The 54,658-nt window shown below is 51.9% G+C and overlaps 6 protein-coding genes and 1 long non-coding RNA gene across 30 annotated transcripts; 3 read left to right on the top strand and 4 right to left on the bottom strand.

The window, feature by feature from the left end:
• Window positions 1-1,464: 1,464 nt before the first annotated feature.
• Window positions 1,465-19,868, bottom strand: LOC101957053 (ribosomal biogenesis factor-like). Of its 11 annotated transcripts, none has more exons than XR_013426854.1 (5): window positions 19,425-19,868; window positions 15,013-16,709; window positions 5,996-6,090; window positions 3,204-4,026; window positions 2,097-3,101 (listed from the first exon to the last, which is right to left on the bottom strand). XR_013426854.1 is itself a non-coding variant. In XM_005328481.5 (3 exons), the coding sequence occupies exon 3, from the start codon at window positions 2,184-2,186 to the stop codon at window positions 1,887-1,889; it is 300 nt and encodes a 99-aa protein (XP_005328538.2). In that variant the 5' UTR covers window positions 2,187-2,245; window positions 3,031-3,101; window positions 3,204-3,997; the 3' UTR covers window positions 1,465-1,886. The 11 variants fall into 11 exon arrangements, 1 of the variants encoding a protein (XP_005328538.2); XR_013426860.1 differs by having other exon boundaries at window positions 3,204-3,436; window positions 19,425-19,867; XR_013426856.1 differs by having other exon boundaries at window positions 3,204-3,542; window positions 19,425-19,866.
• Window positions 19,575-25,561, top strand: Ache (acetylcholinesterase (Yt blood group)). 7 transcript variants are annotated; one of them, XM_078023817.1, is made up of 6 exons: window positions 19,899-20,023; window positions 21,105-21,289; window positions 21,577-22,666; window positions 23,023-23,507; window positions 24,218-24,387; window positions 24,494-24,812. In XM_078023817.1, exons 3-6 carry the CDS (start codon window positions 21,599-21,601, stop codon window positions 24,619-24,621), a joined length of 1,851 nt encoding a protein of 616 aa, XP_077879943.1. In that variant the 5' UTR covers window positions 19,899-20,023; window positions 21,105-21,289; window positions 21,577-21,598; the 3' UTR covers window positions 24,622-24,812. The 7 variants fall into 7 exon arrangements, with proteins under 7 accessions (XP_077879946.1, XP_077879947.1, XP_077879941.1 ...); XM_078023818.1 differs by having other exon boundaries at window positions 21,574-22,666; XM_078023819.1 differs by lacking the exon at window positions 19,899-20,023 and adding an exon at window positions 20,108-20,244.
• A 135-nt stretch (window positions 25,562-25,696) lies between these two features.
• Window positions 25,697-26,683, top strand: Ufsp1 (UFM1 specific peptidase 1). Its single transcript, XM_005328478.5, has one exon. The coding sequence runs from the start codon at window positions 26,129-26,131 to the stop codon at window positions 26,576-26,578; it is 450 nt and encodes a 149-aa protein (XP_005328535.2). The 5' UTR covers window positions 25,697-26,128; the 3' UTR covers window positions 26,579-26,683.
• A 58-nt stretch (window positions 26,684-26,741) lies between these two features.
• Window positions 26,742-39,028, bottom strand: Srrt (serrate, RNA effector molecule). Of its 5 annotated transcripts, none has more exons than XM_078023813.1 (20): window positions 38,774-39,028; window positions 38,412-38,541; window positions 33,754-33,882; window positions 33,370-33,516; window positions 32,978-33,166; window positions 30,984-31,153; window positions 30,683-30,867; window positions 30,435-30,533; window positions 30,234-30,351; window positions 29,922-30,079; window positions 29,573-29,634; window positions 29,397-29,475; window positions 28,949-29,137; window positions 28,419-28,592; window positions 28,180-28,333; window positions 27,867-28,060; window positions 27,522-27,678; window positions 27,254-27,355; window positions 27,026-27,131; window positions 26,742-26,932 (listed from the first exon to the last, which is right to left on the bottom strand). In XM_078023813.1, the coding sequence occupies exons 2-20, from the start codon at window positions 38,531-38,533 to the stop codon at window positions 26,857-26,859; spliced, it is 2,610 nt and encodes an 869-aa protein (XP_077879939.1). In that variant the 5' UTR covers window positions 38,534-38,541; window positions 38,774-39,028; the 3' UTR covers window positions 26,742-26,856. The 5 variants fall into 5 exon arrangements, with proteins under 5 accessions (XP_077879939.1, XP_077879940.1, XP_013215501.1 ...); XM_078023814.1 differs by having other exon boundaries at window positions 27,254-27,343; XM_013360047.4 differs by having other exon boundaries at window positions 27,026-27,152; window positions 38,774-39,027.
• Window positions 39,029-39,097: 69 nt separating this feature from the next.
• LOC144367459 (uncharacterized) lies at window positions 39,098-40,255 on the top strand. Its single transcript, XR_013426864.1, has 2 exons — window positions 39,098-39,192; window positions 39,434-40,255. It is a non-coding gene; the product is annotated as an uncharacterized LOC144367459 (long non-coding RNA).
• Window positions 40,256-40,485: 230 nt separating this feature from the next.
• Window positions 40,486-43,963, bottom strand: Trip6 (thyroid hormone receptor interactor 6). 3 transcript variants are annotated; one of them, XM_078023823.1, is made up of 9 exons: window positions 43,587-43,963; window positions 43,217-43,294; window positions 42,968-43,080; window positions 42,430-42,813; window positions 42,072-42,165; window positions 41,819-41,988; window positions 41,239-41,417; window positions 40,866-40,986; window positions 40,486-40,756 (listed from the first exon to the last, which is right to left on the bottom strand). In XM_078023823.1, the coding sequence occupies exons 1-9, from the start codon at window positions 43,693-43,695 to the stop codon at window positions 40,625-40,627; spliced, it is 1,380 nt and encodes a 459-aa protein (XP_077879949.1). In that variant the 5' UTR covers window positions 43,696-43,963; the 3' UTR covers window positions 40,486-40,624. The 3 variants fall into 3 exon arrangements, with proteins under 3 accessions (XP_077879949.1, XP_005328532.1, XP_077879948.1); XM_005328475.5 differs by having other exon boundaries at window positions 42,968-43,105; window positions 43,217-43,344; window positions 43,587-43,956; XM_078023822.1 differs by having other exon boundaries at window positions 42,968-43,105; window positions 43,587-43,867.
• Window positions 43,964-44,194: 231 nt separating this feature from the next.
• On the bottom strand, window positions 44,195-54,205 carry Slc12a9 (solute carrier family 12 member 9). 2 transcript variants are annotated; one of them, XM_040278105.2, is made up of 14 exons: window positions 54,060-54,205; window positions 53,012-53,234; window positions 52,671-52,805; window positions 52,142-52,273; window positions 51,525-51,833; window positions 50,637-50,744; window positions 50,421-50,532; window positions 49,738-49,895; window positions 49,548-49,630; window positions 49,224-49,348; window positions 48,882-49,074; window positions 48,578-48,752; window positions 47,662-47,808; window positions 44,195-45,470 (listed from the first exon to the last, which is right to left on the bottom strand). In XM_040278105.2, exons 2-14 carry the CDS (start codon window positions 53,190-53,192, stop codon window positions 44,587-44,589), a joined length of 2,742 nt encoding a protein of 913 aa, XP_040134039.1. In that variant the 5' UTR covers window positions 53,193-53,234; window positions 54,060-54,205; the 3' UTR covers window positions 44,195-44,586. The 2 variants fall into 2 exon arrangements, with proteins under 2 accessions (XP_040134039.1, XP_013215500.1); XM_013360046.3 differs by having other exon boundaries at window positions 54,027-54,191.
• Between the last annotated feature and the right edge of the window lie 453 nt (window positions 54,206-54,658).

Here is a 54,658-nt window from a genome sequence, read left to right as displayed (position 1 = left end):
TGAGGCAGGAGGATCGCACGTTCAAAGTCAGCCTCAGCAATGGCAAGGCACTAAGCAACTCAGTGAGACCCTGTCTCTAAATAAAATATTAAAAAATAGGGCTGGGGATGTGGCTCAGTGGTTGAGGACCCCCAAGTTCAATCTCCAGTGCCAAATAATAACAACAACGTCAGTGAATAGATAATAACATTACATATCCCAAATAATCACTCAAGCTATTTTTACCAAAATCAAAAAAAAGGGATGCTCACTATTGCCATTATCATTTCAACATTGTTTTAGAAATTTCAGCTGATGTAATAAACATAAACAAAAGGAAAAAGTTAAGCTGTTCTCATTTTGTTGATGAAATTGATTTGAAAATCAAAGAATACTAGTGGGAAAAATATTAATGAAAAGCCTTGATAAGTTGGTTGGACACACCATAAAATAAGTAATTTTTGCCATTCTAGAAATTACCAGGTAGAAATGGAAATTGAAAGAAATATTCCACTCACTGTGGAAACTCACATGTAAAAATATTGAGAAAAAAATTTAACAAGAAAAAACACATCTTGGTCAAGTGCATTGTGCATGCCTGTAATCCCAGTGACTTGGGAGGCAGAGGCAAGAGGATCACAACTTTGAGGCCAAAGCTCAGCAATCTTAGTGAGGCCCTAAGCAATTTAGCAAAGACCCCAATTATATAAAATATAAAAAGGCCTGGAGATGTGGCTCAGTGAAAAAGCACCCCTGGGTCCAATCTTTGGTACAAAAAAAAAAAAAGTGAATATCTGTAGGATTTTATTCAAAAGCATAAAGCAAGATCTAAACAAGTGAAAGGATGCCCAAAGTTCTTGGATATGAAGATTCTATAACACAAATGTGACTAGTCGGTTGATGCATAACTTTAGTGCAATTTTAAATAAAATCACCACAGGGTTGAATTATTTTAATAGATAAAATTACCTTAAAGCTCATATAGACAAATGTTTAGGAATATAGTAGAAAACTGTGAGAGGAAAAAAAAAAGGCAAGAGAGTTTGTCTCACGAGATATTGAAACATACTATGAAACTTGTACAATCCAAACAGTATGGTATTGCCACAGAATAAACAGTAAAAAGCTCAGTTGGTAGGAGCTGGGGTTGTGGCTCAGTGGCAGAGCACTTGCCTCATGGGTATGAGGCCCTGGGTTCGATCCTCAGCACCACATAAAAATAAATAAAGGTATTGGGTCCATCTACAACGAAAAAAATATTATTAAAAAAAAGCTCGGTTGGCAGAGTGCTCGCCTCACATTCACAAGGCCCTGGGTTCCAGCCCCAGCACCACAAAAGAAAAAGAAAAGATAAAAGAGCCAGGAGAGGTCCTGGGGTGAAGGAGGGCTTGTAGGGCTCCAACCCTGCTAGTCAAGTGCTCTGCCACCAAGCTACACCCTCCCCCTAGTCCCTTTATTTTAATATACAACAAAGGTGGAATATAATTCAGATGAAAGACTGGTTTATTTAATCACATACCTGACTATCCACATAACAGAAAATAAACCAGGATCTTTATTATACAAAGTTAAATTTTAAAGTAAATCAAAGACATGGGGGGTGGGGGAGGAGACATGTAAAAACCCTAGAGGAAAATTTAGGAAAACCAATAATGCATAATTTGGGAGCTGACAATTTTAATCAAAAAAAGAAATCCAAAAGCTTAAAAAATAAAAATCACAATCAGACATAGCCTACCACATTTAAAAGAGCAGATTGTGGCATAAAGTTACCAAACAATACAATGTAGACCAAAAAAAAAAAAAAAAAGATAAGTTGGGGAAAATAATTTCTTTCTCTTTTTTTTTTGTATAAAACATTTAATTTATTGGTCTTTTGAAGGGGAATTTGATACATCACCATTACATTACAACTGAGCCATTAATCTTGTAGCTTCATCAACATTAACTGGTTCATTTTCATGATGCTGAGGACTCAGTTCTTTCTGGAGAGGTTCCAGAGAAAGGCCTCTTGAGAAGTGTGCAAGTTCCTTCTGTATGTTCACAAAAGCTTTATTCACTCGGTTAACTTTTTCATTATTCACAATGTTTATCTTCTTAAGACTAGTAGTAACTGGTTTTGCTTTGTTTTTAGCCTTAAAGTTTTTTTGGCTAGCTATGTGAAATACATTCCGGGACTTCTGCCCTCTTAATTTGTTCTTGCCCATGTTCTCTCACCAGATCTTCGATACCAACATGCAGCTGCTCAAGCTCCAGGTGACGCCATCTGCAGGCACACAGTTCAGGAAGTTCCGGTGGGAGGATCAGGGAAAATAATTTCTAACATGAATAACTGGTTCTTTTAGAGTTAATGGTATAATCTTGCTGGTTACGTAAGAGTCTAGTGGTAGTGGACTTATGCTTATGATATAGGGATCCCGAGTTAAATGTTTTTTCAATAAGGTTTTTCAAACTTCTATTTCCGTGTGCAGTTTCTCCCCAACCTGCCCCTGCCCCACGTTTCTGTTTCTCCTTCCTTGTTTGGTTTGGGTGTACATGGTGACACCTAGAGAAAAAATGACCACTTTGCACCCAAATCTGGGGAACCTAAGATCACAAAGTGGCATTTCAAGCAATAGCCAGTTCTGCTTTTAACTTTCTTATTGGTCATTTCATTTACCACTATCACTTTGATATAGTTTCCACACGTTTCATCTTGAATTTATATGATGAATGCATCATAATCAATGTCAGTGTGGGGGGACAAGAGCTGGCTAGTCTCTGTTTGAGACATAACTTTATACCCTATCACTCCTGAGTCTAATGGATATTAATAGCCTCATAAATTGATGTCTGAGACTGTGCTTTGAGAAGGATTTGCTCACATTAAGTACAGATTAATGAGTGTCTTCATTTATAGATTTATGAGGTTGAAAAAACTTCAGAGAAGGCTGTGCAAACATTTCTCATATGGTCATTGTTTTCCGGCATTGCATAAAAGGCAGACCAGGGCAGTCTGAGGATTTTTCTGAAGGTTCCAAGTCAAACTGAATCAGAGAAATTGGGTCTTACCTTTCTTTCTTTGATGTTAATTTCTTCTCTCTTACCCCATCTTCTCCCAGGGTGCAGTACCTCCCAAAGTCCTGTGGGCAGGAGCCTGTGTCATATTACTGTCCTAAAAATACCCAGGGTGGCACCGACCTGCTCCTTCCAGCCCCTCAGAATCCTCAACAGTACACACTCACCTAAAATAATGATGGACGCTTCAGACCAAAACAGAGAAATTAAAAGGACATTCTGTTGAGTATTAGATATCAAAAACTGCCATTCTCAGTTTTTACTTCCTGGGAGTTGTAGCCTTGCGACTTCCAAATTCTTATTTTGGTTTTGTTGGGGTAGCGGTGGTTGGTACTCGAAAAGTGCTCATTGCCAGGTACTCGAGGCATACACCTGTAGTCCCAGATGCTCAGGAGGAAAGCTGAGGCAGGAAGATTATCTGAGTTCAAGGCCACCCTGGGCAACTAGTGAGAACCCATCTTTTAAAAATGGAGGGAGGAGGGGAGAAAAAGGAGAAGTACTGGAGACTGAAATGGAACACATGATATTATATGCATTTATAAATATGTCAAAATGAACCCCACTATTATGTATAACTATCATGCACTAATAAAAACATTAAATAAATAAAAGCCAGGCACTGTGGTACATGCCTGTAAACCTAGCAACCCAGGAGGCTGAGTCTGAAGGATCATGAAGCAAGGCCAGCCTCAGCAACTTAGCAAGACCCTGTCTCAAAATAAAAAATGAAAAAGGGGAAATGGAATTAGTAAATCAAAGATCTCCTAACAAAGAAAATCCCTGGACCTGATGGCCTCACTTGTGAATTCTTCAATTCTCAACCTGTTCCAAAAAGCTGAACTCATTCTAGGAAGCCAGTACAATCTTGATATCAAGACAAAGGAGGGCTGGGGATGTGGCTCAAGCGGTAACGCGCTCGCCTGGCATGCGTGTGGCCTGGGTTCGATCCTCAGCACCACATACAAACGAAGATGTTGTGTCCGCCAAGAACTAAGGAAAAAATAAATAAATGTTAAAATTCTCTCTCTCTGTCCCCCTCTCTCTCTCACTCTCTCTTAAAAAAAAAAAAAGACAAAGGAATGATAAGAAAAGGAAACTACGCAGCAACGATATTCCTTATGAACGTGATGCAAAAATCTTCAACGAATACTAGCAAATCAAATCGGCAGTATGTGGAAAAGATTATACAATGTGACCAAGTGGAATTTATTCCTGATTCAATATGTTGAAAACCTATCAGTGTAATATGCCAGTTTAACAAAATAGGGGTGTTCAACCTCCAGGCTGCAAAGACCTCAAGCACACTGTTCAGGATCCCAAAGATAGGACTCCAGGACTCAATGAGAGATTTTAGACAGTTTATTACTTATTCACTGGTGGGCAGTAGTGCCAGGATGCCTAGGAGCTGGGGGAATACAGGCTAGGTCACATGTCCACTGCACAGGTGCTTTCCTCAGATGTTTAAAGAGTACATTCCCTTACTTTACAACCAACCTCACTCTTCTAATCCTCTCCCAAGGACTGGGGGAGTGGCCAGCTCCCTCTCCATTTCCCTAGTTACCACATTTTTTTTAGAGACCTTATCTCATCTCAAGGTACATTTTTCCTGGGCACTGGTAAGTGTTTAACCCAACAAGGGGGATAGGGTGGGGAGGGAGAGCTACATGATCACCTCAATTGATGCAGAGAAAATGCTAGACAAAATTCAATACTTTCATAATTAAAAAAATAAAAGGACTCAACAAACTAGGAACAGAAATGAACTATCTCAAAATAATAAAAGCCATATATGAAAAAATCACAGCAAACATTATATTCAATGGTGAAAGACTGAAAGCTTCCCCTCTGAGATTAGATACAGGGCAACAAGGCCCATTTTCCACTTCTATCTGACTAATACTGGAAGTTCTAGCAAAGCAATTAGATAAGAAAAAGAAACAAAAGGCATACAAATTAGAGAGGAAGAAGTAAAATCAACTCTGTTTGTAGATGATCTTTTTTTAAATTTTTTTTAGTTGTAGATAGACATAATATATTTGCTTTTATTTATTAATGTGGTAGCAAGGATCGAAACCAGGGCCTCATGCATGTGAGGCAAATGCTTTACAACTAAGCTATAACCCCAGCTCTAGATATGATCTTATAGTGAGAAAATCCTAAAGATATCAGGCACGGTGGCACACACCTGTAATCCACCCTAAAGATGCCACACTATTAGAACAAATCAATGAATTCAGCAAGGTATCAGGATCAATACACAAAACTCATTTGCATTTCTATACACTAACATTGGACAACATGAAAATGAAATTACAAAAACAATTCTATTTATGACAGTATCAAAAAGAATAAAATTCCTAAGAATTAACTTAGCCAAGAAGATGGAAAACTTATACAATAAAATTGCTGAGAGGCTGGAGGATTAATTCAGTTTTAGAGCACTTGCCTGACACACATGTGGCCCTGGGTTCAACACCCAGCAACACACATACACAAACACACACACACACACACACACACTGAAACAAAGAAGTCACAAATAAATGGAAATACATCCCATATTCATGGATTGGAAGATGTCAATACTACCCAAAGCAATATACAGATTCAACACAATCTCTATCAAATGCCAATTTTTTTTTCATAAATAGAAAAGCTCATGCTAAAAATTGTAGGGAATCTTTGGGATCATGAATAGCCAAAAGTGAATCTTGAAAAGGAAGTGTGGAGGACTCACATTTCCTGATTTCAAAATCTATTACAAATCAAAAGTAATCAAAACAGCACGGTACGTGTAGACAGATGCACAGACCAAGGGATTGGAATGGAAATCACAGAAATGAATTCTCACAGTATGGTCCATTTTTGACAAGGACACCAAAACCATTCAATGAAAAACAGTCTTTTGAACATGTAGAGCTGGGGAAATTCACACATAGGTGTAAAAGGTTGACATTACCTAACACCACATTCGGAGATTAACTGGGCGGGCATGTAGCTCAGTGGTACAGCACCTGCCTAGCACACCAGAAGCCTTGGGTTCAATCACAAGCACTACCAAAAACAAAAAGAAATTAATTCAAAATGCATCAAAAACCTAAATATAAAATCTAAAACTACAGCCAAGTGTGGTGGCACATGCCTGTTGAAGGGAAAGCGAGGAATGAGAGGCCGAGACCAGGCAGAGATACACGAGAGTTGACCTGTCAGAGCTGAAATAAAGGCCATCTGTCTGAAGGTGAGAGAGCAAAACAGGCTTGGGTTCTGGGACTTTTGCAGGGCAGGCTCAGGAATCAGAGCCTGTTGGGTCCTAATGCAGGCATTTAGGGGTTGGGTTGGTAGGAGGGAGTGGTGAGCCTTTCTCAGAAAGACCCTTGAGCAGGAAAGCAAAACTTTTTCCTTAAAATGGTGGCTGTCACTTAAAATGGCCATCCAGATGTTAAGCAAGGACCTTATATATACTGTACCACAATTTTAAAAGTGAGGGCAAAAGGCAAAGAGCCCATTTGTTTTGCATCATGTTATCCAAGTTTCCAACCACAACCTGGGTTTTGCTCCCTGACCCTCCAAGGCCACCTGGGGAAGTATAAAGGGTGTGCAGCACCTTGAGGGCCGTGGGCACTGTACACACTCTGTGTGACTGTGACCTGCCAGGCAGGGGCCTGTCATTCCTGTGTGTGCTGTGTATTGGCTTCTCTATTTCCCCAAGTGTGCTATGGCAACCACCTGGGAGGTTTTGAATAAACACTATTTAATGAATAAATAAGAAACAATAGAATATTTCGAAGTAAATGAGAGCCCAAGAGAATACTCAAATATAACCCCTACTATGGTCTGAGTGGGGTTTATGTGTGTCCTCTGAGGCTTTCTGTACTGGAAGCCTCATTCCTGGCATTGAGGGGTGGTGTGGGCCCTCTTAAGGTGGAGTTCAGTAGAAGGCAATTAGGTCACTGGGGTCCCTGCCCTTATAATAATGCAGTTCTCCTGGGACCTTAGTCCTTGAAAAAATGAAGACCACTGTTATAAAGGAACAAGAACAAGACTGACACTTCCCCAGGCTCTCTGGCTTCCTGTCTCTCCCCCCCCCCATTTCTCCCTCCCACATACATTCTCACTATTGTGATGCCATCTGACCTGAGGTTGTCACCATAACTGAGTTGATGTGCTAGCACTGATGCCCTTGAACCTCCAAAAACGTGAGCTAAATAAACCTCTTTTCTCTATATATTACCCAGCCTCAGGTGTTTTGTTAGTTTGAAATAGTCTATTGTTTCTTATTTATTCCATTGATTAAGACAGTCCCTGGTAATTGCTAAATGCCATGTACTGTGTTTCACTGAGTGCCAGGAACTGTGTTAAGGGTGCATTCCTACTCACAGAGGCCCCTGGACATGATGATAATTATTATTATCATTTTTATTATCATCAGTCTCATCGTACAGATGAGGAAACAAAAGAGAAATTAAGAGGCTTCCTCAGGCCACACACCTTAGGCAAGTGGCAGAGGTCGGGTGAGAATGGACAGTCTCGAGCTCAAGTCCATGTCTTGGGGGCCATGCTTTGCTGCTCTTCTTCAGAAGAGACCTCAGGAAACTTAAGTTTTATATTTGGGGGTAAGGTAGTCATTTATAGAATTAAACATAGATGTTTTACTAATGAAAAAAAGACACAGAACAACTCCCAACTTCATCTACAGTGTTGGGTGGCGAGAAGAGCCAGGAGCTGGAACTCCAGCTCAGCCTCTCGGGAGCTGTGAGGCCTTGGGCGAAATGGTGAGCATCTCTGAGCAACAGCTTGTTTAAATGGGTACTCCCTCTGGAACCAAGGAAATGCAAGAAGTCATTTCAGTCCAATGCCAGACTCATAATGTCAAGATGTCATATGTAAACATCCAACAAGAGTATCACAAACTATGTGCTCAACAAACGGTCAAATATTTATTTTATTTTAAAAGTAGTGAAGACATTATGAAACTCGACAACGTGAAAATCATATGTATTGTTATTTGAGAGGAAAAAAATTAGAAAGGTATGTATACTGATTTTCTCACCTTTCACGCTAGAGACCCATTAATATCACTTAAAGCTGATTAAACAAGCAATAAATGTATTAAAATATTTGACTGTACAAAGGAACAATAATTAAACCGGACACAGAGGAGGGGAGGGACCTGGAAAAAGAAAAGTATATTGACCACATTATTTCTCAAAAAAAGAAATAAACAGAAGAAACAGAGTCAAGCCTATAATAGAAATCATACTTATTGTAACAGAAACCACTCGTAACAAACTTGAGATATTCCATATTATCAGAAAAAAAAAACAAAGGTTGGAGGCTGGGGCTCAGCAGTAGAGCACTCACCTAGCATGTGCAAGAGGCTGGGTTCTATCCTCAGCACCACATAAAAATAAATTTAAAAAATAAAGGTATTGTATCCAACTACAACTAAAAAAGTATTTTAAAAAATACACAAAGGAAAGCATGGACCACATAATGAGAGTATTTTAAGTTATAAAATAAAAAGCATTAAAAAAGAGAAAAATAGCTGTCATATAAATAAAAGAAAATAAATTAAGCTCACTTTTTTTTTTTTCTGGTACCAGGGAATGAATTCTGGGGCATTCAATCACTGAGCCACAGCCTGACCCTTTTTTGTATTTTATTTAGAGACAGGGTCTCGGGGCTGGGGATGTGGCTCAAGCGGTAGCGCGATCGCCTGGTGTGCGTGCGGCCCAGGTTCGATCCTCAGCACCACATTCAAACAAAGATGTTGTGTCCGCCGATAACTGAAAAATAAATATTGAAATTCTCTCTCTCTCCTCTCCCTCTCTCACTCTCTCTTTAAAAAAAAAAAAATAGAGACAGGGTCTCACTGAGTTGCTTAGGACCTCACTAAATTGCTGAGGCTGGCTTTGAACTCGGGATCCTCCTCCTCAGCTTCCCGAGCCACTGGAATTACAGACGCATGCCATGGTGCCCAGTGAGTTTACTTATTTTTATAAAAGACTTTAGGCTAGGCGCAGTGGCAGTGGCAGTGACTGTGATCCCAGAGACTCAGGAGGCTGAGGCGAGCCTTGGCCACTTATGAGACATTGTCTCAAAATAAAAAATAAAAAGGCCTGGGGATATGACTCAGTCCTCAGTACCACAAATAATAATAATGGTAATAGTACATACATATGTACATACATAAGACTTTAGGGGCAGGGAGCAGTGGTACAGTCATGTAATCCTAGGAACTCAGAAGGCTGAGGCAGGAGGATTACAAGTTCAAGGGCAGCCTCCACAGCTCAGGGAGACCCCATCTCAAAAAAAAAAACAAGAGGGCTGGAGAGGTGGCTCAGTGGTACAGCACCCCTGGGTTCAATCCCCCATACCAAAATAAATAAATAAATAATGCCGTGATGCTTATTAATTACAAAGACCAAAATAATACTGTAACCACACAGCCGAGGGGTTGGTAGATGCACCCTTAACCAAGCAGCACCACAGGTCATGATCCTGGACCTCACCCTCAGATGTGCAGAGAAGGGCCCACTATGCTTCTGGAGAGTTTTAGACAGAAGTTTATTACCTGAACCTAATCATAAGCAAATACAGGACACAAGCAAATGGAAGGACAACTTACAAGATAGCCAACAACTGCTCTTCCCTGTGTCAAGGTCACGAAAGACAAAGAAATACTGAGCAACTGTCCAGATTGAGATGATGGAAAGTGGGAATGTTTTTGTTAAAAAGGGAGAAAATAAAGAATGAGGACCTCTGTGTACTAAAGTGTAACTATCCTTGAAATATGTCACTAGGTTAAAAATGTGCAAAAGTCAGTGGGGTCAACTGTCAGCGCAGCTTGGCTACCCTGGAGGCTGGGCCAAGAGAATCGTGGGGCAATTTAGCCAGACCCTGGCTGGGGACGGAGCTCAGTGGTAGAGCATCTCTGGGTTCAATTCCCAGCATTTGGGGAAAGGGGAGATTTTTTTTTTTTTTTAACAAAATCAAGTGCAAAACAAGAGTGTCTTGGTCCATTTTTCTCTTGCTAATAGCACAACACTAAAGACTAGCATGTTATAAAGAAAAAATGCTATCCTGGCTCATGGTTCTGGTCCAAGGCCAAGGAAGCTTGTCTAATGACGGCCTCACTTGCTGGCAGAGTCCAGCTCAGACCATCGCTTGGCAGAGACGCAGCCAAACTGGCTTTAAGGGGACCCAGTGCACATTTAACCTATTAGCCCATCAGTTCATTAATCTATATCAAATGAATGGAATAATCCATTCATGAGGACAGAGCCCTGATCACCTTGAAGGGGATCAAATTTCAACATGAGTATAAAACCCCAGCATTCAGTGTATACAGGAGGCTATAATTTATGTGGAAATATAGGCTGGGGGAAGAAGGATCTATTGAGAAATGCATGTTACAGAACTAACACATGTATCAGGCACAGTGGTGCATACCTGAAATCCTAGCAGCTTGGGAGGCTGAGGCAGGAGGATCACAAGCTCAAAGCCGACTTCTGCAACTTAGCAAGGCCCTAAATAACTCCAGTGAGACCCTGTCTCAGAATAAAATTTTAAAAGGTATGGGGTTCAATCACTGGTATCAAAAAAAAAAAAAAGAAAGAAAGAAAGAAAGAAAAAAAGAACTGACATGGGCTGGGGATGTGGCTCAAGCGGTAGCGCGCTCGCCTGGCATGCGTGCGGCCCGGGTTCAATCCTCAGCACCACATACAAACAAAGATGTTGTGTCCGCTGAGAACTAAACAATAAATATTAAAAATTCTCTCTCTCTCTCTCTCTCTCTCTCTCTTTAAAAAAAAAAAAAACTGACATGTAACCTTGCTCCTAGGGATGAAAACGAAGGTCTTTTATCTTTATACCTTTTGAGGTTTTTTTTTTTTAAGAATTTTTTTTTTTTTTTTTTTTTTGTGGTGCTGGGGATTGAACCCAGGGCCTTGTGCATGCAAGGCATGCACTCTACCAACTGAGCTACATCCTCAGCTCAAGAATTTGTTTTATTTATTTATTTTTAATGTGGTGCTAAGAATGAACCCTAGGCTTCACTCAGGCTAAGCAAGTGCTTTACCTCTGAGCTCCAACCTCAACCCAACCTTTTGAGTTTTAAGAATCCATTACTGTCCAAAGAAATAAAAGGTAACATAAATCACAATCCCCAGCCAGGAAATGACTTGTCTCACTCTTCTGAGATCCTCAGCTCTTACTTGCCTGCGGTATAGACATCTATAGTGTGTGCGAGAGAGCTGGGAAGGGGTCACTACTGAACTAAAGAGAGGGTGTCCTTCCCAACCAGAGAGCCCAGATGCTATGAGTTGGTCCACTGCCTGCTGCAGCTCCCACATGCCAGTGGCCCAGCCTCCCTGCAGCCTCAGTCCCTCACCTGGACCTGCTGGGACCCTTCCCAGCACACAGGTGGGAGGAAGCCCCTGCTGCTGCTCCAGGCCCCCACCCCACCACTGTGGCTGAGCCCCAGGCCCAAGCGATCTGGGAGGGGAAAGGCAGGGCAGTGGGGTGCTGGCCAGGGGGCTGGAAGTGCTTATGGTGGCAAGACTGCAGCTCCCACCTTCCTCTCACCAGGGTTCCTGTGGTTCTGGTGTCCTCCTTCCCACCTCCTTCCTCTCCAGGGGACACTGGGGCAGGGTCCCTATGCCCTTGAACCTCCACCCTTGAGAACTGAGCCTCTGAAAATGGGTTCCTCTGGGCAGAGGGCAGGATCTCCACAAGTGGTCCCTGAGGAAAGAGGGGTCAGGCAGTGGTGGGGCGACAGGGCAGGGGTGGGGCGACAGGGCCCTGACAGACAAAGGCTGCCCTGGGCTCAGGCTGGGGCGAGGCTGCACAGGCTCAGGAGTCTCCTACCAGTGACTCTCCAGCCACAGGGGACATCGTGGCTTGGATATGAAGCGTCCTCCCAAAGCTCCTGGGTTAGTGCAGAAATGTTCAGAGATGAAATGACTGGATTGTGAGAGCTGTGACCCTATGGGTCTCTCCTGGTTTGAATGCAACTTCCTGGGTGGGAACAGTGGGCAGGTGGGGCGTGGCTAGGGAGGCAGGTCACTGGGACTGCCCAGGAAGGGGACATCATCCTGCCTCCTCCCCCCTCTCTGCTTCCTGGCTTCCATGAAGAGTAGCTTTCCTCCCCACACCCTTCCACCATGATGTTCTGCCTATGCCTGGGCCCAGAGCAGTGGAGCTGGCCCACCACGGACTGCACCTTGGAAACTATGAGCTGAATTTTACTTTTCCTCCTTTGAGTTGTTCTTGTTGGCATCTTGTTCACAAGGACTAGAAGCTGAACGACCCAGGGAGGTCAGCATCCCCTGCCCTCAGCCCCTGGCCTGGCTGAGGCCAGCCCTGTCTTGCTAGGCAGAGAGGACTCCGGGCCTGGAAGTCAGGGGAGGTGCGAGGCCCCAAGCTTGAGGAATCCGCAGAGGCCCTGGCTCAGCCTGGGTATCCTGGTGCCTGCTCAGCCTCGTTACACTGGGACACCTCTCACCCCAGTCCAGGATGGCTAACAGCTCTGACGTGCTGGGTCCCCCTCTGAGGCCATAAAGGAAGAGAGAAATAGAGAGAGAGAGACAGACAGACTGACCGATGGAGGATGGCGGGAGAGTTAGGAAGGAGGGAGGAAGGGTACCCAGGAAGCATGAGAGACCCACACAGGGATCCCCACAGCCCTCTTTTTAGAAAGAAGGGGCTGGGAGAGCCTGAGAGATCCTGGGAGGTAATTTTCTGAAGTCACAGACACAAGGGGAGGTGGCTCCAAAGCATTCCAGTTTCAAGGTCAGAGTTCTCACCCAAAGTCTGGGAGTCCCTCTGACTGACCAGCTGAAAAACTGAACAAACGTGGCATCATAGTCTACAGGTAATGTCCCTAGACATCACTGTTCATTTTCCGCCTGTCAAGTTGCAGTGGTGACAGGGCCTGCCCTCAGGGAAGGTCTGAGGGAGGAGGAAGTGAACAGTATCCAGGGAGCGCCTGGCTCAGAAGCTCCCAGGTCCCCAGACCTACACTAGATCTAGACTACTCACCAAGCCCACCCTGGTGTCCCTGATGTCACAGACATTCACCTAGAGGCTCCAGCTGGCCACGGGATGGCTGGCCACAACATCTACCTTGCAATGAGTCTGCACTGTCCCCAGGGCCAGGCGTGGGGGATCCCAGACAGGTCCTCCCACTTCTATGCCACCCTGTATCTATCTACTACCCAGTGTCCTGGAACCACGCCCCAGGTCATCTAAGGAACATGTGCTTCCGGCCTGGCTCTCACTTGGCCAACTGATACCTGCAGGCCAGCCAGGACCAGCCTGGACAATTTACAGAGCTTTCTGGGTGTCAAACTGTGATAGCTCCTAGTGGGACCTCGCCAGCTGTACCCAAGAAGTCATCCTAGACGCATCGCTGACTGTAAACAGAAACCGCGTCAGGGCTGGCTGGGGCCTGCGGGAGGTGGGCCAGCGGGCCAGGGATGGGCCAGGGCTGGAGTCCATAGGGAGTTCCTGGAGGATTCCAACACCAAGAAGACCAGTGGCAACCCAGAGTTCAACTAAACTACATACCCTGCCCCCCCACCCCCGCCACCCCCGCCATGAGAACTATTAAATAAAGCTCAGGGGCTATATGAAGCCAGAGACCACAAGTTCAAGTCCAGTCTGGGTAACTTAGTGAGACCTTGTTTCAGAATAAAAAATAAAAAGGGCTGGGGATGGAGCTCTGTGGTAAAGGGTCCCTGGGTTCAATCTTCAGTACTGGGAGGAAGAAAACAAAAAAGGTCCAACGGTAGTCATCAATCCTAAGCTCAAGGGTATGAAAACCCCACACCTCCTGCCACCTTCAGCTGGAAAAGGAGCTTGAACAAGCAAAACAATGTTTTGGGTTGCTTTGTTTTATTTTTTAGGTAGTAAGGATTGAACCCAGAGGTACTTTACCACTGAGGCACACCCCAGCCCTCTTTGTTTTTTTTATCTTCAGACAGGATCTCACTAAGCTCCTGAGGATGGCTTCAAATTTGTGATCCTCCTGCCTCAGTCTCCTGATCTGCTGGGATTATAGGCCTATGTCACTGTGCCTGGCCGCAGAAAGACCTTTGATGAATTGCATAGGCAATAATGTAAACTGTAGTTCAGCAATAATAACTAATAAATTTATGAGAATTATAAAAAATTATAAAATTATGAAAAGTAAGACTGGGCAGAGACAAGTTTTAAAAATGTATAGAATGCTTAAAAGCAGCAAAAGAGAGAAAGGTTGGGCTGGGGATGTGGCTCAAGCGGTAGCACGCTCGCCTGGCACGCGTGTGGCCCGGGTTCGATCCTCAGCACCACATACAAAGATGTTGTGTCCGCCGATAACTAAAAAATAAATATTAAAGTTCTCTCTCTCTCTTTAAAAAAAAAAAAGAGAGAGAGAGAAAGGCACAAACGGAGTGGATGAGCCCAAAGGAGGAACCATCCCATCCCATGCGAAATGATGTTGCTTAGATCAGGTTTGAATTTGTGGGCGTGTAATGCTGGGGATGGAACCCAGGGTCTCACACAAGCTAGGCAAGCACTCCACCACTGAGTTGTATGGCCCTAACCCTGAATTTTGGGACAAGCTGAAATAGGGGAGACAGGAAAGGGTGGGCAGAAGGAGGAGTGTCCCTTATGTGGCCTCGGGCTCCCCACCCTGCTGAACAACAACCCTACTACGTCAGAGAACTAGAGAATTACCTCCCCAGCAGCCACCCAGCCCTAGGCAGGGAAGCCTGGAGCATTCTCTGCCTGAGCCAACCCATCTGCACTCAGGGATGGTGGAAGGAGCCGAATCATGGCCCAGGACCACTCTAAGGCCCTGTGACTGCCCTCACCCCTCCTCAATACCTTTGTGGGTCTCTGCTCTGGATGCTCCTCCTCTGGGAGCCCCACAGGTCCCAAACAGCACCCTCAGTGGACAGAAATGCTGTAAACAAGTTAGTTACAAAATACCTGGCAGTGTCGCAGGAGAACCAGTGTGACCTGGAGACATCACCAGCGGGGAAGGTGGCCACAGGTCATAGAAATGCCGGAGGCAGAGGAATAGGGGGGATTCATGAGTGCTTCTCATTCCTGCACTGACAGAGGCAAAGGAAGGTGTCATGGGATTTGGCAGACAGCGGCTGTTACTCCTTCTTCCTAATACTAGGACTTCCAAATTTCAGAAGTACACAGTTATCAGAATGAGGACTACCTCTTGGAACCTCCTTCACGGCCGTTACGACCTTAGAATCATGATCTGGCCAGCAGATGTAAAAATCAAGTGCTATGTGTAGTAACCAGGAAATGTCTGTAAAAGGAGAGAAGAAGTCTTTCTTCAAACCTTCCTCCTTCCTTCCGGCTGGAATGCAGATGTAATGGCTGATGCTCCAGCAGACATCTTACACCATGCAGGGCCGAAGATGGTGAAGTTAACAAGACATTGTGTAAGAAAACCTGGTCCCTGGTATCGACAACACTGAGCCTGTCCTGCAAGGCTAACTTCTGGCTCTCTTTTATGTAAGAGAAAAATACTTTCCCCTTATGTTTTGCTTAAGCCATTATTATTTGGGTTTCTGTCTCACACAGCTGAACTGAATCTTTACCAATAAATGGAGATGAGAATACTTTTTGTTAGCAGAGGTGGCACAAGGACTGTAAGAGAAAGGGGGAGGGGTTCCCTGAACTGGCAGAACTGAGGACAGAAGCCTGGTTGATTCTGGGATAAACAGAAGTTGTGAAAGAGGACATTCCTGCAGAGACAGGTGGAGGGTAGGCGCCCCTGAGACTGCCAGGAGGGGCAACGTTGGGCCGTGTGGTTAAGTTGCTGTAGTCGGAGGCAGGCCAGGTCCCTGTGTTGACAAAAGGCTGGGGAGAGACCCAAGCTAGGAAGGATTGTTCTGGAAAACTCTGTCCATGTTTTCGCTTGTTTGTTTTGTTCGGGGCAGATTATAAGAGCTTTGTGCTTTTTAACGTGGAGGAAGCTTGGTGGTATAGATGAGGCTATTTGACACTTCTACAAAGAAGCGAGTTCAGACTCTCATAGAATAGGAACATGGGCTTACACACATAGATGTCATTCTTATCCAAATCCAGCTTCCTGCTGGGGCACAGTGGTGCATGCCTGTAATCCCAGCAGCTCTGGAGGCTGAGGCAGGAGAATTGCAAGTTCAAAGCCAGCCTCAGCAATGGTGACGTGCTAAGCAACTCAGTGAGACCCTGCCTCTAAATAAAATACAAAAAAAAAAAAAAAGGCTGGGGATGTGGCTCAATGGTTAAGCGGCCCTGGATTCAATCCCCGGCACCAAAAGAAAAAAGAAATTCAGCTTCTTCACTGCAAGAAGATTCACTCTCTGAACTTTTCTTTCAGTCTCTTCATTTTCACCATCAAACACCAGAAGGTTTCTCACTGCCACTGCTGGAACACTCACTTGAACCATCTTGACCTACCTGGCAGGTCTCGGGTCCCTGGCTACAAGTCAGATATTTTCGGATGATACTTCACTTTCCTGGGCGCCAGAGGCTTGTGTACCGTTCCGCTGAGACTGCACTGAAATGGTTTCAGAATCCTTGACACCAGTGACACTTAAAGGACAGGCTTCAAATGTGACATCATCTAGGCCCAGGATAGATGACAACCTGGCGTCTAAAACGTTGAGAGTTGTTTCAATCTGTTGGATCCAAAGAGAAAGGTCTGTTGGTTTCTCCTCACAAACAGAAGAAAAGTCAAAGTGCACCACAAACTGATTTAGAAATGCCACCAATCTATTCTGTTGAACAGGTGGCACCTTGGTCACATCTATGCCTGAACCCATGAATGGAAGCCTGTCTCATCTCCCTACCTGGTGGGGGACCCACTGCCTCTCAGGCCTTCCTACTGGAAGGAACAGCTTCTCCCCTCTCTTCATTTGGCCCCTCTATCCACCTTTTATGACCAAGGGCAAATCCACATCCACCGGAAGTCCTCATTACTTTCTAGACCACCCTCTTCCTACTGAGCCATATAGCCTGTGGCTCCTGGAAACGTCAGTATTAGACTAACCCTGGGGCCACATAGTCCAGCATAACTCTTCATGTGGCCTCAGACCACCTTCCCAGGACCTCCCTGAGGATTTGCTAAGAATATTGACTTTAGAACCCTACCCAACACCCTATGGACCAGCCCCTGGGCACAGCTCCCATGATGCTGATCTATTCTCAAATTCAGTTGATTGTTCTGGGAAAACTGAGGGTCATACAAGAAGCATGACTCTCCAGAGTTTCACTACCAGTCAGCAGAGCACTGGGCAAGCTCCCAGGAGTCAGGACCTCCAGTCCAGGGCTTCTTCCAATGCATGTGAGGATCACCCAACACCAGCAACCTTTATCCTGAAACTTCTGGAAACGGGGGGGGGGGGGGGGATCCCTGCAAAATTAAAAACCCTCTGAGATGAGCGCAGCATCCTCATGGTGTCCCCATCCTCCAACTGGTAAGACAAACCGTAAGCTAAAGTCACCCTGGTGGCCCTGGGCCCATTTCCCAGAGCACAGCAGGGCTCCCTGAAGACTCACACACTCACCGCACTGGACTTTCCATTCAGGAACAAGACGCCCTCCTCAAATCCCAACCTCTTCTCTACAGGGGGGACATTACCTGTTCCTCCATCTTGGCTGCCTGGGCAGCCCTGGCTCTGCACTCCCCCAGCCTGGCACTGGGGGAACGTGCTGATGTGAGCCACAGCACCCCCTTCCTGTCCCTAAGAACTAAGAACTTCATCTCCATTTCTCTTTCTCTCCTGCTCACTGACCTCCCTCAGTTTCTGAGAAGACAACTAAGTTCTGACTGGCTTCAGAACGCTCCACAACCCACCCCTTCCCCACTGGTTCCCCACAGGGACAAGCAGGTGCTGCCTCCAGCCCGCACACACTTGGGCACAGTTCCCTTGAGCTGAAACCACTTGTCTCAACCCAGTTGCCTCAGCCAGGGATTCCGGCCCACACTGGCTGTCTTTTCCTTGACTGGGCAGCAGCAGGCTCAACACTGCCCTCTCCCAGAACCTGTTCAGTCCCTTCACTTGCTAAGTCACCTAAGCTATCATTATTTGGTGATAACACTGGGTGATAAATTGTCCCTACCCTCCCAGTCTCCACCACAAAACCTGGCAGAGGCTTTAAGGTGCCTGAAGAATGGAGCCCGAACTGGCACGGTGGCATATGCCTATAATCTCAGGTGCTGTGGAGGCTGAAGCAGGAGGATCTCAAGTTTGAGGCCATCATGGGCAATTCACTGAAATCCTAAATCAAAATGAAAAGGACCAGGACTATAGCTCAGTGGTAGAGCCGGGATGCGAAGCCCTGGGTCCCATCACCTACACTGCATTAATAAATGAATGAATGAACGAAATCAGAGACCCAAGAGAGATGATGAGAAGTTGTCCTCCGCCCCCTGCCCGGTCCTAGACTCCGGGACCCGAAAGGCTGCCTTTGGCGCCATCTGGCGGCCAGGGCTGCGGAGCTGAGAGCAGACCCCGCGCAGGTATCCCGCGCGGCCTGCGGGGGCGGGTTCCCGCGAGCCCGGGGGAGGGTGTTGGGTACGGTCCCGCTTGGAGAGCCAGCTCCGCGTGGCCCAGGAAAGGCTCGACTCTGGATTCAGGCGGACCCGCCACTCTCCGCGAGCCCATGAGACCCGGTGCCTTCGTTCCCAGTTGGTGGCGGACGCAGACCAGGGATGCTGTGGGACGCAGGGCAGCCAGAGAAAGCATGTGCGTGCGCGTCCCCCGCCCCACGCAGCGCCCCGCACCGCCGCGCGCGCGCGCGCACGCATGCCCCGACGCTCGCCCGCGCCGGCCGGTCTCCCAAGCCACGGCCCGGGAGCTCCCCGGCCAACGGTCCCGGATAAGCAGGCGCTGGCACTCGGCGAACTCGCGTGGGCACAGTGCCGCGTCCCGTTTCCACTGACACCTCGGACGCGGGGACCCCGCCGCGACAGCACCTCTCTCATGGACGACCCCATGGAGGGAGGGGCGCGGGGGTCTGTGCGGCTCAGGCCCGCTGGAGCAGGCTGGGGGCGCCCGGGCCAGGCCGCTCCCACCTGCTGGCCGCGGCGACCAATGAAAACTTGGCCTGGTGATGTCATGCCCCTGCCGGACCTTGGTGACGAAAGTCCGAGGTCACCCGTCTGGGGACCAGCGCAAGCCCACCCGCAGGGGTTCCGGAAGTTTCCACTGCTGCAGCGGAGTGCAACCTCGCCCAGCAACCTTGAGCGTGTCACCACATTGGCCTTCCTTCTGGGGTGTCCCCGTGTCACCTCTTTCTTCCCTGAGGGTCTCCTTTCCCCGTGGGAGAACCCCTGATTTCCATCAAGATCCCACAGGTGTCCCCTCAGCCCCAGGAGTGCCCCATGTCACCTTTTCTCCACCAGTGCCACCCTGAAGGAGTCCTCAGTCACACTTTCACGTGTCGCTCCTCCCATGCCACCCCTGGATGTGTCGGGGCCAGAGAGGCTCAATTATTCAACCCCGCGTCCTAGCAATAACTTCCGAGCCTGCGCCGAGGCTGTCAGTGTGTGGGTCCGTCTGTGATAGTCGGTTTATCTCTGTCACTACAGGAGACTGTCGCCTGCGTGTGTGTCTATCTCGGCAGGCTTCTGTCCGTCTGTTTGTCACGTGGGTGTCTGCTCCGCCGCTGCGGGTCTTCAGGTCGCGCCTGTCACGGCGTGTCTGTCCGTCTGTGGGCGACTGTCACTGGAGTGCGTCTGGGCCCCCCGGGTCCACGGGTCTTGGCTCAGAGGGAGGGAGAAGGAGGGGAGGTGGCAGCCCAGGGCAGCGGGGAGGGGCGGGGGCGGAGACAGTGGGCGGGGGCGGGGGCGGGCGGGGGCGCCGTGCGGCCCAGAGGGGTGTGTGCGGGGGGCCGGAGGCGGCGGCTGCCAGAGTCGGCTCAGCCTGCGCCGGGGAACATCGGCCGCCTCCTGCTCCCGGCGCGGCCTGGCCCGGCTCGGCCGCCTCAGGTGAGTCTCCCGCCCCGCTCGGGACCCTCCCCCAGCCGGCGGCCACTCGGCGTGCCGGGGACCGTGCGCCACCTCAGCGATCTAGGCCTCCAAACCTGGCGCCCACCGCGCCCCCGGGCCTGCCCAGCGGCGTCCCCCGCCGCCCCGCACTCCTGGGTAACTCTTCCCTCGCCGCCGCACACTTACCGAAGCCCTCTGGGCCATCCGCTGCCTCTCCAGAGGTTAGAATTCCTGTGGGACCCCCGAGCGCCCCTTCCCCGCTAGCCCCAAGTCTGAGACCACTAGAAGATGCCCCCTGTTTGGGGCGGACCCCAAACTGCGCAGGTTCCTGGCGCCCTCCTGGATGCCCCTATACCCAGAGTGGAGCGACCCCAGAATCCCTGCGCAGAGCCCAGCCCAGGCCCCCTCCGAGGCCTGGGACCCCCTCCCGCGGAGACTCCGTCTCTATTTTGGGGGAAGGGGACGCTCAGCGGAAGCCCCGAGTTATAATTAGCCCCACTCGGGTTTCCTAGTTAATCTCCAACACCACCACCAACCCCCAGCTCAGGGAGACAGGGCTGGATGAGGGGTGACCGCCGAAGAGGGGGGAGTTCCGACCCGGGGAATTTTGATCCCTTGGCTGGAGATGCCGGAATCGCAGCAGCTGCTACCCCAAAATAGCGCCCCCGCCCTTGCGGCCGGGGATCTCCGGAGCTCCGGGAACACAGGCGTCCCGGCTCGCCCTTCAGGCCCCTGTGTGATACCCGCGAGCTCCCAGGCCCCCACCCCAAGTTCCCGGCTCCCGGGCTCGGGGCGGAGAGCGCAGTCCTCTTCTCGGTCTCTCCTGCCCCCTGCCGGCAACAGCGTGTACTGCAACGCCGGACGGATAGGGTCTCGCATCCTGGGGTCCAGGGCCTATGAGCCTGTTCGCTGGGAGTAGGCAAGGCGGGGTTTTGCTGATGGGAACCGACGGGTACCAGCGCGCGATGCCAGACAGCAGATGGGGCGAGGCAGGGTAGGGCAGGATGTGGAGTAGGCAGGATTTGGGGTGCTCCAGGATCTGGAGCTCCCACACCTTGAATGTCCAAACCACTTCCCCTAGGGCCAAGAGCGCTGGCCAACCCAGGAGAAACTAGGGCTGTGCCTTTAGGCCGCGCAAGTTCCCCCAGCTGGAACCGCCCGTCAGTGAGGGCCCCGCCCCTGTCCTGTGGCCTGTGCGTGGACTGCGGCCTCTGGTGCCCGCGTTGCAAGCACCCTGCCCAGCCCAAGCCACAGAGCCAGAGGAAGGTGAGGGCGGTGGGCCCCACGGGGCCCTGGAGGGTATGCATTGGCAGATCTTCTCTCTGTTACCTGCATTTGTCTGGGTGTGTGTGTCTGCCTGCTCTGTCCCCTCTTGCCTGTCTATGTCCTTGTCTCTGCCTGTCTTCTTCCCTCCCTTTATTTTTCTCCTCCTCTTGCCAACCTGCCCCACCTCCTCTGCAGCAAAGAGATAATCCTTGGGCAAGATTGTTACCTAATCTCCTCCCTCCTGGCGGCCTGCAGCCTTTACCCTTTGCCTTTCTTTCTCCCAGCAGACGACCGCCTGCCCTGGCAGCCATGAGGCCCCCGTGGTGTCCCCTGCACACGCCCTCCCTAGCTTCCCCACTCCTTTTCCTCCTCCTCTCTCTCCTGGGAGGAGGGGCCGGGGCTGAGGGCCGAGAGGACCCAGAACTGCTGGTAACTGTCCGTGGGGGTCGGCTGCGGGGCATCCGCCTAAAGGCCCCTGGGGGCCCCGTCTCTGCTTTCCTGGGCATCCCCTTTGCCGAGCCACCTGTGGGGCCCCGCCGCTTTCTACCACCGGAGCCCAAGAGGCCCTGGACAGGGGTGCTGGACGCTACGACCTTCCAGAGTGTCTGCTACCAATATGTGGACACCCTGTACCCTGGATTTGAGGGCTCCGAAATGTGGAACCCCAACCGTGAGCTAAGCGAGGACTGCCTCTACCTCAACGTGTGGACACCATACCCCCGGCCTGCATCCCCCACCCCTGTCCTTGTCTGGATCTATGGTGGTGGCTTCTACAGTGGGGCTTCCTCCTTGGACGTGTATGATGGCCGCTTTCTGGCACAGGTTGAGGGGACTGTGCTGGTGTCCATGAACTACCGAGTGGGAGCCTTTGGCTTCTTAGCTCTGCCAGGGAGCCGAGAGGCCCCAGGCAATGTGGGTCTGCTGGATCAGAGGCTAGCACTGCAGTGGGTGCAAGAGAATGTGGCAGCCTTTGGGGGTGACCCAACATCGGTGACTCTGTTTGGGGAGAGTGCAGGCGCCGCCTCAGTGGGCATGCACCTGCTGTCCCCACCCAGCAGGAGCCTCTTCCATAGGGCTGTGCTGCAGAGCGGTGCACCCAATGGACCCTGGGCCACTGTGGGCATGGGGGAGGCCCGCCGCAGGGCCACACTGCTGGCCCGCCTCGTTGGCTGTCCCCCGGGGGGTTCTGGTGGCAATGACACAGAGCTAGTAGCCTGCCTGCGGACACGGCCAGCTCAAGACCTGGTAGACCACGAGTGGCAAGTGCTGCCTCAGGAAAGTATCTTCCGCTTTTCCTTCGTGCCTGTGGTGGACGGAGACTTCCTCAGTGACACACCTGAGGCCCTCATCAATGCTGGAGATTTCCACGGCCTGCAGGTGACTAGTGGCTGTCAGGGGTGGACTGGGTTCCTCTGGGTCTCACCCACCCTGCCCCTGCCCTGCCCCCCAGGGAGCTGGGGATGTGGGCTCCTCCAGACCCACTCTCAGAGGTCCAGGCTTCCAGGCCCGTGGCCATCCCCTCCCCCTGAGGGCTCAGATCCAAGGGTGGGCAGCAGGGTGGAGAGGACAGGAACTGTGGGTGCATTTCCTTTTTTTCTCAGTCCCTTCCCCAATCTCACTCTTCCTCCGTGGTTCTGGGTCTATAACTGTTCATCTCTCTGGCTCTTTGTTTGTCTGTTTCTTTCCACCTGTCTGTCTGTGCCCCTTCCCTCCATCCTGTCCTCCACCCCCAGGTGCTGGTGGGTGTGGTGAAGGATGAGGGCTCCTATTTTCTGGTTTATGGGGCCCCAGGCTTCAGCAAAGACAACGAATCTCTCATCAGTCGGGCCCAGTTCCTGGCTGGGGTGCGGGTCGGGGTCCCCCAGGTGAGTGACCTGGCGGCCGAGGCTGTGGTCCTGCATTACACAGACTGGCTACACCCTGAGGACCCGGAGCGCCTGAGGGAAGCCATGAGTGCGGTGGTGGGTGACCACAATGTCGTGTGCCCTGCGGCTCAGCTAGCTGGGCGACTGGCAGCCCAGGGGGCCCGAGTCTATGCCTACATCTTTGAACACCGTGCCTCCACGCTCTCCTGGCCCCTCTGGATGGGGGTGCCCCATGGCTACGAGATTGAGTTCATCTTTGGGCTTCCCCTGGACCCCTCACTGAACTACACTGTCCAGGAAAGAATCTTTGCCCAGCGGTTGATGAGATACTGGACCAACTTTGCCCGCACAGGGTCAGCAGCACTGGGAAAGGGAGGGTCTCTGGGGGTTAGGGGAACAGAGGGAGCACATAGAGGAAAGGCAGGAGAGGAGAGCAAACTTTCACAAAGGAAATGAGACAAAGGGGAAGAGTGGAGAAGACAAAGAAGACCTAAAGAAGGCAGGGCCTCCTTCAGAGGAAGACAAGAGGTAGATGATCACGGCCAAGACAAAGGAGTTAGGAGTGGAATGTAGTGTAATGTAAATTGGACCAACAATGATTTTCTCCCTCTCCCTCTCTTTCACACACACATACACTCACACACGTCATGCGGGCACAAACACCAGTTTGTCTTAAGAAGAGGGCAACAAATCTGGCATCAAAGCCAAGGTGCCATGTTTGTAGAGACAGGACAGCATCTGGTTACACAATAAGAGCTCAATAAATCCTAGCATTTTTTTTTTTAATGGGAAAAGACAAAGAGCAGAAAAACTGAGGGAAAGGTACAAAAGAGACGAAATGCAGGAAGAAAGGGTAGACTCCTAAATGACGGGGGACACTGGAGAAGGAAAAGAAAGGGTTGGAGCTGGGGTGGAAGGGACGAATGGTGGCCCCCAAGAGGTTAAAGAGAGCCCAGAGTCAGTAAGGGAATGCTTCCCGCACCCCCCACCCCGTCCCCATCTTCGTTCCTCATCTGGGAGCCACAAGCCTGAATGGGACTGAGTCTTCCCTTTCCTTCCGCAGGGACCCCAATGACCCGCGCAACACCAAGGGCCCGCAGTGGCCACCATACACTGCAGGTGCGCAGCAGTACGTGAGCCTCAATCTGCGGCCGCTGGAGGTGCGGCGGGGGCTGCGCGCCCAGGCCTGCGCCTTCTGGAACCGATTTCTACCCAAATTGCTCAGCGCCACTGGTACGCAGGGGCCAGTGGGCAGGGGCTGGGAACAGGGGAGAGAAAGGGGTCGCAAAGAGAAGGGAGTGGGAGCCGGCTGGGTATAACCCCTTTCTTCTCCCCCCAGCCTCGGAGGCTCCCTGCACCTGCCCAGGCCCCGCCCATGGGGAGGCTGCCCCGAGGCCCAGGCCCGGCCTCTCCCTGTCCCTCCTCCTCCTCCTCCTCCTCCACCTCTCCCGGCTTCAGCGGCTGTGACCAAGGCCTCTTCCCCCTCCGGCCATGGGGGGCCCCTCCTCTTATGCATGGTCGGACCGCGGGGAAAGGCCCTTCTCAGGGACCCAGCGCCCCCTCACTCCTCAAACCGAGAGACACAAACTGGAAAGTCTCAGGGACCCACACACACGCCTTTGTTTACGTGGAAATGAAAAAGTCATATATATATATAATTATCCTTTGGAGCTTGAGCCTGATGTTGGGGGCAGAGGGAAGACCCGGGGTTGGATAACACCCCCACCCCCTCCAGCGGGGCTATAACCGTCAACCATTTCTGTCTCTCCTCTCTTCCCCACCAACCCGTGGATCCTCCCCACTCTGATCCTGTGTGTCCCTCCGGTCTTCTGGTCGTTTCCTCCTCCTCTCCTTTCTACCATATTCCTCTGGCCCCGCCTCCACCTTCATCCTCCCTCTACTGTCTTTCCTGATTCTCCTGATCCTCTTTCCACCATCCCACGTGGCCTCCTACATTCCCCGTGTGTCCCCCCCCCCGCCCTGCGCTCACGCCCCTCCTCCATGTCCGTTCCCCAATCTTCTCGATGTTGTCGTCCTCCCACCACTTGCCGGGTGCCCTGGCCGCAGACACGCTGGACGAAGCAGAGCGCCAGTGGAAGGCCGAGTTCCACCTCTGGAGCTCCTACATGGTGCACTGGAAGAACCAGTTCGACCATTACAGCAAGCAGGATCGCTGCTCAGACCTGTGACTCCGGCGAGACCCCACGTCCCTCCGCCCCGCCCGGCCCCCTCGCTGTATATATTATTTATTAAAGGGCTGGGATATAACAGACCAGCCCCAGCCCCTGCCCACCCGACCCCGAATCCCCCCGGGGTTCCCCCTCCTCTGCATGTCTCGGGCCGAGCTCCCTCCCCCGCGGTGCCTTCGCCCCTCTGGGCTGCCAATAAACTGTTACAGCCACCGGAATTTGCGAGATTGGGGAGCGGGAGTCGGGGCAGAACGCCAGGATCACCGGGGCCGACTTGGTAGAGGAGTGGGGGGCTGGAAGACGCCTAATTCGCCACCTCCGTAGTGCTGCCCACGGCGCCTGCGCTTAGGGCCCCGCCCCCGTCCCGCCGAATCTCGCGCCTGCGCAGTGAGACTGGCGGATCGGAGCACCAGTGTATGGTGGGAGTCTGTGGGTCTGGCTCTCCTGGTGGCTTCGATTCCGTCCCCGCGCACATCTCTGGGGCCCGTCCTGCCTGCAACTAGCCCAGCATCTGAGGCTGAGAAAGCATTGGAACCCGGAGTTCCCCCTGCGCCGCTGAAAAGACGCATCTGGCCGCCCTGGCGCCGCTGAAGGACGTCCACCTGGGCCTAGCCCCGCCATGCCGAGGCGGCGCTCGCCTGGCCCTCCTGTCGGGCCACTACCTCTACTATCACTATGGTTGCGACGGGCTGGACGACCGGGGCTGGGGCTGTGGCTACCGTACTCTGCAAACGCTATGCTCGTGGCCAGAGGGCCAGTCTACAGGCGTACCTGGATTGGACGCCATGCAGGCGGCCCTGGAGGATATGGGCGACAAGCCCCCAGGGTTCCGGGGCTCCCAGAGCTGGATCGGCTGCGTAGAAGCCAGCCTCTGCCTCGCACACTTCGGAGGGCCCCAGGGGCGCCTGTGCCATGTGCCCCGAGGAGCAGGGCTTCAAGGGGAGCTGGAGAGGCTTTACTCACACTTCACTTCAGGCGGCGGCCCAGTGATGGTGGGAGGGGATGCGGATGCCCAGTCCAAGGCCCTGCTGGGAGTCTGCCTGGGCCCAGGCACCAAAGCCTATGTCCTGATACTGGACCCTCACTACTGGGGCACTCCAAAACACCCTAGTGAACTACAGGCTGCCAGGCGGGTTGGCTGGCAAGAGGTAAGCACAGCTTTTGACCCCAACTCCTTCTACAACCTGTGCCTGACCAGACCTAACTCTGACAAGAATCAGCACACCCTGGACTGAGACTGATTGCATAAATATGCTCTTATTTACTTCCCAGAGGTGTCCCAGCAGAGTGGGACTGTCAGCATCAAAAATAAATAAAGTGGCAAGGCCCAGCTAACCTCAGCCCCTGCTAGTGTCTGGGATGATTTGGGAAGTTGTATAACATTCGCTGAGTTACAAGTCACTACTGAAGTGCTTTTATTGGCAGTATGTCTGAACGTACAAAAAAAAATTCTCAGCTGATGGGACAGGGCAATCACAATTACAGATGATAGGAATGGGGGATGGGACACGGCTCAAAAGAAATCAACATCATCGGGGGCATCCAGATCACGATATTCCACAATGGCCCTTGGGTCTCCACGAACCATCCTGTAAGATAAGAGGGGAGAAGCAGGATGAGAATTGAAGGTCCCCAAGTTTTGAAGGAGGCAAGAAAACTTGGACATCTGAACTCAGTCTCACCTGTTGCGAGGTTTCCCAGGATAACCACCCTGGCCTCGAAAGGCATCATAGTTCCCTCGGCCAGCACCATATGGGGCATGCGGGTATGGAGGCCCTCCTGTGGGGACTGCAGGGCGGACAGCACCCGCTGTGAGAAAGATCAGTGTTGAATTGAAAACCCTGGCCTCAATTTTCTTCCTCCCAGCTACATGCAACCACTACACCCCTTTAGCTGCCTCCCACACTCACCTCCATAGCCCAAGATGGGCGGCCGGGGCTGACCATAGGGCATCAGGCCCTGGGGAGTCTGGTGTGGGTAGGGGAGTCCCGGGGTCAAGCCTGGGGGGAGTACAACACGGAAAGGGACATGAATTACTGCGGGGAGAGGGGAACGCAAGAACAAATGACTTCTAGAAATAGGCTTGAGGGTGGGGTAGACACTTCTGGGGGGCGGGGTGACAGGAATCCATGGACAGGCAAAGGGGAGATGCAAGACCCCCCATGGATCGTATCTTACTCTGGGCAGGGCCAGGTGGCTGAGCTGGCTTAATTTCAGGCAGAGCTGGGCGCTTAGCATCCGTGAGGAAGTTGTTAAAAAATGCCACCTCTTTCTTTACTTCCTCAATCTTCTCTGCATGCTTGTTGAAGATATGTTTGCGAACAAATTCAGGGCCCTGGGTGGAGAGGAGAGGGTCAGGACAGAGCAAGTGATATGGGTTCCCTCATTCCCAGACCCAACCTGGAAGGCCAACAGCCTCCCTCCTGCTGGGCCAATGACTATTTCCTTCCAGGGCCTTTGGGGGCCTTCCTGTGACCCTCTCCTCCCAACATTCTACCCCACTAATTCTCTAACATCCCAGACCTTAAACTTCTTGCCACTGAGAGGACACAGCCACTTATCCTTGCCCAGTTCCTGGGTGTTCGAGGTGACAAACTTTTCCACTTCTTGCTCAGGGTCCTTGCGACCCATCTTCTGAGCCTCTTCCTCTGAGAGGGATTCCCGCACACTGAGTAGTGGAGTCAGCTTCTCCTCAAAGGTCTTCTGCCACTCCAACACTGTGGTTGGGACCAGAGATAGTTATTCTGGAGACAGGAGCTAGAAGCAAGGGACAGGAAAGGAGGGGAGCAGAGGCCACTGGGGAGAAAATGGGAAACGGAAGGGCACTGGAGCGTACCTTCTCCATGACTGATTCGATTGGGAGGCATGGGCCCCCGAACGTGGATGATGCCACAACGATTGGGCATCTCGTCCTCATTGGGGTACTCGCAGGTGTTGTAATAATCCAAGGAATGTACGATGCGCAAATAGAGAAGAAGCTTGTCCAACACCTATGGGCAAAAGGAAGCCACTGCTCACCACTTCCACCCCTTCACTGCTGAGCCACCCTGCATACCCCACAGTTATAGCTGGCACCTTGATCAGTTTCTCATCCCGTTCCACGTTGATCTCTGCTGGGTTCCCTTCCTTAGGCGGCTCCTCTGGGGGGGCCCCTCCACTGCTCCCCAGCAGCTCCTCTTCCTCAGCACTCACTTCCTCAATCAGGTAGTCAGTGATATTCTTCAATATTGGGTTTTGCGAAGGCAGACTCTGGTCGAGAGGGAGCCGGAGAAGTAAAGAGCAAACCTTAGCGCAGGGAGCCCAGGGACTGCCAGCAATGGAAGGCACCGTGGAAGGGAAAGGAGTTCAGGGCTCCCTGGATAAATTCTGACCTCCACCTCCTAACACTTTTCTTATTTTTATACTTGTCCTGCCCTAGCCCACAAACAACGCCATCAGTCTGTCCTGCTGGAAGTTGGACATGTTTCCCAGGGGCAGAAAGGGGCAATTAAGTGAGGATGTGGGTGGACCCAAGGGATCACTGCTACAGATTAGGGGAGATCAAGTATCAGGAGAATGAGATGGTATCAGCTGCTTTGGAAACAGCTTCTTGGGAAGTCACTGACTGTTGGCAGAGGAGGTGTCCCAGGCTCAGAGGCCCAGAGCTGAGTCCTGTCATCCAGTGTATGGATCAGCTTGGCTGCCAGCTTGATGTCATTGCGCACTATCTGTTTGTGCTGTGTAATGCCGTTGATGTTGCGGACACGACGAGTCAGGTCTCTGTTCACACCGGGGCTCAGTTCACATTCCCGGAGCTAGAAAGAACACAAAGTCAGAAAGCTGGCCTACTGTCCCAGAAGCAGCAACTCAGAGACTGACCCCCATTGCGAATATCAGTGATTAGACTGTGAGCTCCCTGAGGACAGGGACCAAAAAGTGTCTGTCTTGTCCTCAGAGCTCATCCAGGAACAGAAGTAAGTAAAACAAGCAGACTGAACACACAAGGGAGTCAGGTCACGTGGGCATAGAGAGCCACAGTCCCTTCCTCCAACAAGCCCCACTCCTAGAACTCACTCGGATATTCTGCAGGTTCCAACAGATCTCTTTAATATTAACGCTGCGGTCAAAGGTCACCCAGCCACGACGGAAAAACCTACACAGGAACGAACATCAGCACGGTCATGGAATGGAGAGGTGCTAGCCATTAACCTCGCCCCTGCATCTTCTCTCCAAGGGGTCCAGTTCCTCACCTCCTCTCGGGTTGAGGCTCCGACAGTGCTACACGCATAAAGCCTGGGTACCGTTTACAAAGCTGCAGGAAGCAAAGTAACAGAAACCCCATTTCATGATTCAGAACTCACCTCTTCCACCAATCCCCACCAGAACCCTGGGGAAGTGCCTTTTAACCCCTCCCATCCTCAGGCAAGGAAAAACCAGCCAAGAGTTCAAGAACACCACCACCTGAGTGCCACAGCGCAAGAGGCAGGGGCCTCCCTTATCAAAGGCAACCGCAGCAGCACCAGACCTCCTCTTTCCACCGCTACCCTGAGGACCTGAGCCTGGGGCCAGCCCTGCGCTAACACCAGCTTCCCCACTTACAGAGATGATCTCAGCCCGGGAGATGTTGGGCGCGATGTTGCGCATGAAGAGGGAACAGGTCTTATGAAGGGGCCGGGGCTTGCACTCCAGCCCGGCAGCGTCCTTGGGCTTCTCCCTGTCCTCCTCTTTGGGCTTCTCCTTCTCCTTTAGTGCTTCTTCTACACGCAAGGGGGTGAGAATGCAGCAGATAGAAGAGCTTTTACCACCCCCAACCACAGTCACTGTCCCCACCTAACACCTCCCCTCAATTTCATCAGCCCCCTGCCCCACAGAGGCCCATGCAGGAGGAGGACTAGACACAGAAAGACCTACCAGCCTCTTCCTTCTCCTCCTCAGCATGGCCACTCTCAGACTCCGACTCCGACTCCGACACACTGCCTTCGTCAAAGCTGTCATCACCGCTGTGTTTCCTGTTTCGTTTCTTACTACTCTGTGGGAGCCACGGCAACAGGGTCAAGTCAAGACAGCCCTGACCACAGCCCTCACCAGCTGCCCCCATGAAAGACACCCCACCTTTTTGGCTTCCTTCTCTGAGTCTTCCTTCTTCTCTTCCTTGTCCCCATCACCCTCGGACTTCTTAGTTTTATCGTCATTGGAACTATCGTTTTCAGCCTACAGGTAGAGATTCCTGGAGAGTCCTATCTCCCATTCACCTGCTTCAGAGCCCTTCTCACCCTCCACAGCCAAGCCCAGAGGTCCCCCCTTCCACCACAGCCAATGCACAGCCCTACTGCCAGCTCCTCTGGAGGCCGCACACTAACCTGTTTGCCCTCTTCTTTCTTGTCATCCTTATCACTGGCCTTGCGCTCTCCATCCCCCAGGCCTGGTCCAGCCCGGCCTTCCTCTTTCTTGTTGGGCTCCCCAGGCTTTCCTGCCTGCTCCTCCTCCTCCTCCTGCTCCAGGATGCGTAGATCATTCTCTGTGCCCCCTTCCATCTTAATCACAGCTACCAACAAGGGCAGAAGTCACAATCCAAGGGCCCTGGCTGCTATCAATCTCCTTCTGTTTCCTAACCCAGATCCCAACCAAACAGCCTCCACCCTATGAGCCAAGTCCACACACCAGCATCCAACATCTTGACAATGGCGTCAGCTCGGTCTATGTCCAGGAGGAGATTATCAAACCAGCCACTCTCCATAAGCGACAGGAATACCCTCAGTCGGTTTTGCAGGGCCCCCCGGGCCTCCTGCCTACGCTTCCCCACCTCATCTGGGTGGTACTTAGACCGAAACCTAAGAAGAAAGCGGGGAGGGAAAAGACAAAATAGTCACCAGACGCCAGGGCCAATCTGTGGGGCGGGGCCCAGGAAAGTCAGGGCATAGCCCCCATCCTCACACCCATAAAAGGTCATAAAAACAGAGAGATTATGGGAGAGAGGTGCACTAGGACCACCCAACATCCCAAAAGGAACCAGAGGTTGTGCTCTGCAAACACCTGGGGAACAACCAGGAACTAAGAGCTCTGGATTTGCAAAGACCAACAACTACAGGGGGAGGCCAGGGTTGGAGAGGCAGATTTACAGCTTCAAGTCTTTGGGAAACACTAACTTAAACAGGAGTAGTTTCCCAAGCTCCAGAGAGGAGGGCTACAGTAACTGTAGGCCCCAAAGAACCTCCCTCTTGTTGCTGACCCCAGACTACAGTCATTATGAGAAAGGTGCCCACCAACTCCCTCCACCCCTTGGTGGAAGACAGAAGGAAACCTGAAGTGCACTGGATAGCAAAAGCCAAAAGGCAGGCCATTTTCTCCCCCCTTGGGAAGATAAGCAAGATGGTGAAGGGACAGGAAAAGACCAAAGGGAGAACCAAGTGCCCACACAGCCTCAGGAACTGCCCCCGGGATAGAAAAAGGAGTGCTGGAGGGTTAGGGTGGGGCATGAAAATAAAACATTTCAATAGGACCTTGGGGAGGAAAAAACAGAAGAAATTAGGAATATGAGAAAAAGGAGAAAGGAAGGAAGAAGAGTGAGAAAGGCCCAGAAATTGAAAACCAAGGAAAAAACCAAGCATTAGACAAAATGAAAAAACCAGAAGAAGGAAGTGTTAGGCAGAAAGCAAGAACAGGGACAGAGAAAGAATGAGAGGTGTGTGAGATCAAGACAAGACACACAGGGTAGTCAGGAAGAAGGGACGGTGAGGACAGAACAGAACTACAGTTGAGCAGAGAGGAAAGGAAAGCCGCAGGCGTCATCTCCAGGATCTTTACCTTGGCTGCTTGGTCAAACAGAGCTCAAGATTTAACTAGTGGCGCCCAGGGCCCATGCTGGCTGGTGGGCCACCGGCTGGCTCCTGGCTGGGGCGCCCGGCCCAGATGCCCCACCCCCGCGGGACTCCGCGGTGGGGGCCCTGACTGACTAACTGCCTGAGCAATCACATTCAGCTAAATGCTGCATTGTGCACAGCAGTGCCCTGCCTGTCTGCCTGGCCGGGGCAGCGCGGCTCAGCCCAGGGGCTCATGTATGGGCTGGGTATGGTGGGGGTGGAGGTGGGTTTGCTCCGAGCTCCGTCGATGAGCGGGTGTAGTTCCCAGTTCTGGCTCTTTTCAAGGAGGAGGAGCAGAAAGAGGATGAGGAGGAGGAGGAGCAGGAAGGGGGGAAAAGATGGTTGATTAAAATTAAAACATCCACAAAAGGAAAAAAAATTAAAATTCTTTTTCTGTCAAATGACCCTGAGATCTTTGCTTTTCTTGTCTGGAGTCACTCGTCGCTTTTGGGAGGATGCCACAGCCACGTTGGGTCCTGGTGATCAGGGACGACAATGACCCAATACCAGAAAGTGGGAAGCAATCTGCTGCCCCCAGGAGCCAGGTGGCTCTAGCCAGCTGCCTGGAGGTGTCCCAGGTGAGGACAGTGGAGAAGGGAGATTGGGGGAGCATGGGAGGGGGCCTTGGCAGTCAAAGTAAGGAGGAGACCCCATCAGCCAATGCTGTTATACTTCCCACCCCCACCCCCAGGAAATTCCAGGTTGGGGAATGGGAGTAGGAGAGGGCTGCAGCCCCACTGGCAGGGCCAGGGGAAACATGCCAGGGAAAGGTGGCAGGGAAGGAGGGGCACTTACCACTCCTCATCTTTATGAGCCAGGAAAAAATCCTGCATCTGCTGCCTGCGAAAATCCAGTTTGTAATCATTATAGCGTTTGACAGCCTCGGTCTCATCCACAGAGTCATCCAGCGATAGGAGGAACTCTTTGAAGGTCTTCATCACCGGTGGCGGCACACCTAGGTCAATCTCAGCGATGCTGCCCAGCCTGGGGTGGACAGGAAGTCTTGGTTGCGGGAGAAGAGGTGGGGGGATAGGGGCACCAAGGTAGCCAGCTGCTCGCCTGCCTGGCCCACCACCCCCAGCACCAAGTGCTACCACCCACAGGCAGCCCTGCGCCCTAGCTTACTCCCCGGCTCCAGCAGCCCAAACTGTTCCCCAGGCCTTCTTCCCAGAACCCCACGTCTTTACCTGGCCTGGATAGGCAGTACGTGGTGCTGCATGATGTGTACATCTGGGTGGCCCCAGGGCTGAGGAGGGCCATAAGTTGGGCCCCCACCACCCCCAGCATACGGCATGTCATAGCCACTGTGGTATGGGTCAGAGCTGTGCTCATCCCTGAGGGTAGGGGACACAAAAATCAGACAAAGAACCAGAATCATCTTTCCAGAGCAGAGGAGGGCCAGAGGGAGGGACACGCACAGAACACGTCCCCCACCCAAGAGTTTAAAGGACTAAGAAACAATGGTCATATGAAGTCTGAGAGAAAGAAACGAGCAGCTTTCTGCAGAGGCAAGGGAAGGGAGCCGAGGCCCCGGAACCAACACTGAAGAAGAGAAGCTGAAGCCAACTCACCAGTCCCGCCTCAGGCGCTTCTGTGGGGGGCTGAGCTCATGGCGCGGAGGAGAGAAGCGCTCCCGACGATTCCGGTCATAGTCTCGATATTCACCCCGACTGCGGCGTTCCCGGCCCCGGTCCCACTCCCTGGACAGAACAAAAGGAGTAATGACAATGAAAGACACAGCTGGATAGGCCGAGGCCACCATCCTGGGCAGGCCCTTCCTATCCTGACACAAAACGCCAAAAACCATGAGATGACTCACTCTTTTTTTTTTTTAAAGAGAGGGTGAGAGAGGAGAGAGAGAATTTTAATATTTATTTTTTAGTTATCGGCGGACACAACATCTTTGTTTTTACGTGGTGCTGAGAATCGAACCCGGGCCGCATGCATGCCAGGCGAGTGCGTTCCACTTGAGCCACATCCCCAGCCCCTGAAATGACTCTCTAATCACAAAGACTCACCTCCTTCCATCACTGTGGCCTCCCCCACCCCAGCCCACTGAACTTTCCCCACTGGTGGGTGAGGGCACGGCTCAGTGGTAGAGAGCACGCCCAGTGTGCCCAGGCCCTGGATTCTAGCCCTGGCACCACAAAGAAAAAAAATCCTATATATTTTTTGGTCACCTCGAATTAGCTTGTCAGAACTGAGCCTGTGGTTCCCACCATTATGGGCCCAAACTTGTTTCCTGCTCCCTACCACCTACTGTCTCAGAAAAAATTACCAGATACACAGTTATCAAGCATTATCTTCACCACTGATGTTATTGTTTCTCCACCATCCCCAGCCTTGGCCCTAAGTCCTTGTCCCTGTCCTTTCTCTAGCACTGGTTACCTGTTCTACGTTCTCCCCTTCTCTACTGTCAAAGTAATCCTTCCCAAACACAAACCTGATTACACCATGTCCCCCTTGCTTAAATGCCACTAAATAACCCTCTTCAAAACTCTGGCTTTCCTGCCTGTCACTCCAATCTCCCCACTGGTAACCAGCCACTTCCAATCTCATCTTTTTTTTTTTTTTTTTTTTTTTTGTGGGGCAGGAGAGACACTAGGGATTGAATCTAGGCCTTCTTATTTTTAGCCGGAGCCTCCCTAAATTGCTGAGGCTGGCCTTGAACTTGTGATCCTCCTGCCTCAGCCTCCCCAATCTATGGGATTACAGGTCTGTGCTACTATGTCTGGTTCCCATCCCCATCTTTTTTTGTTGTTTGTTTGTTCTTTTTAGTTATACATGGCAGTAGAAATTATTCTGGTAGATTATACATACATGGAGTATAACTTCCCATTCTGTGGTTGTACAAGATGTGGAGTTACACTGGTCAAGTATTCATATATGAACACAGGAAAGTGATGTCCAATTCATTCTACTGTCTTTCCTATTCTCATCCCTCTTCCCTTCCCTTCATTCTCCTTTTTCTAATGTAATAAATTTCTATTCTTCCCTTCTTCCTTATTATGTGTAAACATCTGCATATCAGAAAGAACTTTCCACCTTTAGTTTTTTATGATTCCCAATCTCAACAACAACAACAACAACAAAAAAAAATCTTTGCTCTTGAGACCCACTTTATATGCTCAGGGGGAATTTTATTTTTATTTTATTTGATGGTTCTGGAGATGGAACCCTGGGCCTCACACATAATAAGCCAGCACTCTCACTGAACTGTACCCTGAGCCCTACTCTTACAAATTACTGAAGATAATAAAGAGGTTTTGCTTATGTGTGTTGTGTCTATCAACACCCTCTACATTTAAAGTTAAGACAATTTAATACTTAGGAATATAAATATAAATTATAAAGATATAAATTTCATGTTTTTATGAAAAACCACCATTTTAAAAAAAAGTGCCATTGTTTTTACATGTTTATAAATCTCTTCAAGATATGGCTTAAGAGAAGATAGCTTCTACATTCAATTTGTTGGTCATTATTTAGTCTTTCTATTTTTTGAGACAGGGTTTTGCTAAGTTGCTGCAGCTAGTGCTAAACTTGTGATTTTCCTGCCTTAGCTTTCATTGTTGCAAGGATTACAGGCATGCACCATCATATCCAGCTCTGCCTCAGTTTTCTTTAAGGCTAGTTAGAATGTTCAACCTAAGACCAGTGAACATTCTATTCTCTGCTACATTCATTTCACCCCATGTTCTACCTTGCTCTTGACATGTCTCTTAATACAATATCAAAATATCACACTCTTTAGTATATTACTTATCTGATCAGAAAAGTCTTTAAGTACTGAGAAGCTGTCAAGCTCAATTGGCAGATACAAGTACTCAAAAATATTAATTTTTTACTAGAAAGATCTATGTCATCATTGGCAACAAATTCTGACAACTTTTTTCAAAGTAACAAGGTCTCTTAATTCACTTTCCCAAACTGTCAGGACAAATTACCAAATATGAACCAACACTGAAAACCATTCAAATAAAATGGCATCAAATAGAAAAAGTGCAGTTCAGTTCAACTCACACAACTGCTCTTGCTCAAGAAAACCACTGTCTTTCTATATTCAAAATGGTTTATGAATACTTCTCATTTCATCATAGGTACTGAAAAGATGTACACATATTCAAGTCATCAAATGAAAACCTGTAATTGTTTTTATCAAGAATATTAAATGAAATTGGTTTTGTTTTTTTAAACGCTGTTGCACCCCCAGTTTTACCCACCATTACCAGAGAGCCATCAATGAAAACAATGCTATCTCAGTTGACCATAAAAACAATTTTAGGCTGGTGATGTGGCTCAAGCAGTATCGCGCTCGCCTGGCATGTGCGGGGCACTGGGTTCGATCCTCAGCACCACACAAAAATAAAATAAAGATGCTGTGTCCACCGAAAACTAAAAAATAAATATTAAAAAATTCTCTCGTTAGGAAAAAAAAAAATTTTAGCCTCCTATGGTGACACATGCCTGTAATCCCAGAGAATTCCAAGGAAGCTGAAGCAGGAGAATTCCAAGATCCCAGCCAGACTCGGCATTTTAGTGAGGTCTTAAGCAACTTAGCAAGACCCCGCCTTGAAACAAAAAGAAATGGGGCCAGGCACGGTGGTGCACACTTGTAATCCCAGCAGCTCAGGAGGCTGAGGCAGGAGGATCATGAGTTCAAAGCCAGCCTCAGCAAAAAGCAAGGTACTAAACAACTCAGTGAGATCCTGTCTCTAAATAAAATACAAAAAAGAGCTGGGGATGTGGCTCAATGGTCAAGCGCCCCTGAATTCAATCCCTGGTACCAAAAAAAGAAAAAAAAATGTGGATGTGGCTCAGTGGTTAAGCACTCCTGAGTTCAATCCCCAGTACCATCACCCCCACCCAAAATTTTAGCCTCACAGACGGACTAGGGTTTAAGGCATTTTTTTTTTTTTTTTTTTTTTTAAGTTCTCGGTAGACACAACATCTTTGTTGGTATGTGGTGCTGAGGATCGAACCCGGGCCGCACGCATGCCAGGTGAGTGTGCTACCGCTTGAGCCACATCCCCAGCCCGGGTTTAAGGCATTTTGAGAACCACTAACACTGACCAAACCTGAATCCATGCTGATCTGCAAACATCACATCCACAACACCCACCTGTTCCCATTAGCAGTGTCTAAGGAATTCCCACTCACCTTTCCAAGTCTAGTTAATTATCACTATCCTACATCTCTCTCTCACACCCCACCTCCAGTACTACTCCCCGGCCTGGAACATCTGTTCCCTCAACACTTACTATCTTCCCTATGTTCTTACATATATGCATTTGCAGCATGCACCCAAGGTCATTTTGGCCCCCATGCCAAGCAGCCCCACACAGCTTCTAAGAGCAGTAACTACATCTTATCCAGTTTCACAATTCAGAATAGCATCTTTAATATTCCCCTTAGAAACCACCACCTGAACCTGGACAAGATGGTGCATGCCCATAATCCCAGCAGCTTGGGAGGCTGAGGCAGGAGGATCATGAGTTCAAAACCAGCCTAAAAAAGGTGAGGCAATTAGCAACTCATTGAGACTCTGTCTCTAATAAATGAATAAATTCTATCTCAAGTCATTTCAAACTTTCTTCAAAATCGAGCCACTCTTAGCTCATTCAGACCTAATCAATTAACCAATTGGCGCTGCCCAAAGAACTCTAAGATTTTAGGCAAAAGGATTATAAGAAATTTAAGCATGGTTTGCAGAACTGGTCTACAATCTCTCTAATCTAATCAATTTCATATTATCCTTTCTCTGAACCAATCTTTTTGAGGTATAATTTACAAACAAGATCCCAGCAGCTTGGGAGGCTGAGGCAGAGGATCATGAGTTCAAAGCCAGCCTCATCAAAGGTCATTTGCAACTCAGTAAGACTCTGACTCTAAATAAAATTGAAAACAGGGCTGGGGATGCCGCTCAGTGGTTGAGTGACTCCGAGTTCAATCCCCAGTACCCTCCCCGCCATAAAAACAAACAAACAAAATCTCTCACTTTGGGGTCCCTGTGTAAACAATATTTTTCATCCTCAAAGTTCTAGTGTTTTGATCTTGAGGATTTTTCAAAAATTAAGCCACGGCTAGTTCTTTGGCAACAGCAAATAAGCTAAACCACAGAAAACGGTCGGATGACAAACTTCACTAGGGTCCGTCCTAGCTAAACTAGGGGGAAAGTCAATGAGGGCGGGGCGGGGCAGGAAACCCGGGAGGTAGGGGACATAATTACCGGTCATTCCAGTCGTCTCCTCGCCGCCTTTCGTCTCTTTCTCGGGATCGGTCGTAGTCGCTGCGCTCTCTTCTGAACTTGTCCCTGCGCCTTCGATCGTATTCGTCGTCACTGTCACCCATGGCGCGGTCTGATGGGGCCAAGGACCCGGGGAGGAGGGGCAGGGAGTTGAGCAAGGACTAGAAGAGTGACGGTCCCCCGGGGCCAGTACGCCCGCCTCCCTCCTTCTAAAGCTAGCCTTCCGCGGCCCGCCATCCCGGATGGCTCCCACTCGCCCCAAGGGTCTCTGGTCGCCCGCGGTTAGAGTCCCCGGCCTCAGGCCGCACCAGCCGGACCCCCAGTTCGCCTCTCCCCTCCCCCACCTGGGAGCGGTCGCGGCCGTTGGTCGCGCGCGAGGGCGGGCTTGTCTTCCAGGCGACACGGGCGCGCGACGAGGGAGGCGCAGAGGGTGAGAGCGAGGCGCGGGGCTCTCAGCCAGGGGGCCGAAAACAGGGGAGGAGAGGGAGACCACAGAGAATGGGCGGTAGCGCACTCCGCTGGCGCTGCGCCTGCGTCACGGGCAGAGAACTGACCCGACCACAAACGAGCCCCGCGCGGCCCGAACTGGAACCAAAGCGCCGCGAAGAGGGGAAAATGAGGAGTGATGGGAAGGGGCGGAGACATGGAAGTCTCGCGCGCTTCCGCGACGAGAACTACGCGAACGCGAGTGCGAAGGAACTACGGGAGCCGAGCTGGATCAACGTGGGTCTCGCGAAAACGGTACCCCCTTCAGAGCCTGAAGGTAGCGCGTCCTTGGGCGCAGGAGGAGGGTGGTGTTTCCCCGAGGCACTCAGAGTCAGTTCGTCTCCCGCCGGTTCCCTCTGTGCACAGTGTGCACCCGGCGCCTCCTGACCTCCCCGGCGGGGTGGTTTCACCCCCTCGTCGCGCAGGGCACGGGCTTGGGGAACCTAAGCGTTTAGGGACTAGAGGATAGAAGCAACCATTTTAAAGCATCTCTTCCCACCATTTTCTGCACCCACCAGAGAACCAGCCTTTATTGGTGCCGCAGAAAGCGCCACCTGCAAAACCCCGTTGTTCCTCCTCTCCTTGTACAAAGACGCCCACAAAATGGACAAATCTAAATATACTTTGACTACAGAAGCTGGAGGTCACACCCCTGAGCAACAAGCAGGATCTGGCCTGTCCCGAAATAAATGCAACAGCACCCCCAGGGAAAAACCCAAGTCCCCTCACAAAGAATGGACCGTGAGGCTCAAGTGTGGCAAATACTGCCTCCCTGAAGCAGCCTCTCTCCCAAACTGAGAAGAGGTGTCTTCACAACAAAACACAGAATTTTTAAAATACAAATTTAAAAAATGTAGTACGGGACTGGAGGTGCAGCCTAGCATGCTTGAGGCTCTGGGTTCCATCCCTAGCACCACCACCACCCCCAAAAAATTCCAGTAGAATTGCAACTGGTGAAGCCAGATTTAAAATTAGGTAGTCAGTGTAGTTAAGTAAATCGGGTCTAATATAATATCGAGTGAAATCTAAAATGGAGGCCATGCTGATGATTCTGAGAAACACAGGACAACTCATGGAAAGGCCCTAGGCCAAAGTCCACCCCAAAGAAATGTTAATGGAATGCGGGGTACAGCCCCAGCAGATTTGGAGATAGCCCATCCCAAAGAAGTGTTAATGAAGTCCTTCCTGCCCAGATTACCTGTGTCCCACCTACATTCCATCACCAAAACTATAAAAAGGGGAGACAACCCGCACTTCCATGGATTCCACCTCTTGGGTCCCCTTCTTCCTCTGGGAGAAGTCTTTTCTGCTGTCCTTTAATAAACTAATTTCTACTCTGACCTTGCCTGGCATGCTTCTTTGGTGTTATTCTTCAACATTGGGGAATGCTTCTTTGGTGTTATTCTTCAACATTGGGGAAGCAAGGACTGGCCAACAGCGGTAACACTGGATAAGACCAGAGCTAAGACCCAGGAAGTGACCTTGGTTCTGCCAGCTGAGAACCATACAATCTGGGATCTGGCTCTCAATGGGCTGCTGTGGGACTCAGAAAAGACAATGGATTTGAAAGTGTTTTGTAAACTCTTGAGGCATTATTATTTCATGATTGGATAAAGAAGAGACAGCATTTGGTGACAAAATTGTAAAAATAGATGTCAGGGAGGGCAATGGATAGGGACCAAGTATGTAGCAAATGCTTCTAGGAAAACTCAGCAGTCAGTGGTGACGGTGGCTGAGAGCTCCTGGATGCGCCAGGCACTGCAGGCCTTGCACAAGATGTGCCCGTCCAGTGGGTAACAGCCCTGACATTCACCCTCAGAAGACAGCAACAGCCCACACTCCTGTTGGAAGAAGAAACAGTTTTCATCAGCCCCAGACTCTCAGACCCTTTCACCCTACACAAACACACTTGTCCCTGAGAGCCCTTTGCTCTTACCCACACCCCCTCACCTCACACTTGTAACAGCCAATGTGAAAACTTCGATCCAGAGCAACGATTCTCACCGTCTCCTCCTGACCTGGCTCAGGCATGATGGCACCACCACACACTGAGCATCGTGGGGCAAACTTCCTGGCATGTGAGGGAACCAGGGAAGCTGTCAGGCCCCAGGGTTGTAGGGATTTCACAATGAGCTCAGAAAAGGTAGGGTATAGCAAGGAAGAAGACAGGCCAGAGACACAGTCTTGAGAAAGAGAGTGATGTCAAAGAGAGGAGAGATGTCCAGGGGCTGGAAATGGGAAGGGCCAGTCCTGGGACATGAAGCAGAGATAAGAGAGATGGGAAAGGTCAGACATCCTGGGTTGGGCTGGGTCTAGGCCTGACCTGTGAAAGTCCTCAATGCAGTGGATCTGGCTGGTGGCATCCACTGTGAAAGGGATGCCATCTAGGCCACGGTGGCACACCACACAGGTGAAACAGCCAGGGTGGTAGGCCTTCCCCATAGCCCGCAGGATCCGGTCCAGGATGGGCTGGGAGCATGTGGAGCACTTCTCCAGGGTGGCCTGTTGGAAAAGAGGACAGGAATGTCAGAGCCACGACAGCAAGGAAGGTACCCTGTCAACCAACCACTCATCTGTGTGTATCCTCTGCATATGATCCAGTGAAAGGGGACTTGAGCAGATCTGAGTTCACAAGGAACTTAACCTCTCTGAGTTTCCACTTCCTATAGAACCAATCAGGAATCATCTGTGCCCCACAGGGTGTTGTGGGAATTTCCTATATTCACTTAACTCTAAAATGCCTCCCATGTGTAACGGACCCTTGTCCTTCCCCTCCAGCAGCCATTTAATTTAATTCCTCTTTCCTTCTTGCACATCAGGTGGGGTCCTCCAGCGTCCAGCCCCATTCCTCTGAATAGATGCCCCATGTGCCAACTCTGGCCCCCCTGACCCCAGCAGCTTACCACATAGCAGCTCTCGCAGTACGCCCTCCTCTCCACGGCGTAGAAATGCTGGCCCCGGAGCTGGGCGCGGCATGCGGAACACACAAAGCAGCCAACGTGGAAGACACGGTCAAGGGCCACAACCCCAGCCCCATCTCCAACCACATCTTCTCCACAGCCGCCACATCGACCTGAGGACAGGGAGGGATGGAGTCAGTCTGCACAGACCCAGGATGCCAGATCCACTGTCTCTTGCCTGTTCCCATGAGCTCACCAAAGTACTCCCCGCTGGGGGGATGGCTCATGTCGTGCACCATCTTCTTAGTCAGTCTTTCCAACTCCTCCTCTGGAGGCTGGCTTAGAGGGACCTGGAGGTGGGAATCAGAAGGATTCACTGCTACCACTAGTCCCCAATGCTAAAAACATGCCCAAGGTCAGCCAGGCCATTCCAACTAGAGAGCGCCTCTGAGAGCATCTCAGCCCAGGAGCCAGTGGGCGGCTCCCCTCCCCTCTAGATGTCCTTAACCTCTGATTCTATTAAAAAACCAAGACTTTCAACAGCCCCCAGCCCCACCCCCACATCAGTGTCCAGTTGTCTATAAAGCCCCCATACCCCCATGCCCCAGGCTTACCTGGGGCCCATGCCCGCCTCCTCGTCCTCTTCCTGCAGAGCCAGAGACCCCAGTAGCCTCCTCCTTACCCCCTGGCCCTGGCTCGCGGTGGCTCCTATAGCCAGCCCCCCAGACTTCACTTCGGCCTGGGAGAGGAAAGTGGGGGCCTGGGAGGGGCCCAGAGGCCTGAGAGGCCCCCCGCCTGGGTGGGCCGCAGCCTCTCACAGGTTGTGCCACCTTCACTTGCACGGGGAAGGCAGGGCCTGCTGGGGTGCTGGCGGTAGCGTAGGAGGCCGGAGTGGGGCCTCCATAGGGGGATGCTGGGAGAGGGAGGGGTGGAGCACCCCCTCCATTGGGCTTCAGGGAGCCTGGGCGGTAGGCAGGGGGCTGAGAGGGCTCATAAGCCTGGGGAGAGAGGCAGAGCAGAAGCATGAGCAAGGCCCAGGCCATGTGCGGCCCCCAAGGAAGCACTGCCACCCACAGAGGGGGGCAGATTGGGGCCAAGAGTGCTGAGAGGCAGGCTGGGAAGCAGGGGCAGGGACAGGAATGGGGGAGTCACCTGTCGGTCTGGTCGCCTTGGAGTATGGCCCCGACCCCCGTCCAGTTCAGCCAGCATGCTGGTCAGCGAATCTATCTCAGCATCCAGACTTCCTGGGCGCAGGCCCCCTCTGTCTGGGGGGAGCCCCTGGGGATGGAGCTAAAGCAAGGAGAATGCAGGTCACAGTGTCTTCTCTCTAGCCCTAGGTCCTGCTCACCCTCGACTCAGGGGGGGTCCCCCTGCACACCCCATTCCAACCCGGGTTCTCACCTGGGAACGCTGAGATGCTCCATGGGAACCCACCCAGGTTGGCCCCCGATCCTCTGATCCCACGGGGGGCTGGTAACACTGCTCAGATGGGAGGGGGCAAAAATTGACCCTGGGGTGAGGCTGGAGTGCTGAGGTAAGGGAAGAGAGACCAGAGGTGGGGATGGAGGAGAGGAGGGTGCACCCTCTTGGAGGCCGTCCTCTCCACCTCTCTCCTCCCAGTGCACCTAGGAACCCGCGGAGGGCTGGGCAGCTGGCCACAGCTGACCTGGGGAAGGGACAGCAGGAAACAGGCGGGGCAGGGGCAAGGGCTGGTGAGCAGAGGTGAGTGTGGGTGGCTGGTGGCTTTTTGGCTTCTCGGGAGCCTCCTTACCTGCTCCTTGGGCTTGTGGAGGCCCGGGAGTGCCTCGGGAAAGCACTCTCCCCTGAGGGGCTCTGGCGGGCTCCGGCTGCCTAGGGGGGAGCCAGGTGGGCCCCGACATGGCCTGGAACCGGGACTCCGGACAGCAATCAGGGCCCCACAGAGCACTGGGACAGTGGCCCAGACCCCTCCTCTTCCGTCCCACACCTCTTTCGGGACTCCGGGAAAGAAACTTTTTTCTGGCTTTTTTTTTTTCCCTTCCTCCCCAATTTTGGGGATGGCCACGCCCCAGGTGACGTCACCACATTCCTGGGGGAGGGTCACGTGGGCCCCTAGGCCCTAATCTGCGGTCCCTCCCCGTGTCGGCCCCCTCCTGCCCAGAGGGGAGGGCTCTCCATCGGAGCTAAGTCACGGGGGGGGGGCTGCAGGCAGCTTGGGGTGGGAAGCGCAGGCCGCGCCAGTCTCCAAGTCCAAGGACTCCCCCCAGGCCCCGGGCCCCAGCTCTGCACGTGGCAGACTCTCTGTGGGTTGCTGGAAGCTCCTGGTCTCCACCCCGATCCAGACCCCTCCCTTCCTACCGCCTCCCTCTCACCTACCCGCCAGCAGTGCTCAGCCAGACCTTAGTGTTTCAGTCTTTTATTCATGGTCAGCAGAGTTAGAAAAATAAAACAGAACTAGAACATCACCACCCCAGGGGCCAGTGTGTCTGTCACGAGGATGGGGACACTGAGGTAGCCTAGAGTCACAGAGGAGACCAGCCCCTCCCATCAAGGCACCAGTGAAGGGAGAGGCCCAGCTGGGGAGAAGGGCTGCAGATGCTGACCCCTGCGCAGTGGGGACAGCTACCCAGCATTAGTGCACTAGGTCCCTCTCTCAAAGAAGACTGGGCCATCCAGAACTCAGCATCTGCTTAAAACATCTGCTAGGTTCCATGACCCAAGGTCCCGGCCACTGGGAGGCGGATCGTCCGTTAATCAGGATGAGCAAGGGCTTTCACTAGCCACCTAGAGCCTCAGAGGTCAGTGCAGGTGACAGGGGTGACACCATGAATGAGCAGCGTGGGGCCCAGGTCGCGACTCAGTATCTCCAGCAGTGCCAGGTAGCGGGGGTAGCGGGCAGGATCAGCAGGCGGCCGAGGCAGGTACAGGAAGGTAAGGGCTGTGGCAGGACCTTGGTCCCCACCCTCAGGCCCCCCAGGCCCCCCTCCAGAGCCTTGACCCTGCTGGGCCCGCACCAGGGTGTTGGCGCTACAGGCCAGGGCCTCGGCTTCAGCTTCACCCCGCCCACCATTCACAAAGTCCCCTTCCTCCTCCTCCTCTGGCGACCCAGCCCCAGCACCCTCACCCCACACCACCTCCTGCACCTCAGCCCGGATCCTCAGTTGGCTCAGCAGTGCCCGGAGTCGCCCCTCAGCCGCCCCAGGGGCCTCCTGAGGCCCCAAGCACAGGAAGATCCGGAGCCGGGCACTGTGCCAGGCAGGCACCATTCCTAAGATGGTCGCCATCTGCAGCAGGAAGAGGCCACACACATCCACATAGCCAGGCCCACCCCGGGGCCTCAGCAGGTTGAGGGGCCACACGTCCACATGATGAAGCTGAGCAGTGCTCCAGGACCCCCGGCTCAGCCGCTCTGGGGGCAAGGCCCCGCAGGCCCGGGCCAGAACCACATTCTTGTTCATCTTGAGGGCATCTGCCATGGTGGCCACATAGTCTTGGGGGCTGAGAGCCCGGGGGCTCCCAGGAGCCCGGGGTGGGGGGAACAGGGTGCTCAGGGCAGGAGACCCACCCTCCCTGGTGCCATCCGCAGGCTCAGAGAATGCTGGGTCTGTGAGGAAATGGTCCTGTGGGGGAGCATCATCATAGAAACCTAGGACCAACGTGTTGGGCTTCATGCCGCCTGGGGGAAGAGAGGGGGAGGCAGAAAGGAACAGACAGGAATCAGGCTGAGTTTACTGCACGCTGATCCGCACCCACTCACACACGCTGTCATCAACATGTGTCAGCCATAAGGTATTAGGTCCCTGCTGCACCAGGGCCATTATGGTGCAAACATGACGCATGCTTGGAGAATGACTTAGTTTTCCTAAACACTTTCACATGCATCTATTTGATTATCTCCATGGCTAATCTTCTCCCCTTAAATATACAAAGTTCACCTCAGGATTCTTTTAACTAATTAGTGTTTGTGATGCCGGGGACCCAGCTGTTACCCACTGCAAGCCAAAAGCAGCACACCTTTCTCAGGATGGGAAATGAGAATTGAACTCCACCCAGCAAACCAGACACCCTGGTCATTCAAACACAGGGTCTCAACCCCAGAGAAACAGCACCCCAGACCCCACAGGGGGGAGGATCAGAAAAAGTGCTGGGCTCTGCCTTTTGCTTGTATTACTGCAAAGCCCTGAGAATGGTGGTCCATAGCCTGGCCCTGAAAAAAAAAGAGCTAATATCTGCATGAAAGCTCTTTGTATTTTTCTTCCTTTGAGCCTTGAAGTAAAGCTATGAGATAGGTACTATTTATCGCCCCCTTGAACAGAGAAGGAACCTGAGGCCCCACGCGGTGAAGTCACTGGCCCAAAGCCTCACACTGGTGAGTCCCAGGGCAAATAGACAAACACAGTCCACCCACACCAGAGGTCGTTCTCTGGGCCACCAAGCTGGGTGTGGACTGACTTCAACAACCCAAGTCTCTACCCATAGCTTCTGGTTTTTAATTTTGGAACCACTAGTGTGCAATCGCGTTATTCCCCGCCTTCAACAGGGCTAAGTTTACAGCCAGGCTCAAGAAACCTCTTCTGCCAGGTGCGGTGATGCACACCTGTAACCCTAGCAGCTTGGGAGGCTGAGGCAGGAGGATCGAAAGTTCAAAGCCAGCCTCAGCAACTTAGTGAGGCCCTAAGCAACTTAGGAAGATCCTGTCTCTAAATAAAATATTAAAAGGACTGGAGATGTGGCTCAGTGGTTAAATGCCCCTGGGTTCAATCCCTGGGGGAGGGGGAAGAGAGAGAGAGAGAGAGAGAGAGAGAGAGAGAGAGAGAGAGAGAGAGAGAGAGAGACCCCTCTTCTAAAACCCCTTCTCATGAAACAAATGGCTCAAAATCTTTGAGATCAAATCCTACATGCTCAGGGAGTTTACAGAGGAAGTCCTTTCCCTCTTGTTGGAAGCATCTTCCACAGGAAAAGTTTCATGAACACACGAATACAATGGTCTCTCTGAACAAAAGCAAGAAAGACCACACTCTCAGATGCTGGGATGGGGGCTCAACATACTTGGTACTGTCCCTAAATCTCTCAGCAAGCAGGAAGTGCGACTGATCTTACAAATCAAACTAGTCACAACCCCTCCTGAACATTTTCCTGGGTTCTGATTCACACCAAGCAGGGCAATGTCCAATGCTGTTGAACTTTAGCCAGATTCTAAACAGAGGAGGAGGTGTGCACCCAGGTGACAGACACTACTAATCTTGGGATTAAGGGAGAAGGAGGAGGCTGAGCATGGATTCAGAGGAATCTGAGGTACAAGGCTGGAAACCTCAGCAATGAGGATCACAAAGCTGGGAATGTTCCACTCCATCTAAAAGGATCAGGCCCACACACCCTCCAGCACCCTTTGTGGTGTCAGGGACCATGTTACGCCCCTCCCTACCACTTAGGCCCTTTCAGGCCTGGCTTAGTTACCATCTCTCCACAAAACCTTTGCTGGCCACATCAGTGCCTCGTGGTCATGCTGGCTCTGAACCCTGGTGGTTAGCAACCATTTGTTTCAATGGAGCAGTCCAAGACTCAGATAATTCTCCCATTGTCCCAAGAAATACACTCTTCAAAGCCTACCCTCCAATTTTTTGCTCAGGGGAGAAAAAAAAAAAAAAAGGAAGAAAACGAAACAAAATAGGATCGGTCCATATCTAGCCCTCAGCCTCCCGTTAGACCATATCGCACCATTTGCAGCCACTATCATCGGGCACGGTCTTATCTGTACTACATCGTGAGTTCTGCTTGCAGGGTTGTGGTTTATTCTCTATGGGAAGGAAGCTGAGATTGGAAGGGGCCATACAGGAGGCTAAAGGGACCCAGGGAAGGGCACTCACCAAGGCCCGAGATTCGCAGCAAATGCTGAGCCCCCTGGCGCACAGAGGATGCCAGGGTGAGGTCCACGAAGGCCTTCACTTGGGCCTGGTCCACCAGGCTCAACCATGCCCCATATTGCGGCTGTACAGGGTCTGAAGGCAGGGAATCTGCCAAGAAGGAAAATAACACTGTGGGCCACACTCATTGATTCTTTTTTTTTTTTTTTTAAAGAGAGAGTGAGAGAGGAGAGAGAGAGAGAAATTTTTAATATTTATTTTTTAATTCTCAGCGGACACAACATCTTTGTTGGTATGTGGTGCTGAGGATGAGCCACATCCCCAGCCCCTCATTGATTCTTTCTTAACGAGTCCAAATCCCAAATGATAAGTATGGGCAGGGCTATGACTGGTTGAAAGACAACTTTTTCTTTTTCTTTCTTTCTTTTTTTTTTTTTTGGTACCAGGAATTGAACTCAGGGGCACTCAACCACTGAGCCACATTCCCAGCCCTATTTGTGTTTTATTTAGAGACAGGGTCTCACTGAGTTGCTTAGCGCCTCACTGTTGCTGAGGCTGGTTTCGAACTCGAACTCCTCCTGCCCCAGCTTCCTGAGCCACTGGGATTACAGGCATGAGCCACTACACCCAATGGGAGAATAATTTAAGAAGAAGCACATGCTAGGCTAGGACATACCTGTCATCCCAGTGACAGGAGGCTGAGGCAAGAGGATGGCAAATTCAAGGCCAGCCTCAGCAGCTTAGCAAGACCTTGTCTCAAAATGAAAAATAAAAAGTACTGGGGATATAGCTCAGTGGTAGGGCACCCCTGGCTTGAACCCCTAATATAAAAAAAAAAAAAAAAAAAAAAAGCAAGCAAGCATGAGGCATCTAAGATGAAGGCAGAGAAAGGACAGGAGCAGGCAGAAGGACAGCTCACCAAGATCTCCCAGGATGACATGGCCCAGCACATAGAGCCCTCCCTTCTTGAGCTGGTTGGCCAACCTCAGCAGAGGCAGGGTACCCCGGGGGTTCCCCACCAGGAGCAGCAGTTGGGGCCGCCAGAATTTCACATGCTCCTTCCGGACGTCCAGGCGCAGCAGGTACTTCCGCACCTGAGGTGATAGAGAGGACAATTTGAATGGGCAGCCCCCTGTCAGCTCCTCCCGGACGGGGACACCAATTCCCGGGCAGGGGGCTTTCATAGATCGCCTCCCCAACCCCTTCCCACAAGCACCCCCAACCTGGTGGAAGAGCAAGGCCTGGCTGACGTAGCCCCAGCTGCTGGGGCCTCCTCGTGCCGTGAGCAGAGCAGAGAGCAGGCCCATGAGAAGCAGGGAGCCACCGGCAGCCCCAGGGCTGATGAGAAACATCATGAGCAGGCAGGAGGCCACCCCCAGGAGGCAGGTGTGCCAGGAGAAGAGGCTGAAGGTGGGGCTGAGGTGGGCAGAGAGAAGGAAGGAAGGGAACTCAGGCTGGTGTCCAACAAACGGCATGTGCTCAAGTCCCCAGCCCACCACCCTAGGCTCAGTCCTTCCTATTCCTCCCTCCTTTTCTCTAGAGACTCAGGCATCTTAGCTTCTCACCGGAAGTTGGGGGCAGAGGCCCACTCCAGGCTCAGGCAGGACAGGTCCACTGCAGCATAGGCTACCAAGTAGAAGACAGTCACCACGGCAGCCAAGGTGTTCAGCTTCCCTACCAGAAGCACCAGCTGGGCAGGGACCAAGAGGTGGGGCATGGATCCAAAGTGCCCCAAGAAGTCCCAGTGAACATCATAAAAAAACAGTGTACCCCACCAAATGCCAATATAGCCACCTTTCCATACACGTCTCCCAGCCTACATGTAAGTCTGATCCTGATCCTCCCAGCTAGAGGGTGAGGGGTAGGGCAGCTCACAGAGGAAGGCTTACCTGTACTAACCCCCAAGAATACAGGACAGCGCCCCAGGGGTTCCCCCCTCCTGACACAACCTTGGCTGGAGCCAAGATCACTCCTATAAAAACAGAATCATAGGATTCATATCAGCTTGGGCCAAGTGGGGACTGAGACAGACTCAAGAGCTCGTGCTCACAGAGGGCATGAAGACAGAGGGGGACAAACCAAAGAGGTCATCCTGGGCCAGAGCATGCAGGATGCGGGAGGCACCGATGAGTGAGCTCATGGAGGCTGACAGCGACGTGGCATAGATGCCAATCAACACCAGCGGAGGCCACAGGCTGATGGCTCGAAAGAACCCATAGTCTTCCTGCAATAGGGTCCTGGGAGGGAGGGCAGAGAGGGATATGGATAATTGCCAAGCACCCATCAGAAGGTCCTTGGGAGAAAATTCCTCATGACAATGATCGGTTAAGAGCTTGATCCTCTTAACTGACCTTAGCTGTGATCTTAAGGATCAGAGTGATACTTGGCATTCCATGGTCATCCTGGACTGCCTTGGTTGGTCATTCCCAATAGTACAGGCACAAGAGGCAGAATATTTGTACAAATGCAAAGTCCTGGAAAGCCATCCCCCCATATCCACCCCCAACTGAGTGCTCACAACTAAATCAGGCACTTGGCAGCTGCTGGCTACTGTTTAGCTACCATCATGGAGCCAGCCCTCCCCAAGGACAGCAGCAGTTCTGTCTCTCTCCCCGTGGGAGTGTCCCCATGCACCCCTCCACCCAACAACTTGAGTACCTGCTCCACAACCTTTGCTTCTGGTGGTGATCCAGGAGCACCAGCCTATTCCAGCACCCACCCACTCCCTTGAGGGCCTGTCTCACTCCCCCCACCCCAGGCACCTGTCACAGGTGAAGCTGGAGAGGAAGAAAAGCAGGATGTAGATAAAGAAGGTGTAGACAACAGCGATGATTGTGCCCAGAGGAATTGCGCGGCTGGGGTCCTTTAGCTCCCCTGGAGGGAGGGGAGCAGAGGGAGAGAGATCAGCCTTCTGCTTGCCCCATATCCTTCAGGGTGGCCTTCCCACTCACCCAGAAAGCTGCAGCAGAGACTCTCACCTGACATATTGGCCCCAGCCATAATGCCTGTGCAGCCATTAAAAAGGACAGCAAAGACGCTGGCAAAATTCATCATGGCCCCTGTGGTGTAGTCCTCGGCATAGCCAGCTGCAAAGGATTGTTCCCAGGACAAAGAGTATATCAGTGTCCCTCCTGATATCTAGGTATCATAGTCCTTCAATTCCATAATGCCCTTGTCTCCCCTTCACTGCCCTCATGGAGACACCAGCCCTGACACCTCTGCTGGCCCTGCATTGCCTGCTCCCCAGTTCTCTGTTCCTTCCTACAGGCTCAAATCCACTCTTTCAAAATATGCTTCCCTTCCCTGCTCCTTGCTATCTGAAATCCCCAGCCCAGCTCAGACCAGATCCCCTGTCTCTGCCTTTGGCAGCCCATGGGCTGGTCCCCTCCTCTGCTTGAATCACGCTGGGTCTTACTGAATTACTTAATCATTTCCTGAGTGCACATTGTGTTTCTCCAACCTGCACGCAAGTTCCTCTAAGGCAGAGTCTGGGGCTGGGGATGTGGCTCAAGGGTAGCGCGCTTGCCTAGCATGCGTGCGGCCCGGGTTCGATCCTCAGCACCACATACAAACAAAGATGTTGTGTCCGCCGAGAACTAAAAAATAAATATTAAAAATTCTCTCTCTCTCTCTCTCTCTTTAAAAAAAATAATAATAAGGCAGAGTCTGCTCTGCGCTCTCTCCACCAGGCCCAATACATGCCACACACATTTGTGATCTGCCTGCCCTGTTTGGAGGTCCAGGCCTCCTGCCCCTGAGTCTGTCTCTCTGATACTTGGGAATCTCCTCCTGAGATTCTAAGTGCCCAGACCCCATACCTGCCCACGCCTCACTCAAGGACCCTGGCACCACAGCACCCAGCTCACCGCCCAAGTTGTCTTTCAGGGTGCTGCTATTGAAGCCAGTGAAGTGGCCGAACCGGGGTGGCAGCGAGGAGCCATTGGTACCAGGCCGAGGAGTTAAGCGGATGTCCTTTGGGCCCACCGCCACAAAGCTGACCAGCACTGAGGCCAGAGAACCAGAGACCAGCAGGAATGTCAGGAAGGAGGCACGGGCATAGAGGCCAGCTCCCAATGTGCACACACCACCCACAAGGCCCAGGAGCAGGGAGCCATAGAGCAGATTCCAGCCGTAACCCTGGGGCAGGACCCGGATCCCACTGGGCCCTGTGGCATCTGGAGAAAGGAAGGGATACAGTTAGAAGGCATGACCCCAGGGAAGGCCCCAGCCCCAGAAATGACCAAAAACACCACTTCCCCACTGAGCTGCTTTACCCCAGCAACCTACTTCTCCCTGATGGGTACCAATCTTGCTCTATCAATTTAGGGATTAGGGTGGTCTCTCTGACTGGGATGTCCGTATTTCCTATATGAAGCTGGCCACAAAGGAGAAGAAAACCAGAACTCTGCCTTTCTCATGATCCCACAATCCCAGACCCTGCAAACCCACAAGGCTGCCTCAACCAGGTTGGGAGAACACAGACCTGCCCCAAAGACGTCAAGCACTGACTCCACCAGTCCCAGCAGGGAGACAGCACAGCCACAGACGTTGGCCAGGTAGAACATGAGGCCAATGCTGCCCCCAACCTCGGGCCCCAGAGTCCTGCTGATCATGACTAAAAGTGGAAGCGAGGGTGAGCGTTAAGGGAAAAAAAACTGAAGTGAAGCATAAGGAAGGGGCCATGACCTGAATTTCTCTGAAACCAGCCTCTAGGCCTTGTCTCCCTGCAAACTGCAGCTCAGATCCCTGTGGTAATATATCCAGGCGAGGGCATCTCCCAGCCATGTGGCTTTGCAGAGATCGCCTGTACCCTCTGAGCTCCAGTTTCTTTTCTGTAAAATGACCAGATTGTTACACAGGGCCTTGTTGGTCAGATTGTTACTCCTGGCCTTCCATCTGGCCATTCATTAGAATTTGCCCTGCCTTCAGCAGAGGGAGGATACTGGCCCCTTCCCCACCACCCTTCGAAGACAGAACAACTCAGATCCTAGTCCATCCAGGTTGGAGGATACAGTAGGCTCCACCCCCTCGCACAGCTCCATTGGTAGCGATGGCACAGACAGACAGGACAGTGAGGGCCAGGATGAAGTAGGCAACCAGGAGCATGGCCAAGGCTTGCAGCAGCCCAGCGTGGCCCACCACGAACCCTGGATCAGAAGGGCAAACAGGTCACAAGGTACCCCACCACCACCACCCACTGCCCGCTCCATTGGGCAGCAGAATTCCAGGGCAGAGCTTCACATAAGGCTACAGATGGCCTCCCCACAAATCCTCCCTCCACTCTCTTCCCCCAGCCTTATTCCAACCACCCATATCTACTCCCCACCCACAAGGTAAGTCCTCCTGCACTCACCAATCCTCAAGAAGACAACTATACTGAACATGGACAGGACAGTGGGCACCACGACACCCAGGAAGGTGGAGAGTTTCCGGGGGGAAGGCCCTCCAGGACCTCCAACTCCAGAGGCAGGGAAAGCAGACCCCTCATCCCCCAGGAGCCTGTAGGCCAGCAAAGGTGAGTTCTCGCTGGCCATGGCTGAGCCCAGGCAAAGGAAGCCACAAATGAGTTCAGTGGCCTGTAAAGGAGAATATGCTGCATGGATAGCAATTCCACCGAGCCCCCCACCCATTAAAAAAAAAAAAAAAAAGGAGAGACCTGTAAGGAAACTTACACATTCACTGGCAAAACAAACACACACACACACACACACACACACACACACACACACCCATACACCAACTCAAAAGCGCCAGTAAGGCTGCAGATGATCCCAACCACTGTCTCCCAATCTTTAACCCCAATCCCCTTCGCATGGGTACCAGCACCCCTCCCAGCTCATGGGGACCACCCCTTCCCATATCCCTGAAAAAAGGGATGGCAGCAGCTCTAGAAAGGGACACAGGTACGCTGTCAGCCCAGGCTTCTCCAGCCTATTCCCCCTTAACTAGCGGTACAAGAGGAAGCAAATACCCCAAAAGGGAAGTAAGTTACCAGCAAGCAGCCCTCCTCATCCACTCCTGCAGTCCTGAGCCACCCCTCTCAAGTCCCACCACACAATCACCTCACCCAAGAGCAACAAGAAACTTCCAAATATTGCAAAGCCTCGCCCTCCGTTATCCCCCTCTCTCAGCCCATCTCAAGCCCCCTCCTCTCCTGAGCTTCGCCAGATTCCGCCCATCCACACCAGGCGCCCCCTCAACTCGACCAACCCAAACACACCCCTCGACTACCAAAACAGATTCCCAGGCCAGCTCCCAGCGATCCACACAAGGTCGGGGGGGCCTCCTGCCCCACCCACCCGCTCCTGCCCACTCGCTCCCGCAGCGGGGTGCAGGGGCCAAGCTCCCCTTTCGCCGGCCAGGCGTACCCCTTGGTTCGTCGCAGCGGGGTGCTCACTCACCACCCGCGGGACGCAGCCGCCGGGGGTGGATCCCCACAAGCTGTGGGGTCCGCTACGCGCGGCGGGGGCGCGGGGGCCGGAAAAGACTGCCGGCTACCGGGATGCCAGGCCCCGAGCCTGCCCCCCCAGCAAGGCGCCCCATTGGTCCCTGGCGCCGGCCCCGCCCCGTGGGCGTGAAGGGGGAAGCCCCGCCCCTCGCGCTCCGCGGGCCGGCGCGGCAGGCTCCACGTGCGCCTCGAGGGGCTGCTGCCAGGTCGTCCTGTAGACCTGTGTCTCGCGCATGGCATGGGCTACGGTCCCTACAGCCCGCGTTACCCCTATGCAAACAGGCACCCGTCGCGCGGTCCCGACGCCGCTCAGGTCCAAGGAGTTCCCCAGAGGAACCGCCCCCTAAAATGGGTGTGTGGCAACGGCGGAAAAACGAAGTGGGGTGGGCGGGGCCGCGACACCTGGCTCAGGTATGTCGCCAGGTATTTCGAGTGACATCTGTCGGTGCCTTCTGGAATCGTAGTTCTCCAGCTTCACGGAGCCCTAGAATGTACACCGCATCGTCGTCCCTCCCCCGCAGCGAGGGACCCTTCCCTGGGGCCCTGTCCAGC

This window comes from Ictidomys tridecemlineatus, chromosome 10 (genome assembly GCF_052094955.1).
Source record: "Ictidomys tridecemlineatus isolate mIctTri1 chromosome 10, mIctTri1.hap1, whole genome shotgun sequence".
Taxonomy (NCBI): Eukaryota; Metazoa; Chordata; class Mammalia; order Rodentia; family Sciuridae; genus Ictidomys; species Ictidomys tridecemlineatus.
This window is presented reverse-complemented; position numbering and strand designations above follow the sequence as displayed.

Bases quoted from the DNA above. Each gene is read 5' to 3' on its own strand.
- LOC101957053 (XM_005328481.5), bottom strand. From the start codon at position 2,186: ATGGGCAAGAACAAATTAAGAGGGCAGAAGTCCCGGAATGTATTTCAC.
- Ufsp1 (XM_005328478.5), top strand. From the start codon at position 26,129: ATGCAGGCGGCCCTGGAGGATATGGGCGACAAGCCCCCAGGGTTCCGG.
- Trip6 (XM_005328475.5), bottom strand. From the start codon at position 43,695: ATGTCGGGGCCCACCTGGCTCCCCCCTAGGCAGCCGGAGCCCGCCAGA. The intron at 41,989-42,071 runs GTGAGCTCATGG...CCCTGTCCTCAG, and splicing joins CCCCAGCGGGGAGTACTTTG to GTCGATGTGGCGGCTGTGGA. The intron at 40,987-41,238 runs GTCAGGCCTAGA...CTCACATGCCAG, and splicing joins TGCATTGAGGACTTTCACAG to GAAGTTTGCCCCACGATGCT.
- Ache (XM_078023820.1), top strand. From the start codon at position 21,599: ATGAGGCCCCCGTGGTGTCCCCTGCACACGCCCTCCCTAGCTTCCCCA. The intron at 23,508-24,217 runs GTCAGCAGCACT...TTCCTTCCGCAG, and splicing joins ACCAACTTTGCCCGCACAGG to GGACCCCAATGACCCGCGCA. The intron at 24,388-24,493 runs GTACGCAGGGGC...TTCTCCCCCCAG, and splicing joins CAAATTGCTCAGCGCCACTG to CCTCGGAGGCTCCCTGCACC.
- Slc12a9 (XM_040278105.2), bottom strand. From the start codon at position 53,192: ATGGCCAGCGAGAACTCACCTTTGCTGGCCTACAGGCTCCTGGGGGAT. The intron at 49,631-49,737 runs GTTTGTCCCCCT...CTGTTTTTATAG, and splicing joins GGCCCAGGATGACCTCTTTG to GAGTGATCTTGGCTCCAGCC. The intron at 47,809-48,577 runs GTGAGCTGTCCT...CCTTCTTGGCAG, and splicing joins TGTCATCCTGGGAGATCTTG to ATTCCCTGCCTTCAGACCCT.
- Srrt (XM_013360047.4), bottom strand. From the start codon at position 38,533: ATGGGTGACAGTGACGACGAATACGATCGAAGGCGCAGGGACAAGTTC. The intron at 30,352-30,434 runs GTGGGGTGTCTT...TGGCTCCCACAG, and splicing joins CAGAGAAGGAAGCCAAAAAG to AGTAGTAAGAAACGAAACAG. The intron at 29,635-29,921 runs GTAAGTGGGGAA...TGCTTCCTGCAG, and splicing joins CCCGGGCTGAGATCATCTCT to CTTTGTAAACGGTACCCAGG.